General features: G+C 39.0%; 6 protein-coding genes across 8 annotated transcripts in view; 3 read left to right on the top strand and 3 right to left on the bottom strand.

The window, feature by feature from the left end:
• The first annotated feature begins 485 nt into the window (after positions 1–485).
• LOC136267259 (FK506-binding protein 15-like) lies at positions 486–15,567 on the top strand. Of its 2 annotated transcripts, none has more exons than XM_066062342.1 (30): positions 486–578; positions 700–809; positions 860–914; positions 1,457–1,526; positions 1,588–1,662; positions 2,448–2,546; positions 2,597–2,671; positions 3,294–3,365; positions 3,413–3,481; positions 3,546–3,629; positions 3,697–3,806; positions 3,898–4,015; positions 5,262–5,411; positions 5,470–6,108; positions 6,355–6,569; positions 8,606–8,708; positions 8,884–9,055; positions 9,367–9,503; positions 9,733–9,816; positions 10,401–10,625; positions 10,988–11,146; positions 11,401–11,637; positions 11,877–11,969; positions 12,023–12,064; positions 12,114–12,518; positions 12,862–13,108; positions 14,505–14,786; positions 15,014–15,161; positions 15,218–15,305; positions 15,362–15,567. In XM_066062342.1, exons 1-30 carry the CDS (start codon positions 538–540, stop codon positions 15,455–15,457), a joined length of 4,500 nt encoding a protein of 1,499 aa, XP_065918414.1. In that variant the 5' UTR covers positions 486–537; the 3' UTR covers positions 15,458–15,567. The 2 variants fall into 2 exon arrangements, with proteins under 2 accessions (XP_065918414.1, XP_065918413.1); XM_066062341.1 differs by having other exon boundaries at positions 14,502–14,786.
• LOC136267260 (dynamin-1-like) lies at positions 15,539–28,869 on the bottom strand. Its single transcript, XM_066062343.1, has 20 exons — positions 28,631–28,869; positions 28,451–28,524; positions 28,080–28,229; positions 27,541–27,744; positions 25,142–25,240; positions 24,988–25,096; positions 24,768–24,819; positions 24,571–24,713; positions 24,167–24,302; positions 23,870–23,937; positions 23,636–23,774; positions 23,126–23,283; positions 22,384–22,511; positions 22,301–22,332; positions 21,604–21,725; positions 19,651–19,777; positions 18,651–18,791; positions 18,530–18,586; positions 18,132–18,475; positions 15,539–15,766 (listed from the first exon to the last, which is right to left on the bottom strand). Exons 1-20 carry the CDS (start codon positions 28,792–28,794, stop codon positions 15,721–15,723), a joined length of 2,493 nt encoding a protein of 830 aa, XP_065918415.1. The 5' UTR covers positions 28,795–28,869; the 3' UTR covers positions 15,539–15,720.
• On the top strand, positions 28,859–48,052 carry LOC136267261 (ubiquitin carboxyl-terminal hydrolase 33-like). Of its 2 annotated transcripts, none has more exons than XM_066062344.1 (22): positions 28,859–29,007; positions 29,206–29,299; positions 29,580–29,713; positions 31,611–31,718; positions 40,345–40,420; positions 40,509–41,109; positions 41,174–41,259; positions 41,309–41,357; positions 42,006–42,167; positions 42,597–42,630; positions 42,696–42,741; positions 42,798–42,987; positions 43,038–43,115; positions 43,383–43,431; positions 44,488–44,560; positions 45,003–45,111; positions 45,168–45,252; positions 45,306–45,357; positions 47,013–47,069; positions 47,126–47,219; positions 47,689–47,763; positions 47,833–48,052. In XM_066062344.1, the coding sequence occupies exons 2-22, from the start codon at positions 29,228–29,230 to the stop codon at positions 47,925–47,927; spliced, it is 2,325 nt and encodes a 774-aa protein (XP_065918416.1). In that variant the 5' UTR covers positions 28,859–29,007; positions 29,206–29,227; the 3' UTR covers positions 47,928–48,052. The 2 variants fall into 2 exon arrangements, with proteins under 2 accessions (XP_065918416.1, XP_065918417.1); XM_066062345.1 differs by having other exon boundaries at positions 28,893–29,021.
• LOC136267262 (uncharacterized) lies at positions 47,930–49,432 on the bottom strand. Its single transcript, XM_066062346.1, has one exon. The coding sequence runs from the start codon at positions 49,362–49,364 to the stop codon at positions 48,123–48,125; it is 1,242 nt and encodes a 413-aa protein (XP_065918418.1). The 5' UTR covers positions 49,365–49,432; the 3' UTR covers positions 47,930–48,122.
• A 7,665-nt stretch (positions 49,433–57,097) lies between these two features.
• On the top strand, positions 57,098–58,563 carry LOC136266166 (uncharacterized). The gene has a single exon (XM_066061157.1). The coding sequence runs from the start codon at positions 57,198–57,200 to the stop codon at positions 58,443–58,445; it is 1,248 nt and encodes a 415-aa protein (XP_065917229.1). The 5' UTR covers positions 57,098–57,197; the 3' UTR covers positions 58,446–58,563.
• Positions 58,564–59,319: 756 nt separating this feature from the next.
• Positions 59,320–60,948, bottom strand: part of LOC136266585 (uncharacterized) — a 5,634-nt gene continuing 4,005 nt past the window's right edge. The window contains exon 2 of the mRNA XM_066061585.1: positions 59,320–60,948. This exon is cut by the window's right edge and continues 3,149 nt beyond it. Coding sequence (XP_065917657.1) covers positions 59,855–60,948 — 1,094 coding nt within the window. The 3' untranslated portion in view covers positions 59,320–59,854.

Below are 60,948 nucleotides of genomic sequence, written 5' to 3'. Positions count from 1 at the left end.
ACGTTGAACACGTTAGATATGCTATACTATCATCAGGGCTGCAGCGGCTATGGGATGGTATTTTCACTTACAAAAACCAGAGCCTTAAAGTCTGTAGCTATCACATATATAGCTATACTACTTGAAAGTGATACATACGTACAGTATAGTACTACACCTGTGGAAAGAGTTCAACATGATAGCAAGAATAGGTAAACCTCAGACCTTCATGTAATGGCGGTTCATGCACTGATTCATATTAAGCTGTGCCAACACCATAGATATATAAACCCCAGGAACTGGGGTTTATAATAATCTCAGTATGCCAAAACTGAGCTCTCTCAAAAAACTCACTAGTTGCCCCAATACTGAATCATGTAGCTTGATGCATTCCAACTGAATTTGGGAAGAGGTGTCTCCCAAACCAAATATAGACATTGTAGCTATGCAGTGTGTCGTTTTGCACTGCATAAAATATATACGTCATGGCTATGATCACGTGTTCAGATGTCACATGATCTTTAGGTTGTTCTAATTAGTACTCACCATCCTCAACTGATGTACTCGGACGACAACGAAGACTTTTTACCAACTGGCGGGTCAGTTTGCAATATCAAGATGACAATTTGTTATATTATCCGTTACCTTGCCTGCACATTACGGTTATTTGTACATGCGCTATTATTCGGGTGTTTCCGTTGTTTTCTCGCAACACCACAGCTCAAATTTAGCATCGCTGTTCGGATTGGAGAAGTCTCAAAGAGCAGGTGGCGGCGAGTTAACGTATACAGCCCCTAAGCAGCCCAAGAAGCAGACCACTCCAGCAAAAGGTGTGCAGTGTGTGTTGTATAATTTTTGTAAACACGTGCTGTACGTACAGGTGGCGGTGGGGAATCAGCCCTTCTGGTAGCTATTACTGTAGAGTCTCAAAAACAGTAAGTTATTAACATACGTTTGTGTTCCTGTTTGTGTTACTTGATATACCAACTGACCTTGATTTTTTTGCCAAATTGTAATCAAATAAAATAATTCTGGTTATGCTTAACAAGACTTTCCGACAATGGGAATTGTTTTATATTCTGACATAATTTTTATATTAAAAAAACCTTGTAAGGGACAACTTTTCAAACATGCATGATCTTACTCAACAAATTGTTATTTTGTTTAGGGAAGCACATCCTAATATTAGCCATAGCAGAGTGCACCTTCTATACTTCAGTCCTATAAATTATGCCTATAAGTTAGAGAATGAGCAAATAACATTTCTTCTTTCATTAAGATATTGTATGCATAATCATGGATGATTTCACACTTTGATTATTAATATGCACAAAATCAACTATTTTCTTAGTTGTGAACCAATGAGTGAGACAATAAATGTTTGAATGTTGAATTCCTGAATGCTGTTAAGATTTTTTTTTTTTAATGTTGTCCTACATGACTGTCAGGGTTAAAGTTATTTAACTTTATTCCGCAGTGTTGATGGAAGATATAATCCAATGGGGAAACTGGGCTGTGCAATTTTGGCTCAGCATTCTGCTAAGGATGTGAGTTAAATAGAGAAGGGAGTTCCCCTGTGGTAATGATCATGTGGCCAATTCTCCACAGTACAAGATGTTATTGTACCGATCACAACAGCAGCATGTTACACAGGCTAAGATAGATCATAATTTTGCCTTTACAGTAAGTCAATATTGTGTGTTGTGTACTGTACATAAAGTCTTATATCACAAAAACTTACACTGTGCAGTAGAGTTGCAGACACACCACTCACACTATGTGCATGCATGTACACACAGGTATGCTACACATGCATGCGCACGCACGCACGCACACATACGTGCACACACACACATGCACATACACACACACGTGCACACACGCACACACACACACACACACACACACACACACACACACACACACACACACACACACACACACACACACACACACACACACTAGGGCTGGGATGAATATATTGAAATTTACCTTCGAACATTTACTAATAAATGTTCGAACATTGGAAGCTTCAGTGTTAACTTTTAAGTTACAGGTTTTCTTGTATTTATGCACATAATCCTTCTTAAGTTTTATCTTTCTAATTCTATTTAATAAGTTTGTAAGCATTTGGAAAGTACGTAGCAGTAGTACTGAATGACGCTATATCAATCGATTGCAAATCGGCATGTCCATTATACTGCAATCATGCATAGCAACTAATGGCTAAAAGGACGTTTCCATGCATTTTCTATCACTTTATAAGGTGTTTTAAAAATGGCATTTATTAGTAATTTTATGAGTGCATTACAAAGCTTCGAAGGATACTTTCATATTTCGAAGCTTACTTAACCTTCGAACCCACAAAACATTCGAAGCTTCATCTCAGCCCTAACATACATACGTACATACTTCTAGTACCTACTACCAAATACAGTGTGCATGTACACGATGATATTATATTCTAGACTCAAGCAAACAATTATGCTAATTTCTATGATGATCACCGTCAAGCTTGGTCATTGCATTTCTCCAGCGATGAAGATGCCATTAAGTTAGCAAAACAGGTGGGTACATTTCCATCCCTACTGATGATGCAACCTCTTAACCAAAACAGATTGCAATGTGTAAAGCCAACAGTTCAACCAGCTGGAAATTGATCAAGCAAGATTTGATCATAGGAGATGGCCAGGTATAAAGCTGTAACATTATCAATACAGTTTGAATGTATATACGTTATGTATGATAAAATCTTACTGATCTTTTTGCAAATAGTGCTACACTTGAGACTGATATTGGCCTACTAGTACTAAATCTCTTTTCACTTTAATCCCGTAAGGTTTTGAACCAAATTAACTAATATGACTAGAGGTGTACTGATGTGCATGTTAGCCAATAACCGATATAAGATAATGTTATCAAACCGATAAACAAAGCTGATCCAATATGGTAGTGTAGACATTTTCTCTAATAATTTGCATTTAGTTATAAAGTGACAGTGGGACTGTAATCAGTAGCTGACATTACATAAACAGCATGAGTGCCCATCTCTGATCTGATACCGATATGTAAACACAAGGCTGATATGTGTTGGCGATAACCTATAGCCGATCTGATTATCAGTGTACCTCTAAATATGACATATAAAATTATTCTTATATGATCACATGGCTTACAATTTAGACAATAAAATGACAGGCTATATTGCGCTATAAATTTAAATCTGCTAATTTTTGTACTAACTTTTCCATTAAAAATTATTCTACATCAAAATTCTTATGCTTTTATAATTGCATGATTTCTAATATTTACAGGATATTTCTCATGGTGATTCAGTAGATGTTAAATACACTGGTTGGGTGTTAGATAATCATACATTTGGACAGGTGAGACTAACTAGCTTTTTGTACTAGTTGCCATAGCAACCTGGCAGGTATTTGACAGCAATATGTCCAGTGATAAATCATTCAAGTTCAAAGTTGGCAAAGGGAAAGTCATTAAGGTGAAATTATCCCTTTTCTCTATATATATGTTTAGGTTTTTAAAAACGTAATGTTGTGTCCTAGGGATGGGAAGAAGGAATGATTGGGATGTGTAAAGGAGGTAAACGTCTTCTAGTAATTTCATCGTCACTAGCTTATGGTTCACAGGTAAGATGTGCTTGTATAGTTCTGTAATTTGTATCCTCACCTCATCATTATCTTAATCTACCCTCAGGGTATACAGGGTCGTATTCCACCTAACGCTACACTAATATTTGAAGTAGAAGTTAAAAAGGTCAAGTTTGCTAAAGAGCGAGAAGAAACACAACCAGATGCTGCAGCACCGTAAGTGAATGTAAAAAAAAAACTCCCCCTTGGCAAAAAATCACCACAAACGTTTTCATTTTATGGTAGTAATTTGTTTTGTTTTGTGTAGGACTGTGACAGCTCCACCATCCACAGATGTTCCAAAGACGGAGACGTCATCGGCAGAAACTGATCCGACAGGCGGTCATACTATAAGAGAGCGGACACGATCATTGACGGAACAAATGGTAAGCTAACACCATACAGTTGCCCTGGTCACATGTTACTACATGACCTCTAAACATGAGTACTTGGTGTTTCATGTCATGCTTATGAAGCACGATAGCATGCACATAACATGCATGTCACATGGGTGTGTAATATGTACACAAACTACAGTAGCTGTTTTAGCTGCAAAAATGTTCCTCCTTTGTGCATGTCACTTGCCTGTCATGTGCCCTTTCCATACTTATTGTGGCAGACTGTTAGATGCTGCATGTCCACCATATAGTGGTGCACACAATAAACAACTATGTCGCTGTTGTTCTATTTAGTGGCTCTGTAGTTACAGTATTCATTTTAACTCTCCAAGTAGCTCAGTCAACAGAGCTTTGGTTGGTCAATGTGTAGTTTTTCGCTAAAGGAGTACCTAATGTCTCCATGTAAATATGTGTAAACATGCATTCCCCAAATGTTTTATGACTAAAAAATATGAATTATGAATCTATAGTATAGTCACAGTGAAGCTATAATCTCCAAAATTCTGCCAGCTGAAAAAATGAATTATGGTAGTAGGTTACAGACAAGGGTCAAGCCTTAAACACTTGCTTCGAAGTGCTTACAAGTATTTGTTACTGTGCAGCATTTGTGCTTGTGCTGGTACTTAATTACTTATATTTAAAATGTGCATATTTTAAAGCACAAAAGCTGCCAGCTCTTAACGTCTTGGATTCAATGAGCTTCTCATTTAACAGCCTAAAGGTGCTATCAAATGTGTATAATTGTTCTATCAGGTGTACCTGTGGAACAATTATTCAGTGTAGCAAGGAAAGTCTTTAGGCCTCAGAGGTGCAGATTGAAAGATGATACTGTACTTTTACCAATTAATGTTGGTTCATTGTAAATATAAATTGTTTTTAATGAAGTAAATAAGTAATTTTATCTGGTACTTCGCTTTGTAGTTGAAGCATTTACTAAATTGCAGCATTTGTACTTGTGCTTGTACTTGAGCGCTTTTATAGGTCAGTAAGTGCTTGACCCATGTCTGGTTGTACATATTACTTATACCAATTTTTGTGCTGGTAGAGTAGTTGGCAGGTGCCAGCCTTCCAAGTAATGGTGGGAAAATGAGTGTCCTTTTCTGGAAATTTTTCCATGGTAGCTGCTCATAGTCAATTTTTTGTGTGGAATTTATTTTATTTTATTTTATGGTCAACAGCCGTTCATTATATTAAACCCTGTGGCACAATAATACATGCTTGTCTCATATTACAGGCAGCTGATAGTGCCACTGGCGGTGGTGCTAGTAGTCGTAATGAAATCCTGTCTCGTATCTCCAAGATGGGTCAACCTATGTTACCAGTTTCTTCACCTGTGACTTCTGGAGTACCTCTGCCGACTGCTACTGTTCAAGATCCTGTTATGGTATATAGTAGCATTATCATTGGTATCTTTGTATTGTGGGTTTTGGTTTTTTTGTTAGACTAATCCTGAGATGATGGCACAGCAAGCTGGATATGGGACTCAGACTGCTATTCCAGTTAATGTTCAGCATTTACAGCAGCAGCAACAACAGCAACAACATTTAACACATGAACAACTTGCAATGTCAAGCAATAATCCTTATTCAGTTAACCAATCAGGTTTTACAACGACAGTACCACCAGCACTGTCAAACCCATTTTCAAGACAACAGCCAGCCAATCAACTTGCACTAATCCAGCCCAACCCACAAAACTTTTTGCAACAGCAAGCACAACTACTTCAACAGCAACAGCAGCAACCATACAACAGCAATTTCCCACAATCTAGTACAGGACAGTTTATGCAGAATCAGTTTCCTGGACAACAGGGACTACAACAACCTGGTTTCCAAGGGCAACAGCAGCCAGGTTTCCTGGGGCAACAGCAACCTGGTTTCCAGGGGCAACAACAGCCCGGGTTCCAAGGTCAACAAATGCCACAGCAACAACAATTTGGCCAGTACCAGCAACAGTCACAGATGGGTGGGGCTCCTGAGCCTCCAGCACACCAGGTGATCAGCGAAACCAAACAACAAAACTCGGAACTCAAACAAGAGATTACTAAAGTGTCCAGCAAAATGGATGACCTCATGGAAAAGGTATGTGTATGTAGTTTGTGGACTCACTAAGGGTGTTGTATGTATGTAATAGTGATACACACAGAACCATAATACTTTTTGCATTATGGAAAACATATTTGGGAGATTTGTAATTGCCAATTTAGACAGGTGACCTATTAGAACAGGTCTTACATTTTTTATAAATTATCGAGGTGTCCACATTTTGTGAGGTACCTTTGTGAAACGGTTCTATCTTATAACATGTTGGGGGTTTATTCTTTCTAGATGGAGAAGCTGCATAAATCTTCTGAGGAACGCACCAATCAGCTTGCACCGTATTCCAGCAGCCACTCCCCCAACATGGAGGCTGCAGTGTTGCTGCACAACATCCAACGAATCATGCAGGAGAGCGAGCACCTCAGAAAAGAGGTGTTTGAAAAGAGTGCCAGAATTGAGGGACAGAACCAAAAGATTGCTGAACTGTTGGACAGAAATCAGAGGTACCATTATTGCCATGACAACACTGCCATTTTTTTTGTTCCAAAATTTAATGTGTCCTTAATTGAAGTAAATAGTTTTAAAATTAAAGCATGGGAACTTATTTTCTACAGTAATTGGGAGCTACCTTGGCTCTTGAGAAGTGTGCAGTATTTAAAATTATCATCCATTGCCATTAACCATCTGATTTCAGCCTCTAGCCAAGTTATTCTTTTAGAAATGTACAAGACAGGACAAAGTCATTGACAGCTTATTTATGTATTAAGGCTTTACAGCACAAGTGCTGAAGGTCTGTAGGACACCTAGTCCTACAGCCTGTTTAAATTTGTTGCAGAAAATATGTTTGAAAAGGTGGAGAAAGGAGAAAAAAATCCATGAACAGAACCCCAATGTTCATATATACAAATATAAGAAAAAATTAAATTAGAGTAGGGACAGTGTATAAGTACTACAATAAAAAGTACTGAAACAAGCTGGATCAGAGTAGTATGTAATGTCCGAATACTGTAAAACAATAAGAAGTGAATATCCCTACTGTGCTACACTCTAAATGCACAGTAGGGATATTCACTTCTTTTTGTTTTATTTGGACATTACGTACTACTCCGATCCAGCTTGTTTCAGTACTCTTTATTGCAGTACTATACACTGTCCCTACTCTAATTTAAAATTCCAAATTTTTTATATATATATATATTTGTATACTTGCTTGTGAACTTTTTTTGCAAGCTCATGACCACTGAATACCCTGGAAACCAGTCACAATATTATTATAGAGTTAATCACAGCACTATATATTATGCTAGCAATCAACTAGCATAACACACCACTATATATAAATTGCTAAACTGTAGTAAGTTGGATTCACGTAACTAAACATAGTGTTGGTCACAGCAAATTAGCTTGGCGTTTAGAAACACAGGCAACTTTGCCAGTTGTACGATAGCTACCACTCAAATGCAACATCACTAAGTGCAAGCGATTAAGACTTGCCAATTAGGGGCGTGGCATCATGAGCCGTCATTCCTTACTGTGAGGGGTAAAGACTCATGATCGAAATGGCTGCCGCACCCCTTAATTGACGAGTTGTTTAATCACACTACAGTACGTGGTAACTACGTTCTATCATAGATTATAAAACAATTTCAGGTGAAGCGCCATTTTTTAAAGTTTTTTTTTGCCAATTTTGTAACAGTGGGTTTTCGCCAAACGCTTTTACTGTTTTACTATATGGTAGCCAACTTCGAAAACCACTGAGCCACGTGTGTTCAAATAGTTTGGTGACAGAACTTTTTTACGAATAGAATAGTTAATCTATGGAACTCCTTACCTGACTTCCATCATTTCAGCTCCAACAGTTACAACCTTCAAGCAGCGCTTGGATAATTTTGGAAGCAATCTAGATATGGGCACCTTGAAAGGCCTACGACCTAGCCTGGCAATTTAGCATTGCCTGGGCATCTACAGGCCCGTTAAATAGTAATAATAATGCCACATGTATTGGAATAGTTTGATGCAATGTACACCCATAGATGGAAGCCCTACTATAGCCTATTAACACTATCAGTGGATAACCTTGACTGATGACCATGGTAAAGAAGGATAAAAGGTAAAACTGTGGCGTGCTCATTAATATACCAAAGCTTTTTTCTTAAGCGAATTAGAAGCATTTCTGTGAAAGAATTAAGGATGTAGCTGTAGCCAGTTTTCCGTTATGCTTGACTGAAGGCATCAGGCAGGCAGGCAGGCAGTAGAAATTTCTGTTGAATAATTTAAAAAAAAATTCTGTAGCAACTTGACAGAAACGTTTCGGGTTGATCTGAAGACACTTTTGGGCTTGATTTTACCCAACCAATACTGTCATGATGTTGTGAGGAAAATCGAGGCAGGTTTTTGGGTTATATTATATCATGGGCCATGCCCACACCTTCGTCGTCCCTACTATACATATCGTACTGTATGATAAGCTAGCATTATTGGATGTACAGGTTAGATTTTGAATATGTATATTTTCAGTTGTGCTATTCTATTTCTACAGATATGTTGAGCAGAGTAATGTCATGTTGGAACAGAGAAGTGATGCATTCAAGTCAACCACTGCCAACTCACAGGCCAAAGTGTTAGAGTTGGAACAGTATAAAGTAATCCACTATAATATACTATAATATACTAGTATATAGTGGCCTGGGTGATGTGTTATTATAACTCTATAGTGAAACTACGTAGTGCATTTCAAAATCATGTCAACAGTAGCAAGCCCATGTATCTTTTACATGGATAAATATTATCCATAATTCTATTTATAACCCACCATAGGTCCAGTTGACCACAGAGTTGTCAGCAGCTACTGCACAGCTGGCTGCTTTGCAGCTAGAGTTGGGCGGGGCTCGTCAGCAGGAGGCAGAGCTGAAGAGCCAGCTAGCCACAATCACAGCTGAGGCTCAGAATAACTCACAAGAATGGGACACCTCTAGGAGACAAATAGAAGGTGTGTATTTCTTGTATATTTCATGTATTTACTGTTATTTAGTGAATTACAAATCACTTGTGTATTTACCTTAACTTTAGTCTAAATATAATTTTATATGCAAGGCTTAAATTTTGCAAATTAGTCAGATGTGATTACAAAATTGTGTGATGAAGGCCATTTTTTTCTTTTCTTATATCTGTTCATGCAAAATGTTTAACTTGATAGTGGAGGTACTAGCAGTGTATTTTCAATTCACAAAACTTGTGAATAAGTTGTAACGCACAGGTTTATATGAATACCATTATCGTCCCCCCCCCCCCCCCTTTCAGAAAATCGGATGGAAATTGAGATGCTGACAGGAGGTTTTAAGGAAGAGAAACAGTTAAGGAAGAAATACGAATTGGACTTGAAGGCTTTACAAGAAGAGTGTGGAGAACTAAGGGAAGAAAAGGAAAACCTTGAAAGGGTTGGTGTGCTTTGTATAGAATACAATGTTTTAATTTATGCACAAATTTTGAAATAGTCATAAAATTGACAGAACTGTTTGTGTTAAATTATACTGTCCACTATTACTTGAATTTCTTTCTCGATGTCTAAATTTGTCAACAAAAAAAATTATCCCTCATTAAGTTGTGCATGCAGTTACTAATGAGAAGTCACTGAAAGTTGAAATTTCACTTTCTGTACCTTGTTAGACTATGGCCGACCGCAAGAAGAAAGCAGCTGCAGAGAAGAAGAGATTGGAAGAGGAGATGGAAGATGTAAAGCAAAATGCTGAGGTGAGAAAGGAGGCTAAAAATATCTAGTTTCCTTATTTGGTGAATTTTGATTGTTAAGAAACACAATGGAACCTGTTAAAATGTGGATTTTGGAGGACCCTACATAATCCAGACACTTTGTTAAGGTCCCTAAGGCCAAATATCTCACATTTTGTTATAAATTCACCTTGAACCGAATTGGGATATTTCGTGACTCACGAAAGAGTCCATGGTATCTCCATGATATAAAATTTACAGATCAATGAACATCAGATAATTGTTCTATGAACAATATTTATTCATGAATTTCATGTATTTGTTCAAATAAAGTTCATAGGCAACCACATAGGGTATTTCATGGTGGCAGTTTAAAAGTTTATAGACAGCCCTACTAAAAGCTCTTGTTTCGTAGGTATGTTATGTTAAATCCAAAACAAACTGAGCTGCTTTTGTTAGTGTGTATGGAAAATTATGAAGTCTTAATAATCAGGATGCTATCGGTTGGTCTGTGTTATACAAGTTCCATTGTTGCTTAATTGTGCTCCAGTTTTTAGCAATGAAATTTATACTTACTAGACTACGTATTGATACGTTGTCTACCCTAGGCTGAGATAAGCAGTCTGAGAGAGCGTTACAGAAAGGAGAAGACACAAACTGATTCAACAGTTTCTGTGCAGATCTCACGAGCTGAACAAGAAGTGGAGGAGCGATGGCAGTCCAAGGCTGACCGGATGGTGTCTCAGACAGAAGAACGCTGGAAGTCTAAATATAATGAACTTAAAGAAGAACTACGTGAGGCACAGAGTCAACACTCCCAAGCTCTTGCAAAGGTAGTAGATATTTGTATAGTAGAAAACCATTTTGGGGCCTGAATTTGTATGTAGTGTTGTTATTCCTTAAAAATGTGACAGCCAAATATAGTATTAGAAATTTCATATGATTTTTTTTTTTAAGGAGTACCGTAACAGTGGGACATTTTATATTGAGCACTTTTGAGCTAAGAAGTTTTGGGGTGTTGAGAGACTTTGACCAAATATTTTCCAATTTGACTTTTAAAGTACTCTAATACAACAGTCAACCATTCTAATAGAGAGGTCATTTCATATTCATCAATTGTGCTATGATTTTGTGTGAAGACTGACTTTTAAAAATGGTTTACTATTTGCTATGTTTCTGGTGTGTATTTCACCAGGTGGAGGTGTTGAAATCCCAAGATGCCAGTGGACAGATACGGACGTTAAATGAACAATTGATGACTATTCAATCAGAGAAGAGTCGTCTTTCCAACGACCTAACCACATCACAGATGAAGGAACAGCAACTGAGAGAACAGTTGACACAAGCTGAACAGGTCTCCAGTACAATATGTTAAGCACCATCTAAATAAGCACCACTTAACAATAAGCACACTCTAAATATCCGCTTGGGAGTTAGCCGCCCTGGCACCCATTTATTGATGGTTAAACTAACTTCTAATGATAAGCACTCTCAAACATAAGTGCCCCTCTCTAAATTAGTGCCCTCTAAGAAGAAATAAGCCCCCTGTATTATTACACACCATCACCATCAAGCATGATCCCAGTGTGTCCTATTTCTCCGTTACAGAGGGTTAGGTTGGCTAGAGACGAGGGCTTCCAGTCAGGAAAAGCAGCAGTCAGTCGAGAGGTGCTTGTGCAGGGGGCAGCTCCACCCACAGCAGCCCCGCCCCCTTCGACAAAGGAGATAGAGTCCAAAGTAAAGGGCATCATGAGCAAGGTGTACCAACAACTGCTGGCCAAGTTTAGCAAGAAGAGCGAGTATAGCATGGAGGAGATTAAAAGTATTTTGATGACTACCATTAGGGTGTGTTGTGTGTGTGCTTGCGTGCGTACATGTGTGTGTGTGTGTGTGTGTGTGTGTGTGTGTGTGTGTGTGTGTGATGCAATGTGATGTGATGTTGTATGTCTCTGTGGTCACGTAGTCTTTGTTAACAATGACAAGAGTTGCTTTTTAATAGCAAGTGACAGCTAGCTTACAAGTTGCAATACATCCAACCTTGATGAGAATAGTTTTTGTAATATTAACATGAGTGCTCTTTTCAGGAGGTTACACTGACGCTGTTTGCCCCTCCAACAACCAGCGCATCATCCAAAGAAGAGTCCGAGGAAGAATCTGAAGAGGAATCTGAAGAAGAGGTATGACACATTGTGATGTGTAATGACACCACTATGATGTTATTGTTCTGTAGGAGGAAGAGGAAGAATCGGAAGAAGAGGTCACTACGAAAAAGGTTAAGTTCAGTCAAGCAGTGGTCTCTGATACATTGCGACCTTTTATAGGAGGAGTCTACACCTGTTGCTAGTGCACCAGAGGAAAGGCCACCACCAGATGTTATAACAGAGGTCACTGTTCCTAAAGATGTTCCTAAAGAGGTCACTATTCCCCAAGAGGTCACTGTTCCCCAAGAGGTCACCGTTCCCCAAGAGGTCACAACTTCAGATGTTACTCAGCCACAAGAGACCAACGATCATGAAGAACATTCTGAAGAAGAAGAAGAAGAAAGTGGAAGTGAGGAAGATGATGAGGATTCACAGGAAGTGACACAGGAAGAGACTCGGGAGATTACACAGGAAGTGACACATAAAGAAGTAGAGGAAGTGACACACAAGGAGATAGAAGAAGTGACACACGAAGATGTGAAGGAGTTGATACATGAGGAGACTCAAGAGCCAACTGTTGAACAAGTGTGTATCGTGTGTGTACTATGTTAGCTTGGATGCTACACACTTGCACACACACCCCGTGCTCATGCACACACACATAATCTCCATCCATGGGAGATATTCACCTGCCTAGCCTGGGAGCTATTTTTGTTTAAGCCAGGCAAGTGATCCCCCTGAAAGAGAGTGAATCAGCTTCAGAAAATAACAGGAATCTTAGTCAGTGACCTGGTATGAAACCAAAGGCTTCTCTGTGAATGTGTATGCATATGTTGTAAGTCCAACACAAGGGAACCCTGGTTGAGCTCAACTCACAGTCATGAACAGACATGTACCTCACATGTCTTCTCTTATTCACACACACTAGCCTCCTACTGCTCCTAAAGATGAGGAATCACCCAGTGAAGAAGAAGAGGAGGAGGAAGAAGAAGAAGAAAGTGAAGAAGAAGAAGAAGACAGTGAAGAGGAGCCAGTCACACCATCACACAAAGATGATGGACCGGCTACTGATGATGTGGAGACCCCACAAGTTGTCCAACCAGTACAGCCGCCTGTTGCCGAGCAACCAACCCTACCACCAGTGGATGATAATCAGACCACTGAACAACCAGCTGGTGAGTGTAGATAATTGTAACTCATTATTGGTAGTGTTTCCAGAGTGGTCATGTGATTGTGTATCATTGTTTCCCTTAAAACTTGACCATCTTTTCAGTATTACTTTGGTGATGGCCTTTAGACCTCTTGAGAGGTTGACCACATTTACTGGTGTCGATACTGATGCTGGGAACTCTTTCCAGAAGTATATTATAATGCATGAGGCTCTATCTTTCTGTTAACATCCAATAGTGACTGTACAATTACAGTACTTCATCACTAGTGTGTGTGTTCTATTAGAGTATTTGACCAAGCTCTGGATATAAATCGATGGGCTTTACTGAGGATTTACTGTACTTGTAAACTAAGTTACAATTCCTGTATTCCATGATGATGATGTGTCTGTGTAGTTTTATCTGTATAACTACTGTATAGCTAGAAACTGTCTCAAATATTTTTGTTGTGTTCTACTGTAGAATCTTCAGAATTTCTAGTTGCGTGGCACCTCTGGACAAGGGAGCATGTAACTCCGTAAACAGCAAAATTCAAACATGGCTACCGTGTACTTATGTACTATAAAAAGTAGTACTAAAAAGTAACTTTTAAAATTTGTTATTAGGACATTATAAGACACATCACATTACCGGCATGGTGAAGCAAAGTGATGAATATGAAGTTGAATGTTACAACAGAAGAATGGTAACACAGGCATACCTTTCTATGTTTGCTAAGTGACACTAAATTACTCCAGTAGACTATTCCAAGCTTTTGCTTTGATTTGATGGCCTTCCTGCCACAGAGTGTAGGCCCATTCTGTTGCACACAAGAATAATGTAACTGATGATATATACTTAAGATGCCATGTTTGAATTTAGCTGGTAATGTTAATAGTGTACAGGGTTGCATGCTCCCTTGTCCATAGGATTCAATGTGCTCCTGGTGGTACCTGAAATAATACCCATACAATTCATGCTGTAGTGCTTGTGTGTAATTTTGTGTCTACCAAGAAGTACAATTACTTCTATTTGTGTTTGGTACAGTGGAACCTCCAACACTTGTGTGCCAGTGTAGTCGCAGCACTGTTGAATTACTGTAATTAAAAGTTGAATTACTTGAATTACTCAGTGTAGTCAGAACACCATTGAATTAATCTAATAGAACACACACCTGTACAAATATATTATAATAAAACAGTCATTTCCATGTTTGGATAATCAATTCAAGGATTTGGCTAATAACAAATTAAGATCCTCTCTTTGTTCACTAGCAGTAGAGCAGATAGACAAGTGAGGAGAAATTTAATAGTCTCCCGGTATCCCTACAGTATATCATTCTGGTTCCAACATTTATAAGTGTTATTCCTTCACTATTAAATTTTGACAAATTATAACCCACAATCACTTTGTTCACCAGCAGCAGGTGGGCAGCAGGCCAGTGAGGGGGAAAGTGAAGAAGAGGAGTCAGATGAAGACGACAGCGGTGAAGAAGAAGAAGACGATGACATGGAACACAGCGGGACTGAGTCTGATAAAGCAGTGTCCATCCCTCCTGATGTAGTTCCTGCTACTACAACTACTACAGCTGAAGAAACTTCAACTTCTCCACCAGATGCTACTGCTTCAGCAGATCATGAGGCCACAGGGGATGCATCTGCCGATGTGGTGGACACACCTGCTGTTGCTACACAACAAGAGCCAGGTGAATTATTTTTGTTGCTAAGCCTGAAAACTGTTTGATGTTGAAGTGTGGCTTGATCCTCGGTGATATACAGTTATACAGTTTAAAGTATGCTTGTCGTTCCAAATAGGTTTTTAATATTGGTTAGATATTTTAATGTAGGCTTGTGTGTCATTCCTATACAGTTTTATCTTTGTTCTTGTGTGTTCATATAATATATAACTGTTGTGCATTTTTTTTTCTTTTAGTGACTAAGAAAGTTGCTGGTATTTTTGATTCCATGTCGGATGACGATGATGAATTCTTCACTCCTTCTATCAACAAAACTATATCCAAATCAGCAGAACCAAAAGAGACAAAAAAAGAGCTTACTGAATCTGACAAGAAAGCCTTAAGGTACATAACATGCTACACACGTACGAACATACACTGATAAACTTTTGCATAATTAGTGCTGCTGTGTTTGACACTGGTGAGAAAGAACTATCGTTTGGTAACGACAACTCAGACCTGTTTCCTGGAGGAGCACCAGTTACTAAGGTAACCATGTTTTCACGGTGTGCATCAAATAGAATTACCCACTTGTACTATTATAGCCCACAGGCAGTTCAGCTGGAGGCAAAACAAAACAGCCAGCTAATCCATTGTTTAGTGATGAAGAAGATGACGATCTTGATTGGTTAAAAACATGACCTCGATTAGGTGACTATTTTTTGATTTCTCTTGATAAGTAGAAATTTAAAATTAATTTAATATCGTTTTATTGTGTGATGTTTGTGAAATTAAAAGCATTTTATTTCAATTCTATTTCACAAAACATACATTATTTTATAGATTAACAACTTCAATTACAAAATAAAATATGTGCATGTATAGCAATAAATAAATATCTTTATTTTTCTATATACTGTTTATGACATGACACACCCACAAACAAACTGTATCCCAGTAACAATTATTGTGGCCGAGGTGGCACTGGTCTGCTAGGGACATTTGGTCTCCTACAGCAAAGAGAACAACAGTATGGATCATAAAATGATAAATTTCATCATTGCAAGATAATTATGTATCTACTCTTATGAAAAATTAGTCCTAATAGCTTTCTACAAGCCTGTCAATATAGAGGTTATCCGTTTGACATCACACAAAATATTTTCCATATAATTACAGGTTATCTTTGTGAATGCGTTACGCAAGAGTGAGTTACAAGCTGGAGAAAGCTGTGGTGCATTTGTTACGTTATTCATTGCTTAGTAATATTGCTTCGCAACTGGAAGAAACAGGGCCATTAAATTCCAGCTGCTCAAAGGCTTGTACTGTTGAGTTAACCCAGTTTCCTTTATTCCCACTTTTCCAATTGGCTAGTAACTCCAAGTCTTTCTTCAATTGTACACAATCACAAAAGTCTTATTTTCTCACATGGGTGCCATTGATTTTTGCCTCAAAAACATGGTGCCTAAATGATGTAAATGGATAACCTCTATTCACGTATATCATAGTACTGTATTGTGGATATACTGCTCTGGTCTATAATTGTAGCAGGATGGTCAGACAGGCCTACTACATTTTGACAATTGTATTGTGGTAACAGTCCTGTGCTTGCAAAACAGTTTCTTGCAGGCCTGGTGCATACATGTACGCTGTCACTATGGTGACCACTGAAACAAGCTGGAGTAGTGTATGATTCATTTCCATTACAGTAAGATATAACAATTTTCATTGTTTTACTTTACTGTGATTTAATATCGTGCACTACCCCAGCTTGTTTCAGTACTTTTTATCGATGTGCTATGGTCTCTACTCTAGTTGAAAATTCCAAACTTTTTTTTGTGTACTTGTTTAACTTTTTTTGCAAAATAAAATTACGACTGGTGAACCCACGCATACCACATTAAAAGAAAGAAATGGCGCTGTGCGCCCCAGCTGTCAATTATCATCTGAAAAGTGAAGTTTCTATTATGCTTCATGGTCAGCTATGTTCAACCCGTTACACAGCACTACAAATCAAGAACTGTTCGAAAAGCACCTCTGCAATCAAAATAGCCACTATAATGATTTCCGTTACAAAGGAAAGCCATCATGCGCTACTGCCAATTGACACCTTTCGCTGTCAGCAAAGATGAATGGGACACAAAGGAGGACACTGGTAAGTCCATGAAGATTGTACATACTGTGGTATGCCAAAAAGCACATATCCGGCTGAAGCAACGTCGAACAGTGAAAAAATCAAACCCGTAGCCTTAGCCATTATCGAGTTACACTTGTATGAAGGCATCAGTAAGTCAGTCAGTCACTAGTAAATTTTTTTTAAAAATTTTTAGCAGCGTTTCAGGTCAATCTGAAGGCTTGTTTGGGCTTAGTTTTACCTAAACAAATACTGCCTCATGGTTGTCAGGGAAAAGTGAGGCTGGTTTTTGGGTGATGTTTTTCATGGGCCACACCCAAACCTTAGTGGTCCCTACTATACAGTACTATAGTACTGTATGATAACCTTACCAACAGGTGTCATGTTTCATTGTGGGATTTGAAATGCAGGACGTTTACAGGCCTGTATCAGTCCTAAACTTTTACACGCCAAAATAAATTTTTATAGGCCTGTCACAGCACTTGAACATTTCAGACTTTTTACCAGTTTACAAGTACAGGCCATCCTGTCTAAAATGTTGTACGGATTAAAGGAACTCACAAGCTTGCTAAATTATCCACAAAATATAACAGGACTATGCAATTCTTTCACAGGCTTATAATAAACCTTTATAGAATTTGAGAATATTTATAACAGGTCTGTGGCACATTTAGGTGATCTGTACAGGCCTGTAGCCATCTTAGAATAACAGCTTTATGCAGGCCTGTAACCATCTCACTGCCTGTAGCAGGCAGTTCACAGGCTGCACATGATAGGCCTGTAACAATATAAACCTTTTGTAAGGGTACGTTGGATGTGTTAATTGTGCTGAGGTATATGTGTGGGAATCAGTAATATAAAGGTTTTAAATTTGCACAAGTATGTTATGAAATACTCTAATATAGCAACCAGTTTAAAACACTGAGCTATACAAACATTATCCAAATATGGTGGCATAATTTGGACATTTTTTAAGGGCACAATAACATCATGCTGAATGTAAACACACAGTTTTGTCTAGGTATTGTGGAAAAATAATTCTGAACTCAAGAATTTATATCCATGAATTATGCACAAATTCTCATAACTTGTCTCACTGCACATGTACAAAGACAGTCCTTTTAAAAGGTCTAATGGTTTGATGGATTGGGGTTATAAAAGTGATTGATACAGGTATATACAGTAGATGTCTCACTACATGTAGTTGATTCCCATACTCCATTTCTATGCTATGTACTGACCTTGGAACCGAAGGTCTACTGACCGGACTTTCTGGTCGCTCAGTTACATTAGAAGAACTATTGCTGCTACTGGGGCGACTTGGCACTGATGGGCGTCCAAGACTATTCTCTGCTTTAACAGGTGTCTTTGTGGTGGGGCGATGTGGACGGGACGGCATATTCCTTGGCTTAGGTGGAGGAGGCTCAGGGACACTGTCATAATCTATTGGTGGAGGTAATGGAGTGTGCACGGTTTTAGCTGTGATGTCTGTGATTAATCCTAATGCTGTACGACAGCTGTGATACATGCGTAACATCTCCTCTCGTCGCTGCTGCTCGCCAGGACTCTCCTCCATCAACAAATCCTACAGGATAACATGGTAACAATAATGACATCATTATGATGTAATATAAGTCACCTGACTGCCAGCAGCGTAAATCATCGGCAACAGATCTTGTGTTATCATTAACTTCATCTGAAGAAAACATTACATAAATGCAAGATTTTCTTCATAAAGATTACATTTTACATTATCATACCTTGTTTACCATCATATGCATAATAGTCTTAGGTACAAGGTCCCTGATGGTTTTCATGACAATGGTAATGTAAGACGACGTCATGTTCCTTATTGTCTCAACTTGTCTCTCCATTTGAGGATCAACTGATTCGATTGCATCCTAATTAAAGAGCACCATAATATAAAGGCAATAGTAGCAGTGAAACTAGTCTGGTGCCACCTGCCCCTTCGCTAAAAGTAAGGATACAAATCCCATATTATTTCTTGAGCTGAAATTCTGCACTAGCCAATTAATGCATGCCACTGACGTTCACATACAAATCACCTTGGCAACACAATGCTTTTATTCAAATTGGAGGACAATTATCTGACGTAACCAGCAAGTTATGTATGCTGTGTAATTGTATTCCTTTGAAATGACATGGTATCTATACTTCACCAGACCCTTACTTTTTGTGAAGAGGCGGGTGGCACCAGACTACAAGGGTCGATGTACATGTACATATACAAACAGAATAGTGCTAAACCCTTCACATGTCTACTTTTCTTGTACAAATGCCATATAGGTAACTTGACATTTGGGAGTTTTAAGAACGGCAGAATTTTATGGTGTGTAAGTGTAGTTTTCAAATCCAGTGTCTGTGGGCATGCAGACGGTTTCTTGAAAATTATTTGGCTGTGTGGGTATACCTTCTTGGCTATACATGTAATTGACACTTTAAAAAAAAAATCCCTCTGTGTGCTATTATTGTCCTCTACCACAACTACAGTACAATATATTTGTGATAAATTTTATAATTTGGTTGGTTGGTAACATTAAAAAACCTTTCATAATACACATACAAATATTTGACACTGTGAAGTAAAATGAAGAGTTTTGAAGTAAGGGCACTGTAACATGAATCTGTTGTGATTCTAGAGCATATGTTTAATGTATGTACTGTAATTACTAAATGATATTGCAGTTTAAATTATGTGTTTGCGATATCAATTTCACACATTTACAGTGAATACTAAACCTTATCATCTTGGGAATCCTCGGATACGGGGTAAACACCTGCTCGTAGGAAAGAAGCCTTCCAACTTTCACAGTCTTCCTCCGACTGGAAACTTAACTCTAACTGCTCTCTGTCTTTATAAACATTCCTATTAGTGCACACCACGATAATTCCACGAAGTAATAAATTTCATACACACCATTACACCAGCCTACATGCACGCACATAAAAGAAGACATATACATGTGCAATTCTAATTAAAGTCACAACCAATGGCAATTACTTTCATATGCCTGTAAAATATTACTATATATTTAGCTCCATATATAGCATGAACAAAGAAGTTGATGTTGACAAGAAACAAGCCCATATTGAGAAAATTAAGACAAAAGTCTGTGATGAAAGTTGTGGAGTATGTCATCAAAGAAAACACAGCTTGTGTTGGGAGCACAATAAGTGTACCCCATATATCATGACCTGAATAAGTGAAGCCTATATTATGGCAAATGTCAAAAGATCCATGGAAAGCACAAGTGACAGCAGAAACTCTTGTGTCAATTGAATGGAAAAGACACTACCTCCTTGGCATCAAGATTGTTGGTGCAGTAAGTCAATACAATAGCGATGAGAACAACTGAAAGAACTGTTAAATGTTTCAAAGCCCCCCCTACAATTTCAAAGTTCTAAGCAGGGGGTCTGGTGTTGGTCCTCATTGTTTTGTTGTAGGATAAACCTCCTAGGTATCACATGGGTAAAATGACACAGCCATGCAAAAAATGCTTCAAAAGTTGCAGCAATTTGTTTACAGCCAGCCATATGTATAAGCCTATATATAGGCTTATCTATGTCTAGGGACAAAGGACCTTCCTTGTGAAGGACACTACTTACAAAAGTGATTTCTGAGATTCCTATACACCTCTACCAATGCAATTTTACCTGTGAGAAAGGATATCCTCCTTACAATAGTAAAATTTCATCAAAAGTTGGTCCCAAAGTGCCCATTAAATAGAGATTCCACTGAGATCAAACACCTTTTCTATTCCCCCCTGTACAGCAACACAAAGTGTTCAGCAAAGTATAATTTGATCAAACAAATGAAGGTTTTATATTATAAATAAATAAGTTTAAGTACTCTATTAGAGCATACACTGACCCTACTAGAATGGACACCATTTGTAACCCAAAACTGGTTGTTTTCACACATTCCTTGAATTCCATTTTATTGTTTCTCTGTTATCTAGGAGTAAACAGACAACGTTTCAGCCTTTTATGATGGATAATCTTGGAGTTATAGTACCAGACAGTTGGAACAGCAATAAATTTGCTTCGTACAACAATACGACAAATAAATTACAGGCACTTATAAGCACCCATAACTCACGAGCCTTTTGCTGTAAAAACACAAAATTAAGAATTCCTTACTCTCTATGAACTGGCAAATCTGATGGTGTATAGGTTTTGCTGATTACAGCTTTGTTTCAGTTTATGCCAAAGTGATTAAAATGTTTTTATGTAGCATGCATATTTTACCCAGTATATTCCAATACGTTTTTAGCAAAATAGAATTTTGTAAAAACAGCTGGTTTTTGCTCATACTTATCAAAACACCCTAACTAAATAACAGTTGTTTGTTGACAGACGCTCCACTGTAGCTGAAGCCGCCAAAGATGTATATTCAATACAAAGCTTGCTTTGTCTGTTTTAAGTGCAAAACATTATACGTTATCAACTAACTAAAGAAAGAGATAATCACCACTACATTGTTAGGATCTGGTTGTAATATAGTGGTATGATGAGTCACATGATATAAAGTGACAATCCAGTATATGGTAGTGTAATATCACATCAGTGATCTACTAAACAATTCTATAAATGTATATGCTAGAAAAATTCAACAGTGACATGATTGTGATGTCACACACAACTATACTACACACACACACACACACACGCACTACACACACACACACTTACTGTTTACTGTGGTGGGCATCAGGATTGAATAGTGCGATGGTGACTCTCTTGTGGAAGAAGCCTGCCTCAATATCTTTCACTCTCAACCCGTCTAACTTCAGCAGATATTTCTGCTCTGTTTCCTAAATTAAAAGTGATGTAATCAGTAATACTGTTTAAATATTACCGAACTATTTACCCAAAATTCTTCCAACAAATTTCTATAATTTAAGGATCATTGCAACGAAACAAGGAAGTTGTACAGCTGCAGATATAGTGATGGACATTTAATTCCTTCTCCAGCCATGGCTATACTATTGACAAGCCGTATATGATTGAAGTAGGAATTAAATGCACATGTTGAGCCGAGTTCTCAGAAGCACAACACATCTGGCAGCTGTGCAACACACTACTGGGGTACCACTCAGACGGTAAAAGACAAATATCCCGGTTTAGCAATCCCTTGAGGACTCTCCAAGTATCATGGAAGAATATTGAGATAGAATTCGAGGTCATTATACAGACTGAAGCAATGTGAGTGCACACACACGCATACACACACACACACACACACACACACACACACACACACACACACACACACACACACACACACACACACACACACACACACACACACACACACACACACACACACACACACACACACACACACACACACACACACACACACACACACACACACACACCTACTCACCGTGTCATCACGATACCACATTAATGCCTCAGCTGTAACAACATGACATCTACACACATTCTGACCAATATCATAACTCTTACAATTCAACACAAACCAGTAGTCACGGTGATTTCCCTTAAGGATGGACACGGGGATACTAATCCAACCCTTACGAATCACCTGATTACCAAGGGTCTGTTTCTGCTTGCTGCTGCGACCTCTTTCAGCACTAGATGACGATAATAAAGTGTTTGAGTACACGTTCTACATTATTTAATCACAAAATGATGAACCACTTTGAAACTAAACATTCATCAGGGCTTCATTTAAGAATGGATCAGAGTCTAACATACAAAAATGTTCCAGGGGGCATGCCCTCATACCTGCAGTGCACACAAATCTTTACACATCATCCCCCCCCCCCCGAGTCATTTCCTAGGTGAAGGCTTGATTTTCGTATGTTATAACTTGTCTAAGTGCTGAAATTAATTGGGAAAAGACTAAGGCCACTTGTTAAATATAAATTTTAGATCACAAACTAATGCGGACAGGTGGCTCATTATCTTACATGCAAGGTGAATGCTCTATTAGAGTATCTCGATCTTGAGAAGTAAAAGGACTGGACATTGAGATGATGGAAATTTACATCTAGTCATAATAATGACCAAATTTAGGCAGAATTACGGGTGGGGAGATGTGAAACATACAATCAACAAGAAGTGGCCTAATAACAAGTACTTCTAATGGATAACAATGTACATGTAAATACAACAACAAGGCTTTTTACTGAGGATTTGAACGTACTTACACGTACACACAGTAAGAACACATCTAATAATTCACTTTTGAAATCCAATAAAGTCAGGATGGTTAGTGTTCATGTAGGACAGTTCAATGTCCATCATCAACTTCACTTGTTCTTTACAATTCTGTTCCTGGTCCCTCAGGAAACCAGTCAGTATGTGTTCTGTCTCGTCACGGAGGTTAGGATAGCGGTGCATCTGTAGAATGTGAGATGCAGTCACACGTCTACTTGAATATAAGGATAAAATTTATGTGTGGCTGCTTCAATAGAGTTAAGAGTGAGTGTTGTATTAGAGCTAAGTAAATACAGGCCTGGGATAATAATGGATTATTTTGTTGCTGCTGCTAAACGCTGCATGGTGATCTAACCAAAACAAATTCCATAAAGGCCTCACTTGTTTAAAGACCAGATCAAAAATGCTGGAAAGGTCTGGACTTACTTTCAGCCTTGTTACATTATCACACAAATCATACTGTATTAGGAAAATCTTACATGTACACAAAGCAATTCTATCAATAGCAACATCGATGCTATATTTAGTAACATACCATTTCAGCAGTCATCTTGATGAGCTCCATCAACTCTGTCATCACCATGTCAACACATTTAATAGAGGGATCCGTCAATTTCTTAATCTGGTTCCTGACGATAACCTCGAATGCCATGTCTGGTGTAAACAAACCGACCCTGTAAACCATCAGCATGTGATTAGCACATGTTATTGGTGGAAACCATGCAATTGTATAGATATAAAAATAAACAAGCAACAACATCAAACTGACTTGACACCACGTAAATTTGTGATGGCGAGTGCAATCTCTTTCCTTAGTTGTTTTTCGTCCATCTCAACCTAATACAAATGACAACAAAACGTGAAGCTTCACACTAACACACACACACACACACACACACACACACACACACACACACACACCCAAGCAAAGTCATTAGTAATATCATGCTTAACCAGTGGAAAACTGGGGCAGGATTAGCTTACAGTACCCACAAAAGGTTCTCACAGTTAAAGGCACCCACCAAAGTCCTAATACCTTCAGTGCACAAATGTACACCATACGTACCTTTACAATATCATATGGAAACCTCTCGTGGAATATTCTATTAATTTTAGCTCCACCAGAAAGCTCTGCCAAATTTACATTCTGTCCTGAGCCATCAATTTGTTTCTCAAACTCAACACCATACTTTTGTACTAGCCTGTGAGTTGAAGACACAGCAAGGAGTATAACAGACAGTGCAGACATGAACTTCATACAATATTATCATGAAATTTTGTATCATGACATATGCGTATGTGCACCATGGCGTTACTATAGTGCAGACGTTGTAGTGCTACAGTTAAATTTTTATGCAAAAGCAACCACCCACAATGAGAAGTGTTTGGTGGAAAAGACAAATCTTTATAAATATTTTTTACAGTAAAGCAAGTAATTGTGCCAAGTAGGTAAACAAAAATTACACTTACGTCAGCATGGCTTTGGTTTTCATGGCAGGGTCATCAGCACTGAATCTCTTCATTTCATCTACGTCCTTTTCCATTGCAGATAGCTGAGTTTGTAGTTTGCTGCGTAGCTGGGGTAGTGTGTCTCGAATGTGATTGGTGAGGGTCTAAATGGGACAATGTATTAGTTAGAGTACCATATATCTTGTGGTGCTGATTACCTGGTTAAGACTTTTTTGTAGGTATGGGGTGCCCATTCTATCAGCCATGTGTCTAAAAAAATGGACCGTAGTTAGCTCAAATATAAGCACATGTGTGCATATACAGGTATTCATATATCCACGGAGACACACGTACACCCCAGACACAAACTACATAGAGACAAACTACACACACACACACACACACATGCGTGTGCATGCACGCACACTACACATTTACCTATAGGAGCCGTGACTCAAAAAAAACTTTCGTTCAGCAGCAAGGGCAGCTTTAATATCTTTATTACCATCAATATCTTTTTGGCTTCGATTAACAATCCCAATATAACCTATAAACACACATTACCTCTCTCCATATAAGGCACATAACATACCTCTTCTTAGAGGGAATATTTTATTCTCTAAAATATTTCTAGCATCAGTGCCTTCGTCCATCAAATCTAATTTAGTTAGTACTCCGATGGTACGTGTTCCTGTATAAGAAAGGAAAAGGATGCTTTAAGACTGTGGAGCCATTTTATAATCAACATTTTGGGACCACAATTTTTCGGCTTAATATAAACTAGAAAGATGGGGCGCTATAGAGATAATCAACAAACCGACACAACATCAACCCATATATCAATTCCAGAGCCCTACACTCACAAAAGCCAACATCTCAAGCCTCACGAAGGAAGATCATTAGTATACAAATTACTGGATTATCACGTGCAGCGTTGTATAGATTTCATTATTATTTCAACAGACATGAAAGAAATCTGGCATTGATGTTAATCTGGCAAGATCATCTAAGTGCATGCCTAGCTTCAGTAAACGTTTGCAATGCTTACCGTGATACTGTTGAAGTCACTTCAATTATCAGTGAGATTTTTCTGTCTAATTTATCATGTGTTGCTTGATAGGACCAGTTATTGAACTACAATGAAACCTCATTAATATGGCCAGCTGTGAAACCAAAAAAATTGGCCTGAATAACAAGGTGGCCTTATTAATGAGGTCATAAAGTACTGCTTAGCTATATTTGGGACCTACTAGAGGTGGCCAATATAATGAGGTGGCCGCTAAGTGAGGTGTCACTGCATATAATTAATATTTAGTGACATTTTATAGCTAGTGATTAGAAGCGTAGAGTTCATCATGTATATAAATATTTGTGTGACCATAAATTACTTGTCAATAAATTTATTGTGTGAAGATCAGTTACTTCAGGTTTCTACAGTGTGAATTATCATTTATTCTGATACTGTTGACCATACGACCAAATATGGATTATTCATATGGAATGTTAATTGTATTCTCGCTAGTGTGGGGCTTGCTCAGGCTCACCTCAATGAAAAATGGACATTTTCAATTAGAAAAAGCATACTGATTTTAATACAGCTTATTTTGGGGTTGGATAGGGTGGGGTGCTTCCGCCTCAAAAATTGCTCTACTTACAACTATACATTGCAAAGGAGCTCTGGGACCATATTATACTACTGAAGTGTCTTGGGTAGAGAGGTGTCCTGATTTAAATGTGTGTACACTAATACAAATGGGACCATATATAGACAAGTGTTCTGATTAGTGAGATGTCTTCATTCTGAAGTGTTGTGATTTCAGGGGACTAAATGTGACCGGCTGAGCAAAACCGGCTGTTTTCACACATTCCTCAAATTCCATTTTATTGCTTCTCTGTAATCTATAGTAACAAAAGAGTGGACAGCCAAAGTTTCATCGTTTTATGATGAATACTCTTGGAGTTATAGCGCTTGACAATTGGAACAGTGATAAACTTGATTTGTACAGCAACAATACGGGAAATAAATTACAGGCCCTTAATCGATTGAAACAAGCTATGGATATGGGACTTGGCTCAATTAGTGTACCATGAACTGGCAGATCAATCAAGGTATAGTGCTAATTTCCCTGTAGTCTGCCGTGTTGACAAAGAAGAAGGCCATTTCAACTAAGAAATGATGACAGCGAATGTTATTTCTACCGCATTGTAAATAAACGCCCATAACTCACGTATCCTTTGTTGAGTGGACATAAAAACAAAGAATTTCTTACTCTCCATAAACAGGCGCATCCAGTGGTGTATAGGTTTTATTGATTTAAGCTTAATTTCAAACAGATTAAAGCATGCATAAATTTTTCACAGCACACATATTTTTATCCAGTGTATTTTGATTAATACGGTTTTATGGCAAAATAGAATTTTTCAAAAACAGCCGGTTTTCACTCAGCTGCATGGTCACAAATATGTGTACAATTCCCCTAAAACAAGGTCCACCGTAACTATTCATACAAAAAGCTATTGAATTGAGAGTATTTTATATATTTATTCAGAAGTGGTTGGCATGGACAGTTGAGCAAAGAATGCATAACTGAATGAGAACACATAAAACACTTACAGTGTGCAAGCATAGCAAAGCCAGTTAAATGAGGGATACTTAGTTGAGGTCCCAAGTATTTTAGTTCATAAAGAAAATCAGGATACCTTAGTAATCAAAACATATTAATAATTAGGATACTAGTATTGGCTGGCCCCACAGTGTCCATAGTACACAGTGTCCATAGTACGCAGTATCTGCTGACACATTCAGTAGGATTCTTTTGAGTTATGATGACAAATTCCGTGAACACTAGTCTCGTAATTATACAACAACCCAAAGCTTCAGAAAACTAAAGCTGTTGCACATGTGTCATACAGTTATAAGACATCAAGAATTCAGAAGGTTCTAAGACTGGAGACGGTGATAGTTAACTATCTACCATATTGTATGCATACCTTGGGGGTCAACTTCTTTGGCAATCTTCAAAGCATCAGAGTTTGCCAGATCAATATTAGCCGGGGTGACAGCTAATATGAGGCAGTTCTCTTTAGTGATAAACTGCATGAGCATGTCACGAATCTGGAACTCTATATCGGCTGGTTGGTCACCAACAGCGACCTTGGTCATACCAGGAAGATCAACCAATGTGAGATTTAGAACTAGAATGAGATGTGTATTAATCATATGTAGAGGTAGTGTGTGTGCAACACTCTGTGTGTGTGTGTGTGTGTGTGTGTGTGTGTGTGTGTGTGTGTGTGTGTGTGTGTGTGTGTGTGTGTGTGTGTGTGTGTGTGTGTGTGTGTGTGTGTGTGTGTGTGTGTGGTGTGTGCATAGATGACAGTTCATTATACAAGTGCAGCACTCAAAGTGAGCTACTTAAGACATTCAGTTTCATGTTATCATACATGTTACTATTGACCTAATGAAGCACTATAGTGAACATCCTTTCCAACAATATATCAACACTGCATTTGTAAGTGATGTATTGGCTCACCATGTGGGGAGTATACTCGCAGATTGATTGGAACTGATGAAATTCCTTTGTTGGTACCAGTAGCACGGTCGGTTTCATCTTCAATCTCTTTCCGGACAGCACTAAAATCTGTGAACTTCTTCCCCTTACAGTGCAAGAACTCAGCATATTCTACATTAGGAAACACAACATGGTGTAACTTCCTATGACAAATACTGAACTACAACAACCTCCCCCCCATACACACACACACACACACACACACACACACACACACACACACACACACACACACACACACACACACACACACACACACACACACACACACACACACACACACACACACACACACACACACACACACACACACACACACACACAAAACATACCAGTTTTGGATGTCAGTAATTGGAGCACCAATGGGCGTCGTGTTACAATACCGGATCCTCGAGGTAAGAAATCTCTAATAGTTCGCACACACAAAATACAACACCGTTAAATATTGGAAATACCATACTGGAAGTGCGTTCAATGACCAACACATCGGATAAATGAACATAGTAACTCACTTTCCTACGAAGTTTTCCAGTACAGAACTTTTTCCGGCACTCTGACCGCCCACCACGGCAATTTGTGGCAAATCGATAGGAGACTGTTGCCCGATAGTAGAGAACGCATCTTGTAGTTTATTCACTATCGGAATCAGCTCTTGCATACCAGGATTGTACGTCATTTTGTCTGCTCGTGACTTGTCTTTTCTTCAGCGGATATTATAATTTTAGTATACGGAACTCCTGATTTTATTTGCTGCGTAGGTTTACTCTGGATACTTTTATTTTAGGATATACGGAGTTTAGGGTGACTTTTCTCGGGACCCATCTAGTACCTCGTCTAGTACCCAGCACTAGCTGTTCGACCGTATGATTTGACGTGAAAGTTTTAACAAGTAGGCCTCGAAACGTAAAGTCTAAAAATATGATCTTTTAACTACCTGTGTGCTATTTTTATGGAGTACTAGCGAAAAGATATTTTTAATGGATTGTATGAATTGTTATTGTACTTACTACTTAATTTTTACATTAATACGGTGTTGATAAGGGTGTCGATTAACATGTTTGTCATGTATTCTATTTGTTTTGCGCAGAAAATAAACAGGAAGACTTAAGATGGAGGCGGCGAAAGCACGAGCCCTGCGTCCCACGTTAGGTCCCACGGCCGCCAAAGTAGCAACAGCCAAGGTAACACCCTATAATTTCACTAACACACACACACACTGCTCTGTGTGATCTAGTTAGGCTTTTATTTCATGTAACATGAGAAATGTACATTACACGAAACAGTAAAGCTATGAAATAACATATTGATGTAATGTGGTTTGTGTGGGTATAACACACAACACACACACACAATCTAAATGCATATACATTTTTTTACATTAAAAATAGTGATAATACCGTAGCTGTGGCTGTCATGTTTTTGGAATGATGCACATACACTTGTGCCCCCAAAATTTTACAGATGGACCACAACTCCTCTGTGCTTCAAGGGAGCTCACGGCCAAGGTCCCTCAGAGACGTTAAGGGTGCCATTGGCCTGGCTAATACCGGCAACTCTTGTTACATAAATGCTACTATACAAGCTCTCTCAAACTGGTAAGAGATGTGTCTGTGTGATTGATACACAACTTGTATGAGAAATATTGTTATAAAGTACTTTGAATTGCAAGTATCTAATAGTGTGTGTGGTGTGTGTGTGTGCACATGTGCGTACGTGACTCTTGGCCTTGCAAGGTAACAACACGGCATTACATCAGGTATAAACATTTCTTTTACACGCTATTGTCCTGGAAGCTTGTCCACTCACCTGGAGGTCCTTGAATAAACCTCCTTGTAAATGGGTTACTCAGTGTCTCCTGGCTAGGTGAGGGGGGGTTAGGGCTGTTTGATGGGCTCACAAGTACACATGTTCCAGTGTGTATTGTAAATGTGGGTATATAGTTCTTTGCTTCCTATTTGGCACAGAATTTATTTGCCATACATTCACGAAGTTATTTCAATAGATCCATTCCCCTTTGTGTTATGTCTATTGGTGAATATCCATTTCCTTAGTGCTAAGCCATTTGTTAGCTGATGTTGAAACTGATAATACCTTGCATTCTTGTACTGGTGAATCGGCTTGCATACTTTCTTACATTTGTGTCTCGCAGGCATAAGGAGTCACAACGTATGCCATAAGGTTTGGATTTTGAGGGACATATAAATCGTTTATGGTTTTTACTATGATGTGAAATTGAAATTCATGAAAATTTCTACAGCAGTTCCAATGCTTAAAGGCACTGAAATTCTTGGTGGATTTCAAAAACCACGAAAACATTATTAAGTGAAAAGTTTTTGGTATAAAACTTTAACTGCACGTAAATGTATGAGATGTAGAGGTCAGTGGTGACATGTTAAAGTTTTAAAAATGCAGACCAAGCACTACAGGATGCATGTGGCACGCTCAACCCACCTACCAATGTTTTGAGGCACCCTCTGCATTCCATGGGATAGTAGCCTCCCACTGAAATTCTTACACCACCCAGTGGTTGGCAGCTTGTATACAACATTTTTGGTAATTCAACAGTTTTAATGCAGTGCTTTCATTGGTTTAACTCATCACATCTTTTGCTTACCCATTGGCTTAATGTTAAACTGCTGTGTCCACTGTATTTAGATCCTGAACATTTTCACTGCTATTGTTGGCAACGTCTGCCCAATGTTTTGTTTTCCTGTGATAAAATTATAGTTATACGCTTGTTTGGTCTTATATATGAGTGTTCCATGGGTTAGTTCCATCTGTACTCAAGCATCAAACCAAATTCTATTGGATTCTAATAGTAGAATACTGACTAGCGAAGATCCAGGCTTGCTTAATTCTACTAGGTCATATAGTATGTATTAAAGTTGGTTATAAACATTGTATGACTGGTGTGTGCACGTGTGACTCTATTGTGTTGGTGCTCTAATGAAAGGTTCCAGTTCAATACTTGGTTATTCCCAGTTGTTGTTTCCTTGAACAAGAAACCTTACTCACATTACTCTAGTCTACCCAGCTGTTAAATAGTGGCCTGGTGTCAACTGGGAAGCAGCCCACCCAGCTGTAACATCAATGGTTACCTGGTGTTAACCAGGGAAGAAAATGCCATCTCACATAATAAGTGGAGTAAAGGTTCAGCTGGGACTTTTGCGTGCCCTTGTGAGACATAGTACAGCCTCCTGCAGGGTACTGGTCCTGCCCCAGAAGGATTTGTTCCTTCTCTCACTCACAGCACCTGAGTGGTACACAGGTTTACTGGGTGGGCATGACCATGCTTGGTAGCCTTTTGCTTTGCTTTTGTGTGTGCGTGTGTGTGTGTGTGTGTGTGTGTGTGTGTGTGTGTGTGTGTGTGTGTGTGTGTGTGTGTGTGTGTGTTGGGGGGGATCTTGGGTGCTACACAAAATTGTCACAACCTGTTTCTGTGAGATACCGTACCTCATATGTGATCATTATTTCTTATCTATGTGTATGTAGCCCTCCATTTCGTCAGTACTTCACGGACCACTACTCAACTCGTCCAAACGCAGAGTGCATCGCCAACATCATTGCTGAACTGCTTAGAAAAATGTGGACTGTTCCAAGGTAAATACTCATCATTTAGTTATTGTTTTGTATGTACATGTATATTATGCGTATTCTAACTAAATCACTACCAATTTAGCTGACTATGTTACTTTTGCTTGTGCATGAAATTGTGGTACATAATTTTAATTATTCCACTGGGGACCTGTAGGAAAGCTAAAGTTGTTGGACATGACTAAAACATGGAACAGACTTGCAAGCAGACTGGATCATAAACGTGTACTATAGCTTACAGTATAACATCCCAAATGCAAGAACTAAAGTATTGCACAAGCCTCTGAATGCGATTATAGATTGTGCTCAAGCCAATTTAAGTCTTGCGCTTACAATAAAGTACATGAGTGACAATGGAGTTGTCGATTAAAAGTGCTGTAACCAATCCACTGTAGTAAACAATATTCTGTATGTATTTGTAGCAGGCAAGCTGACAAGGCCTACCTACTGTATTCTCAGTTTCTCACCTGTCTGTCTCCTGGTAAAAACAGAGGTACTGTATTATGCAGCAAATAACCCGAATACAAATCCAAGTAACAACATTTCTTCCAACAGTCTTGAAGTTTGTATCTTGGCTTGTTTATAGCTGTAGCAGAGCAGAAAAATAGCTAAATTCAAGACTAGTTTATTAACCTCAGTAATGACAAACCTCTAAAATACCGCTTCAAAATGTACTTGAGCCCATACTAAGCTACATGCTTAGGTAATATGGTAAATGGACACTTGAGTCAAGTTTTTCCAGTCCATTCTGCATTATAGTTATGTGTAAGTCTGTATAGCATGGAGTCAAATACTGTGTTTACTACACTTGCCTCATATCATGCGCTGGCTCAGTTTGGCACAACTCATCTTGGTTATCACTACAGTATAAACACCCACCAAACTGAACCAAACCAGGCCAGCTTGTTCAAATCTGTCATGCCCTATATCAAATGGAACAATTCACCACTTCATAGCAAGATCACATGATTAGTTACTTAGTTACCACATGATATTATCTGCTGGTATAAGCCATTAGCCATCCCTGGTATAAGCCATTAGCCATCCCTAGAGCACAACCTTGCTAATGTGCCACTGTCTTTCTTCCTAGCCATCTGTTAACTGGTTCCTACTTTACGCCATGTTATGCTTTCATTGGTCTAAACTCATGTCCACAAATAGGATGTTGGTTTGCACAACCAAGCTAAGTGTATATGCAGTAACATTCTCACTTTGAGACTTCTGGGTATCACTCTCTACTGTATCTCAGCGTTCATATACAGTATAGTAAAGTAGCATTGTATAGTAGGAACTCTCCCAACAAAATCAAATGCTAGCTGCCACCAAAAGTCATCTTAGAAATCTTTTGTGCGACAAAAAGCACCTTTGCGGAAGAGTTTTAGTGTTTCTAACATCAAATCTTTTTAAATGAAGTTGAATATTGAATTTTAAGACAATCATCGAAACTCATTTTGGTCTGCCTACCTGCCTGACCAAAGTTGCAAAGCTAGAGGCTACGTACAGCTACCGTTTCATGCCATAATAGCCAAAGAGGGGGTAGATGCAGTAGTAGTTGGTGCAACGATTGGGTCACTACTGAAAGCGGAGCAGGACAACCATGTCCTTAAATAATTCAGCAGTTCATGCCTATCAGATTGTAGCCAGATGTAAGACAAGGTGACCATGTCCATTGTATTATGTAGCTCATTCGTGATAAGCAGTAATATCGAAATACTGTAATAAAACAGTCACCCTAATATTACAGCCATTAATTCTAATAGAACAATCATACATGCATATTTCAGCTATATATGCTATAACCAAAAAAGTAAACAAACTAGAAATCAAAATTATGCAGGGATCTAAGTGATAAAAAGTAGGATCATTCATACTCCTTGTTTCACTACTTTCTATCGTTGGATCCCTACTTCATTTTTAAATTAATAATTTTAGTGGGTTATTTACACAAGTACACCATTCAATTCAAAATAGTGCAATACACAGCAATGTATTGCAATATTTTTACAGACAATACACAATATGGTGTTTACCTGTATTAATGACCTTGAGGCAAACTAAGGAGTCATGTACTGGTAGATAGTATGTAATGTGGAGAAGAGAGTGTTTTGTGTTTTTACTTCTGAACACTCCACATTGTGACGTAGTAACAAGTTATTGTTTGTGAGATTCATAAATAATACCATGCGCACCACGAGGTTGGTGCTAGGTGTATTCATGAATGACCCAGCTAACATGTAAATAGCACCAATCTTGAATCATAGCGCAGTTGGAAAATCATGTTTGCCATTTAGTGAGAGCTCTGGTTTGCTTGGTTACCAGACACACACATATCAATGAAATGTTTCCTTTGCGGTGCTTGTAAGTACATGTATATAATCTAGCTTATAGTACCGTACTGTATTTCAAAATGGTTATGCCAGGCCAAAAGTTCTTTGGGCATGTAGTGCACACAAGACAATTCTGTGCATTTTCAGTTCTGAAGAACAGGAATGCATTAGATTGATTAATCAATAAATTTTATCTTTCAATGATCAGCACAGCATAATATACTCTGGCCAGCCACATAGTCCCTCCTGGAGGAGACTGAGTGTGGCACTCGACTAGACATTGGGTGGCCTGCAGTTCGAATCCTGGGGTAGGAGGGATTTTTTTCCTTTCTTTGACCCTTTTCTGTTTCACCTTATTGTTAGCTAGGTCATGTAATCTTTAAGTCTCCAGTTCCAGTGTGTTAGGTTAGGTTAATCCAAAGGCTGCAGCACATGTTGCTGTCAGACCTTCAGTGCAGGCCACTGTAAAGCTTTAATTATATAACCAAGTACTAAGAATAATACGAAACGCGGTTAAAATTACATAATAAATAAATAATTAATAATTAATGTTTGAGAAAACTACGAGGCCTAGAGACATGAACTAACCGGGGATAGATTCGCCTGTGAATGAAGGCACAAACGTATAATCGTCGCTCCTGTTTGTGCTGATGACTTGACCATACGTGTAATTCTATATAACGCCCAGTACCACACCCTTGCTTAATTACTTACATATTGCGAGAAGAAGATTAGTGATGCCCGTGCAGGAGAGCCAGAAGCCACTTGTGTAAACAAGAAGATTACAAGTAAGTTTTTATGTTTGTAACATCTCAAGTCTCCATGCCAGCTGCCAGTGGATTCATTCACGTAAATAAACAATACTAGAAAACATTAAACTGACATATGCCACACTCTTTACGATAAGCTTACAGTTACATATAAAATACAAGTAAACAATTTTGTCTTGTGCAGCTGGCATGGCAAACTTTCTTTGTGTTGGTGTCAGGCAATTCAATACGTGCTTAATCTTTTTTGCCTTCACCTGGCGTAGCTACTAGGCTCTAGTGGCTTGGCTGTCTTCCTTTATCTGGTTCATCTGGCTTGCATACGCCTACAGCATTGTGTAGCTATCTCCTGCAAGTTGTGTATGCATAACTATAGTGTGTCACCCATCACTGTGCCATTACTACATCACTGATGAACCTTACTTAGCTCTAGTTGATGTTGATATGCATTGCTGTATATTGGCTAATAATTTTTATCTGCATGGTGATGTTGCCTATAATGTATTGCTGCATACAATACTGCAATAATGTATAGTTCTCTCCTGTATGTTTTGTATACATATACTTTGTACACATCACTGTGCCATTTATACCACACCAATGATGTACTGGCACTTAGCTACTGGTGGCCTTTAGTTACGATGCCACTATTGTGTTATATCTGTCACTACTGTGACATATTGAGTTGATTTGGGGATAATGCATTCACCACCTAATAGCCTCACCGGGGAGCTGTCACGTTGGTGTATGTACTTGGTTGTATGTGACGTGGTCCTAGTAATAATAATAATAATAATAGTCTTGGCCAGTTGAATGGTCTTACAGTTTGCTAACTTTTTGTACCACAATCCATCAAAATTTAAACATCTTTGCAGTAATAAAGTTTTGACAGTTTTGTTTCTTCAATGGGTTTTTTAATGTATGCTGGTATTTGTTAATAAGAATTGTTCTACAAGTTGGAGTCAACATGGCTTAGTATTCGGTTGTTCATTGGTTTAGTTATTGTATTATCATCCGAGTTGATGCGCCAAACGTGTTTTTTTTTCACAGAACTTGATGTGCTACATGTACTGGGCTATTTAAGAGCCCTCAACAATCTGTCACAGTTTGAGATGCCATGTTGACAAAGCGCAGTGATTTATTGAAATGATGATACCAAGAGTTAACTCTTGATAATATTAACAAGAGTTAATAATAGTAGGGAGGGAGAGTATCCAACACTGAATAGGCCTGTGTTAAATGAGCGCGTAGAGCAACCTGGATATCACCGTACTTTTTCGTATTTTCTCAAAGTGTTAATGTGAAAATATTTTTTTAGCTGACTGCACGGATCCGATATTTACGTTATTGGTACTATGCAAGCCATACTTGTAGCACATGTCTACTCCGGTACGCGTATCCGATAGCCTCTTGAGTAGTGCGGATGAGATAAGTGAAAGGCCGTCTCGAGAAGAGCGAAGAAAAGAGTTATTGGCGTGTCCATGAAGATTACTGGGAGCCTTGCTTTCAACCAATATCGTCAGTAGAAGCATCTCAATAAATGCTTGCTGTGATGTGGAGGAAGAAATACTTGTCCAAGAATCGAGCACGCCTTCAATTGAAACGAGTCACTGTGCTGTCGAAGAACTGACCAAATTTCGAAGCGGTTCATCCAGACTCTGGTGGATAGCTACACGCTCAACAACAAACAGATACTCATTGTTACCCAGCGAGACACGCACAGACATCAAGACTTGATATCTATTCTGTGTATCAATTACTTGCGGGCGGCCTCATAAAGGACTTTGTTTGTTAACACGTCTGACCAGGAAGCCATTCGTTCTACGCACTCATTTTACACAGGCCTATTGAGCATTGGATACTCTCCCTCCCTACTATTATTAACTCTTGATAATAACATACATATAGACACATGGTTGAATATAATAGTGTTTCAAGTCAGATAAGAAACGCTCATTACACAGATTGCACACTTCCCTTGTACACAGGAGAATGGCTACAATGAGATATTGCTGCACTAGCAAAACACCAAACGCTATTGTAAAGTTCACCTGAGCATCGTACAGCTCAACTACGTAGTGAAGGAAGTACGAGAAGGCAGGTAAGTCAATTACTACCACCATCACAGCAGCAATCTTGTGTAAAAGAGTGTTGATTATTGTAGACTCCAGCATCGCTGGTACATGTAGTAGTGATAAGCAATCAACTCAACAATTTGGACTACTTTAGCAACAGTGGTAATCATGAGTGACACTACCATAATGCTGTATCTACATAGCTCTGTTGAAATGCATTGGCCATCCGGCATAAGTGCGTCCTTGTAATTACCAGTTACCACATCGTAGCAAATTACCAAGAACAAAACAAGTAGCATTGTACTAACCAGGCAAATTGCATACAGTTTAAAGTGACGTTGTTCGGTTTCTTTTGACATCTGCGATCGCTTCTTGTAACTACGACGCATGGTGACCCACAATGTGGTTGAGAATACATGCATCGGACACTTCGTAAGCAGTTACTGACACCATAAAGCCCAGTATAGAAGGGTAGTAGAATACCAGAGGATCTATCAATTGTTGGAACATTGCCAGAATTAAACTGGTAAAACTGGCACATGCACAACACAGAAATATCATTCATTATTATTAACTTTCCAATAATGTTGCGGAACTGTTTGAACATTATGTGTATTGCCAGAATGTAGACACTTACTGCAAACAGTAGCAAGTCGGTGGTCATTGAATCTATTGCTTGGTTCAAGACAAGGCAACTCATTCCCTAGTTTAGCAATCACCTCAGAAGTGCAGCCATCAGTTGGGGTAGTAACAGTGAGACTATCGGTAGTGTAGGCAACATCCAGTATCTCTCCAGTATCAATCCTCTTGATGGTACAGTCATCAACCAGCAGTATTGTAGGGTAGTGACTTGTTGGAGGTCATCATCACCACTAGCTGGTAGTTGTTGATCGGAGAATTGTAGTGATGTTACCTTACTGACTGTAGTAAGGACAGTAATGAAAAGCTAAGCCATCAACTTTTCTCTCTTTCTCTCTCTTGTAATATTACAAAAAGCAGTGATTAAGAAGTATGTATTTGTATTACTATATCATAACCACATAGTGATTTTTCATACAATCCAAATGTGCTAACAAGTCTTAGACTCTATTTAGGCTGTTTTGGGTGGGTAATAAATCTCATATACTCCACCTTGTTTTCTAATATACTCCACTCCTTTAAGCACAATATGACATATGCTCAAAATCGGGTTTGTCCAATCGCTATGCGTTATTCACGTGTAGTGATTTAACGAGCACGATTATTTAGTCACGTGAGGACGCATAGTTGCCATGGCGCTAGTATTATTGTAAGAAAACCAGCCGCTTTTGCCGAGCCTACAGCAGAAACAGCCGTAAGTAATCTGAGTGTAATGTGAAATAGAGTCTAAAGCAGTTATACGGGCACAATGTTCGCTCGTGCGCTACAGCCCAGGCCTTCGGGTTTATAAATTTCATAGACTCCACATTGTGCCCGTATAACTATTATTTGTAAAGAAATGTTCACGTTTGTCTTACTATGGTGTAAGTGGACAGCCGTGTAAAGAGTTTGTGATAATATGCACTTCCTCTCTTGAGGTCTGTAGGACCTATGTGGGCTGGCTGTATCAATGCATATCGTCTCTAGTGCTTAACACCACCTCCTGGAAAACTTGAATACCGTATAGCTGGTAATTTTCGAAAGGTTTTTATTTTCAGATATTTCGAAGAGGCCCTTCTCTTCGAAAATAAATTCCCACAAGTGAAAGCAACGATCCAACTTTTGGTGATTTGCTTGTGTATTCCTCGAGTTTTAGCTCAGTATTACTGATGATAATGGGTAATGAATTACTGTGCCAATAACCGTCTGCTCTAGAATCTATGCTATGATGCTAGCTACGATCGAGCATGATTGAGCCAGTGAATTTACTCCACTCGAAACTTCTCTCCAGTGCTCATGGATGGGGGGTTATTCCATCAGTAATTCAGTTTTTGGCAAACATTCACGCATCTTCATAATTTGTGATACGAATTTCCATTTATTTGAAATCCATCCAGACTTCGAAATATACACTGTTTGAAATTAAAATCCTTCGAAATTCAGATTTTGCTTCTTGTGCGAAATTTTCTGTTTCGAAAATAACCCACTATACAGTATATACCAGTATAGTAGCAATGAGTTGAAATTTGATATCTCTGTTTCTTTTGACACCACAAAAGTAGAATCCCATCCACTTTTGTTTTAGAGGGGGCTTATCCCCTTCACTTGTTGAGATGGAGATACTGTGATAGAGTAGTACATGTACTTACTCAAATGTTAACATTTTAAAGTAAAATCAAAATAGTTACCAATACCTATTCAATTTCAGAAGACTAGTTTTATTGCTGTGAAGTGCGTGCCCCCAAGCCGCCATAAATACATGTTTCACATGCTGAGTTATCATCCTTCTTAGCTCCCTTACTTAAATTTTATTGCCAATCTCCTGTCCACAAAGCCACGCATAACACTGGTTATTGCAGTATAAGGCACAAAAACATGGTACGATGTGATCATGTGACCACCATAATTTGAATGTCAAATTTTCCAAGAGGTGGCGTTTACCACTACAGAGGTAATAATACTGTATACAGGTGCCTTCTTACTTAAATTTTTGCTGCTATGCTTCCAAATTTCCGAACCACAAGCACCACAGCAACTGCTGGTTATTACTGTATGAAATGTGATGTCCATTATTTGAATACCTGTGTGCCAGTTCAATCACAAAAACATTTTAGAGAAATAAAATTTATTTGGATAAATGAACCCCATTCATTTATAAGAACTTCATGCAATTACTCTAATAGAGCAAGAACACGCTTATTCCATTAAAATACTCTAATAGAGCAGTCACTTCTAGTGTTGGGATGATCAAGTGTACAGTTGATCGAAGTTTAGAAAATCAAGGTCCTACCTATATATATGCTATTTTCTATTTGTAGGAACATGTGATTTCTGTTTCACAATTTTCCTGACAAGTGGGCTCACTAAAGGTTGCATCCAATGTTAGGTCTTCTCTTATTCTTGCTGTACATCTGTTCCATATTTGTGATAGTGTTTACAGACTGACACAAGGATAAAAAATGCACTAATTTACATAGTAAAAAAGAATATAGAGATCGTTGCTTCAGCTTAGAAACTGTCTATTGTTCTGGCTGTCATTGAAATTCAAATAGTGTAAATTTAGAAATGTTTGTGAGAGCAGTTTTTCTTTAGCATTTTTGTCCAACTCACAAAGTTTGTTTCACATGAATGTTTATAATTTACCTGAACTGACCCGATTGTATCTTACTCTCCCTATACCACACTTAGCTACTTTATCGGTAGTAATAATGTGAGGAAGGTTTGTCTGTAGTAACCTGAGTGGTAAACCTTAAGGATGACTATCACTGCTTCATTTCCAAAGTGTCCATCCTGCCCTTTTATATAGATGCATATTTAGTTCCACTCTTCATTATTTTTCTTGTAGGCACACTACTCACATGTCGTCACGAGCAATCAACAGTAACATGAAACAGAAGATGTTTAAGGGCTATGGCCAACAGGTATGGAGGCATAATGTATCACTGAAATAGTGTGACCTTTTTTTTTGGAGTTACTTACAGTAATTTTTTTTTTCTTGATTCTATATAGGATGCTCAGGAATTTCTGAGATGTCTGTTGAGTCAAATTCATGATGAGCTACAAGTAGAACTGCTATCTTGGGATGCACACGAGAACAGTACAATGTCACTCCATTCTTCCAGCTGCTCGTCAAATAGCTCACAAACCCAGCTTGTGACTGCTACAGATGTCCAGCCCCACCCCCCTGCTAAGAGCAAGGAGTCTCCGATCCTTCGTAGCCTGTCAAAGAAGAGTCAGAAGTCTTTGGTAGTGACAAGACAAGAGAGCATCGTGGAAAGTGTTGAACTGAACACACAGGTGTCTGCAGACGACATCTGCATGGTAGATCGTGTGAGCCATTATGTAACGGTACAAAAGCCACCTACTAAACAGTCAGTTAGTCCATGTAAGGAAGATGTTGTAGAACAACAAAAGGGGGTATCCCTGGAGAGATCAGAGAGTGAGAGAAGCCTGATGGATGAAGGCTCACCAGATTCAAATGAACATCAACCGCTGCAGCCAGCAAAAGAACATCAGAATGACATGCCCCAAGATATGGAAACTAGCCAAGAATACAATAAACCTGCCAGTAGCTTCAGGAAGCACCAGATGGCAGAAGAAACTACCAAAAGTTAGCATAGTTTACACAGAGTGTGTATAGTGTAACTTGTGTATCGCTTCTTTACCTCATACAGAAAAGGTCACCCATTATCACAGTATTGTTACTGATGTGTTTGAAGGAAAGATGGAGAGCAAAGTGAAATGTCTTGCCTGTCAGAAGGTATAGATTGTAGTCCTATGTGCTGCTTGTGTGCTACGTTCCTATACAGGTGTCTGTTACTGTGGAGAGTTTCCAAGACCTTTCTTTGCCAATACCTGGTAGGTGCCACATGTTGTATGTGTGCATGTTATGCATGCACCCACGCATACACAGTGTTGGACAAGTTACTTTGTAAAAGTAACTAGTTGCATATTACATATTACTTGCAACTGAACTATTTAGTTACAGTTACATATTACCCGTAAAATAAAGTAACTATAATAATATTACATATTATATTACTTTGTGTCCACAGCCTTAAACTGTCACATGTGAAACTACCACCTTATCACGTGACATGATTGCGTTGTTGGACAATGTGCAAATCTTGGTTATAAGTAAGAAGCTGGTGAATAAGCTTCATTCAGTAGGCTTCATTACTTCGTTGTGGCTAGGCATTACTCAGTGGATTACTAACAAGATTAATAACTTTGTTACTTGTAGTAATAATATTACATAATATTAGACTCGTTACAGTAACTATATTACTTAGGTAACGTGTTACATCTGTAAGTAAAGTAACTTGAGTTATATTACCTGTTTTTATAGCGTATTTCGTTATATTACTTAGTTACCACAAAAGTAATAATATTATGTAACGCGTTACTCCCAACACTGCGCATACACGCATGCACACACACACACACACACACACACCCATGCCACACTACATACACACAAACTACATTGCTTTCTTTGGTGGTCAGGTCGTAAAGAGCTCTCAAAAGTAGCAGAGGATGGTTCACGTCGTTCCAAATGGTGCAACCTTCTGTCAGTTGCAAAGGATTTCACTTATGATGTAATCTGGGGTCCACCTACCACCCTACAGAATTGTCTAAATGTCTTCTTTGACACCTCAGAACTACGAGGTACAATATGTACATCAGTAAAGAAACCTTATATGTGTTACAAGTTTGTAGAAATCTTGTATTGATAAAAGTTGTGTGCAATGGATAAATTGCTTCTAAAAATTATGCATGGATACACATGCATTCTATACGAAATTGTACATATTGGTCTTCCTATGCATGTGTAGTGCCATTCCTTTGTGTTTGTTACCTTTGGAACATGTTGAACTGTCCCTATCAGAGAAGTACCAGAATTTTCAGTGACTAAACTAGCCTAAATGTGTGTACACTAATACAAATGGAACCATGGACAAGATTATCAAGTCAACTGTCCATTTGAGGAATGACATTGCAACAGCTTTAGTGGTATATTGTATTTCTTCTCAATGCTACAACTTTTACCAAGAGAAACTCTTGCTTTTACTGTATGGTATGTTGTCTCTATTTCAGGTGACAATCGTTATTTTTGTGAGCACTGCAAAAGGTATGTATTGTAGAAGCAAACCTTTGTTAATCATCAGTTTTTTTGTTTTTTTTGTCCGTTTTTAGCTTTCAGAATAGTCAGAAGTCTATGAAGATCCTTCAATTACCTGAAGTAAGACTAATTTAGTGTTACATTAAGTACTTTAATTGTTGTAATATGCTCTCTAGATATTGTGTATACATCTGAAGAGGTTTAGATTTGATGCTTTTTTCTCCACTAAAATATCTCGTACAATCAACTTTCCACTAACGGGTCTTAATATGGTACCGTATTTGAAAGATACTGCACCAAAGTCAGGAATGGGCACAACCAACTATGAGCTAATATCGTTTATTAGTCACCTTGGTAATGCTGGAGGTAAGGAGGAATGAGCAAGGTCGGTAGATTTGGTTTCAATATTTTTATAGGAGGCCACTACGTGGCTTACGCCAAGAATGAGGAAACAAACACATGGTTAGAGTTCAATGATAGTCTTGTTGCTCCAGGTGAGTGAGTTTTGTTAGTTGCGCAGTACTCTTTTAAGTGGTAGGAACTTGTGGTCTCTTTGTGCGTGCACTTGTGTGGTCTCTTTGTGGTGCACTTGTGTGGTCTCTTTGTGAGTGCACTTTGTGGTCTCTTTGTGAGTGCACTTTGTGGTCTCTGTGTGTAGTACTGTGTGTAGTACTGTATGTCTTGTGGTTGTGTATCCCTGCATGCATGGTTTGAATATTTTAATAATTGATGTGTTTTTTGTTGTCGTTGTTTTTGTTTAGTTCCCATCAATGAACTACAAAGGAAAGAAGGATACGTGTTTTTCTTTAGGTGCGTACAATGTTTTTTTTACATGTTAGTATTGTTGTGTGATAGATCATATGTAATTGGTTGCAACAGAGCTATTGGGTCTGGGGGTGGTGTGTTTACAAATCAGATACAAACTGAATGAGTCATTTTAACTGTTTTGTAATATAATACATGCTCAGCTCAAGAGCACCTATTTGTAACACAGAGGGAGCTAAAAAAAACTGGGCTTTAGGAATCTCAACAAAACCTGTTTAGCATTGTTCAATACTTGATTCTGGTTACTAGGTTACTTTAGATGTGTGGCTTTGTGTTTACCACACAAAAGCAAAGGTTAAATAAGCATTGAAGTTTAAATAAGCATTGTTTAGCAGGGAATGTCTTGATGAACTTCGGCTCTCTGGTGTGGTGTTTGGTTTACACTTTGATGCTGTGTATGCTAATTATTGGTCAGAAGACTGTATGGCTTGCAGTGCAGCCCACATCCATGCTAACTTATGCTGTGGTACAATACATTTACAATAAAATTGTGACCTTTACAAAAATAAGAATGGTAATGTGTTTATGATGGAATGGATGTAATGGAGCTCTTCTATGAATGCTTTGGGACCATAACAAGGTGTTCTTAGTGCAGTTCAGGTGTCTGTGTGTACACTAGGACCATGGACAAGTGTCCTGATTACCAAAGTTTCCATGGTTTCATGGTATCATTTTTGAGGGGTTCCACTGCAGCTTTACAGGCACATTAACCATCAATGTATTTAGTTGCTGAATATTTTTTCTTATAGACACTCATATTATGTTTATGAATATGTAGATTTCATGCATTTTTAGTGGACTTCTTCATAGCATATACTGCATATAGCATGATGAAAATGTACATAATCCAACAGGAAAATTTTCCTATTTTTACAACTGACATTTCGTTCATGAAAATTTTACTCATGAATTGTTGCTGGGTAGTAATTCAGTGCATTCTTATAGGCTGGTACCAGTTTTTTCACAAAAATTATTCTTGGCTTGAAAGCAACTAGCTATGCAGTACAAGATGTGGTCGTATTGTATTTGTTGTTGTTTCAGATGTGCCAACTCCAATGCTGCAATGACTCAGCAACGCATCGACCAATTAAGTACATTCTGCACAAGTACTCAGGTACATTAGCCAACCACCAGACATTTTTCATTGTATTGTAGGAGTGTGTGACTATTTGTGTTTAGTTTTCTCAGAGCAGTCATGTGTAGTGCATGCAGGCATACACAGGTCAGGCATATACAGGTCAGGCAATTATATTACCTGATATGTCTTCTACAAGGAATTAGACATGTGTAGTGCACATGCTAGTTATTATTTTAGCAGCTATTATGTAGTGGCCTATGGCCTGATATCTATTTTACTGGTTTTAAATCCAGTCATCTGTACTGGTTTCTTCAACAGGGGCTTCATGGCAGCAGACCCTACAACCTTAAACAGAGTACTTTCTAAAAGCTTTCCCCCACTCTTGGGCGATTCCATTTCTAGTATAAACTTGTTGTCGCTCTAAAGACAAACAAGTCCAAACAAATCTTCTGTCTTGATGCTTTTCCCTCTTTTACAGGACGAACCAACCAGAAATGTTTACTTGTCAAGACATTGGTTGTCGCTTTACTACAACTGTTCTTCACCTGGTGCACTTTTTACCAACGATTTTTCCTGCTCTCATGGAGGTGTGAGCTATCTTTGTTTGCTGCTATGCATTGTTCCTGTTGTTTTCTTTTTGTAGCCATCTTACCATACCCGACACATCGACATATGCAGGACTGGTGTCAAGCTGTACCTGAGGTCGCTGGAAACAAGTTACATGAGAGGTAATGTTTTGGGGCTCCTCTGTGTATTGATTGTGTGTAATGTATAATAATAGGTATGGAGGATCTCCTCCTGTTAAACAGCTACAACAATGTCAAATTTGTATGGTATGTTTGAATGTTTGGTTTATATACGTATATCTATGTATATTACAATACTGCTATAAATTTTCCAAATTTCATGATACATATCAACCAAATATCAGCCTTTGCTTTTCCTTCATAGCAACTTGGCAGTGTTGGTTAGAGCTGTAGTGTAAGCTGAAAATTCCTCTGATAAGTTGCTACAACATTATAAAACTTTGTGGTAAAATTTCTATAATTTTAGTGTTGGAAGCCTCTGACTCCCTTCTACACAGACTTTCACTAGCCGTCTTGTAAGTACGTATAGTGGGTTAGTGATTAAGAAACAACCCCCTTGACTAATTAACTGACAAACATCACTAATGGCCAACACAATAGACTTGAAGTTTTAGATGTCACCACCTCAGCCCAGCATGTACCTTTTATCGTGGGCTTACCTTTTGTGTCCCACGTGCAGTACAAAATGGGAAGCATGTTAATGGCTTCTATCACATGAGAATAGAACGAGTTTGTCAGTGTTATTTACACCATGTTTTTAAACAGTTAAAGTGATTTCAGGCAAGCTCCATGTCTTTTATGACCGTGTAACGGGCATACCATGACTGAAAAAACTAAGCAAAAACAGTTACTTTGCTTATCGTTAAATAGTTTTTCATCTCCCCTCATATCAGTTATGTTAGACATGTTTTAATGCTAGTTAATCCACCATAAACGCATAATGCAATTACAACTCGGCACACTTCTGTTTACATGTGCAACATTCATTGCAATATTTCATTGTCATCAAAAAAAGTTCAACGGCTTTGCTATTGCTGCACTACCCCTTTAATCACTTTCTGGTTTTATTCGACCCCGTATATAAATAAATGTGTGCAGTGATGATATTGAAAAGAAAATACAGGGGCTTATTTAATCAATCGTAAGTCACAAATGCAATGGTCTATGGAGTTGGGACTTGTCTCATCGTGGTCACCATGAAGTAGCTTGTAGGCAAGAAGGCTATTCAAGCACAGAAATGGCAAAGATTTTTTACTAAAACATAAACATTAAACAAATACAAGTAACTTATATTTACTTAAATGAAACAGAAATAAACCATATATTCTAACAGTTGAATACAATGTGTTTTTTAAATAACTTCAGTGCATGCATCATGCATGCTTTGTTTGTAGCTATAGTATGTACAAGTTGAGTTGGATCCTGAAAATCAGCTAAAAATTAATAGTGGATTTTCTCAAGAGAGTAAACGTTTTAGCCAACCAGATGATTAATGGTAACAGCAAAGGTGTCTAACTACAGACATGTACAGTTTGGCTCCATTACAGGTTCAGGAAAGGGCTGTAATGGACACTGCACTTCTGTGGCTTCCCATATGAAATAGAATGTGTGGTGGAAATTTTGATTGGCCGTAAATATTATGTCAGACATTTGAATGAAAAGATTTTGAAATATTTTTAGTGGGTCAAGCAGTACTACAAATGAGCCAAATTTCAAGATCGTGTGTAATTGCATCCATGAGTTATTAAATGTTTTTGGGGATTCAGCTCAACACGTACATAGTATAGTGAAGGTTATCTGTGTGTTTGTATATTATACGTATGTATGTGCCATACATGTGACACACACATTTACAAACCACATGTACACAGGACATTTATTGTGGTTTCATATTTTTATAGAATCAATTACAAGAATTTAAACGGAGAAGAGAAAAGGAGTTATCTGAAATAAAAAGAGTTAGTTTTTTTAGTAGAACAATTTCTGTCATCTCATCCAGTCATACTTCATATAGCTGCAGGCAAGGGATCACCAGACTCCTGACCACTACTTCCTGTCCATGGAATGGTTGTTGCAATGGCAGCGTTTTATTCACGGCAAGACACTAGGTACAACCACTCCTAAAGATTTTATTGAGTTTACAGTGCCTCCTGTGTTTGTGTGTAGTCTGCTTGTGTTGTCTCTGTATATGGCCTTTGTTGTATTGTAACAACTTAAACTAATCTAATGCAGGCACTTGTATTATCTGTGTATCTTGTGGCTGGAAAGTATCAAAACAATGTCAAGTGTGTATTCAGTGTGTGTGTTAAAATGTTGGTGGGGCTAAATACTGACCAAATATGGGAAGTGTTGTGATATTGATGTGGCTAAGCGTTGACCAGATTGGATGTTGTAGGCTAAATACAAATGGCAAGCAGCAGGATTCACTGTACAGTTTTTTTTTTAATTAGGGAGTCCAGTGTATTCTCCCTTCCAAAAATTTTACTCCTTACCTGTTTACCCATGTACACACATTATGACATAGTTTTAAATTTTCATAGGCTCAGTTAAGAATACCTTTATTTCTTTCCCATAAAGATGAGTCACCGCCATTCTCAATAAACAACTTTCCTTTGCTGAAAGTTAAAGACAAAAGATTGATATTTAACACAGGTGAGGCTCTAATGTGTCAATATTCAGTGTTAAAGCATTCCTGTTTTGTTTCTCTGCAATGTCTCACAGCCATGAGGTACAAGCAAATATCCAAATCCATTTGGGAGTATTTTCAGTCAGTATATGGTGGAGGTCCTACAATTACCCTGGCACCATCTTTATAGACTTTTTATGTGTGTGTATATGTCTGTGTACTCTTTATATTATAATTTTTGTTAATTTACTGCAAATGATAAAACTATTTATGACAGTAAAAATAAAATGTACGCATGTGAAAATTTTAAAAGTACATTTTGATCACTGAAATGGTGTGTAGTAGTAGTAGTAGTAGTAGTAGTATTAGTAGCACAATTAGTAATCTATAAGTGCTGGCCATGTGTAGCAAACTGTTGGTTCTGTAGGCTTCTTAAAACTGCACCAGCTTTAGCTACAGTTTTGTCAATATCTTCAGATGAAATGTGATAATGTATAACAGCTCGTACAGTGTTCCCATTATCAAACAGTTTAATAATATACTGACCACCATCTTCTTCTGTTGGCTCTGCCATTAGTCGTATAGTCTCTTTAACACTTAATCCTTCAACAGTAAACATCACCATGTTAGTTTCTACAGCATCCACATCAACGTTCAGTCCAAGTGGAACTAATTCAACTAGTTTTGTAGCTAGTATTTTAGCATGGTTGTGATCTCTCTGTAGTAAAGCTGGCATGGTCTCCAGGGCAACCATTGCTGGTGCAGCTATAATGCCAGCTTGTCTCATTCCACCTCCAAGAAGTTTACGAATCTTGTAAGCGTTGGTGATAAACTCTGTTGAGCCAACCAGCAGTGCTCCAAGTGGTGCAGCTAACCCTTTTGCCACACCTATTGCTGCAACATCAGCATACTCCAGAAGATCACCTGGGGGAATACCCAAAGCAACAGCAGCATTCATTATCCTGGCGCCATCCACATAGATCTTGACTCCGTGTTTACTAGTTATTGAATGCAACTCCTTCATGTAATTAGGTTGGATCACGCGACCACCCATGTAATTTTGAGTGTTTTCCACACAGATAGCTTTTGTGGTTGGTTCGTATGTGTAATTGCCGCGAATTTTGGATTCCACTTCTTCCAAGTCGAATGTGCCATCAGGAAGATTGTTCAAGACTCTAGGGTTGATGCTAGCCAAAGTGGCCAGCCCTCCATTCTCGTATATCATTTGGTGAGAGAACTCGCCAGTCAGAACCTCGCTAGTACGAGAATCACTCAGTACCATCATTGCCACCAAGTTGGCCATCACTCCAGTTGGAAGAAGCAAGGCAGCTTCTTTTCCAAACATTTTAGCTGCAGTTCTTTGCAGTAAGTTGACGCTAGGGTCTTCTTTGTAGCAATCATCGCCGACTGGCGCGTTCAGGATTGCTTGCCTCATCTGCATGGTGGGATGAGTTAGGGTGTCACTTCTCAGATCAACCACTTTAGGGTCGGAGAATCTGTGCAGCGTAGTTGGTTGTGGTACGATGTTGGCTTTTTGTTGAAGCTGTCTGAGTTGCCTTATTTGCCCTGACGCCGACCATCGGAGCCTAGACAGCTGGAAACTAGTAGGAGGAGTCATCAAACGCATCTTCACTATAACACTTCGATTATATCAAGAGTTCATATAATATTAATTTTATAGCTATTAACAAAGGAGAAAACAGAATTATACAATTGCACGTGATAAAATCTTGCGAAAAGGACGGGCGCCGCCAGACTAGTTCGCTCGTGCTCAGACCTCTTTGTTCAGTAGGGCGGTGCCGATGCATGTATGACATTTTATTGCATGTATTGTGCCGCCTGATCTACGGGATAGTTGATTAATAGCAAAAGCTTGCTAGCGAGGACGTGTGATTAATGGCGCGCGTACTGTTGGGCAGAGTTGATACGGCATGCCTCGCGTGTACTCAACAGGTGAACTGGCCTAGTTCATAGATTGGTGCTTACGCGCCCCTGTGCTTCAGAGAACTTAAGACTTTTTGCTAGTTACATGTATAGCTACAGCAGGAAACAAGTGCTATTCTATGTAGCTGCCGGTATACTGCATCCCACTAGTCTCGGGTGGCCAGACCCTTTCCGCGCAGCCGCTTATCGATTGGAAATTATAAGCGCCGCTCTACCTTGTAGCGCGGCGCTTATAATTTCCAATCGATAAGCGGCTGCGCGGAAAGGGTCTGGCCACGCGAGACTAGCATCCCACTGTGACAAGTTATAAAGGTAACATTGAAATACAGGTTGTATATTTTTGCACATTTATAGCTATAGTTGACAAGCCGAGTGCATGCTCCCCAGGAAATTTTGAAGGCTTTGAGATTGAGCCTGAGAGTGATTTTAACAGTTTAGCTATCAGACAACTAGCTATTAATGACCGTTGTAGCCATTAGGGTGATTAAGCTTGCTATTGCTAGCTTGACATACTGTTAGTTTGACAGTCACTACTGAACTGCTGGCATCAACCATAGACATGCATACAGTATACTTAACAGTGGTGGATCTAGAAATTTTCAGAGGGGGTTTCAGATAGTCTGGCGCGGCCGCCCCTTCGATTAGAGATTAAGGCATAGATATACAGACAAGTACCCGGGATTGGAATCATCCGGTTTTTCGTGCCGGATCATTGTTACCGGAAGTAGCGATATCTTCGAATTTATCACACAGAAGACCAGTTCTACTCTTGTGAGTACTTCCTAAAACATCAATAACTAGTTTCCGTGCGCTATAAGTCTGGTTCCCTCAATAATGGTGACTACGCATCGCCGGCTAGCCGCATCGAGAGACACACCTACAAACCAGGCCCTACCGTTAATTTTTTTTTTTTTTTTTTTTTACCCGGGCTTGATGGACTGCCCTTGCCTACCACCCCCAGCACATAAATGGCCTGTGCTGGACAAACCGGGACTTTCTTAGTCCACGGCAAACTGAGACTCTGCCCGAATCAGCTCCACAATTGGGGGAGTCTTAACATAGTGACCGATGGATGAGCGGGCTCCGCGGATGCATTGTATGGAGGACCGCAAGAGAGAAAAAGATAGACAGCACCTTAACCACCCCATGACAACAGAGTAATCATCGCCCCACTTGTTTGAAAGTTGATGAGCCAAGCGTTGATAAAAAACAGAAGCCTCATGAGCCAGACCACCAGAGGCAGACATTACCAGGGGGGTAAAAGAGGCATGCTCCTCCTCACGAATTCTCTGAGCATACGCACGTTTCTTAATGTTCTCGTGCCTCCGATAACAGGAGGCCAGTGATGAGGACGCATTAGAAGCAGCCAGAGGGTTGAACACCCGCACATCCACAAAACATCTTTCACTTCTTCCACCCCAAAAACCATTCATGGCGATGTCAAGACGGGCACCATCTTGGATATTGGCAGAAGCAGGGTAGTCCTGCTGTGAAACCGGCTGGAGCTCTGGTTCAACAGCTACCTGAGAGCATACTTCAGTCAACAGGGTAGCAGTTAGATCTCTGATCTCATTGTGTCGGATAGAAGGTAAGCCACCCTTGGGATAGGATAAAGCATGCTCCACTGAAAAGGAAGTCCCACATGCACAGTGAGCAGGAGTCCGCTGAGGAGACCACCCATAACGTAGTGCCACGGCATCGTGAAACGCGGACTTATGCAGTGCAAAGCCATGTTCCTGTAGGGGCCGGGTGGTAAGCCAGTTGGAGGCCCCTTTGGCTGAGCGTTAATTAACCACCCCTTTCGCGAGGAAGGCTTACCAACAACTAAACAATCACTATCACATATCGACATTTTACAGAAACGTATTGTGAATGGCGTATTTTACTATCCCGCCTTTTTCGAAGGGGGTATCAATGATCCGGCGAATGCGTTTGTATTGGAAGTTAATGGCTCACGTGAGGTGATTCCAATCCCGGGTACTTGTCTGTATATCTATGATTAAGGGTTTAATTGAAGGGGCGGCCGCGCCAGACTATAGGTTTCAGATTCCACTCAACTTCAGCCTAGCTGCATGTAAGTCGAAGACCAAAAAAAAAGGTCACAACCTCCTTTTCAACGCCATAATTGTGATTTCAAAGGAAAAAAAATAAAAGTTTCGCCAGTAGAAACTGAGTCCTAGCTACTATTTTTTTTTTTTTTTTTAAAGAAAGAAGAACCGGCCCAAGTTGGCACTCCCTTCCACCACACTCTAATCTACGCTAAGATGTTCTATAAAATGGGTTTAGCCTATTCCTACACCTACAGAGCTACTGAAACAGAACAGTTTAGGCGCAATCTGTGAATTTGCGCAGTTTATAAATTGCGCTGCGCATTTTGTGAATTCATAAATGCGCAACAATTTATAAATTGTTGCGCAGTTTGTGAACTACCGAAGAGCTGCGCATTTTATGACCTGGATTCTGGCTTGTCCATTCAGCGTACCGCCTTCTTGACTGATTCAAGTGCGTATCATACTGCTGCTTTCAGGGAGGATAACAGGCTTCTTTTACCACCTTAACTTGATATGTTTGCTACTAGCTAGCATGGATAAAGACGCATTCTATAGCTATATTGCAGACTATCTCTCCCTCCAAGGTTCCTTGCCTACTCTGCAGCTTGCCTGGATAAGGTGCATACTGTCCTCTCTGTGTTGCCTTCTGCATACTACAGCATTTGTGGTAGCTATACCAGGCTTATCAATCAGCTGATATTGATGGGCAGTCCAGCCTGCATGTTTTACTTTTTCAAGCAGTTGTCCAGCACATACAAACACTGCACCAGTAATGAAATGTATATCAGCAAACTGATAAGGTTTAATGCATTGCAACTCATGTCCAACATTGTATCTTTATAATGTCCAGCTTAAATGATACGCATACTTATAGTTTCACTCTTACATTATCCCATGCATGTAGCTAGATGAAACACAACATGTAGTTACATAATGCCACCTCTGTGTGATACAGTTATTAGTGCAAACATATAATCAGGTATGCTGTGTTACATATAGTTAAGTATACTCCAATACATGAGTTAGTTACAGTGGCACAGCTCCATTTGATGAACAGCATGCAAGACAAGAAAAGTTGTATCCATTTTCATCTTGCCTGGCTGCAACCACATGTCTTCTTAAACACGGTTCATGGTACCGGAACCCCTGGAGCAACTATTGTACCTGACCTATGGAATTCACAAACGTGAATACAATATTTGTTTGCATAACTAGACTTCACCATGTCAGTCCAAACTAATCATTCCACAAGAATGCATGGCAGTATAGTCATCCAGTGATTCTAAATAAACAAACATTATCTGTTAATGCATGTGATACATCATCAGTGTTGGGAGTAACGCGTTACATAAGTAACGCGTTATGTAATATTATTACTTTTGTGGTAACTAAGTAATATAACGAAATACCCTATAAAACCAGGTAATATAACTCAAGCTACTTTACTTACAGATGTAACGCGTTACCTAAGTAATATAGTTACTGTAACGAGTCTAATATTACGTAATGTTATTGCTACAAGTAACGAAGTTACTAATCTCGTTAGTTATCCTCTGAGTAACGCCTAGCCACAACGAAGTCTAATTCACCAGCTTCTTACTTATAACCAAGATTTGCACATTGCCCAACAACGCAATCGTGTCACGTGATAAAGTGGTAGTTTCACACGTGACAGCTTAAGGCTGTGGATACAAAGTAATATAATATGTAATATTATTACAGTTACTTTATTTTATGAGTAATATGTAACTGTAACTAAATAGTTCAGTTGCAAGTAATATGTAATATGTAACTAGTTACTTTTACAAAGTAACTTGCCCAACACTGTACATCATCATAACTCATCAGTATATACAACAGACTATGAAAAGAAATTCACTGATTTACCAAGAAATCCAACTATTCACCAAGAAGGTTATTTACGTACATGTTTACTTAATGCACAAATGAGTACACATAATGTGATGATGTATATTGAAATGTTTGCTGAAGTAATTAAAAGGAGCATAATTATAACAAATTTTGTGGCATAGTCTAATGTATTTCAAAACATTTCATTTTAAACAAAGGATTATGTAAGCTATATAGTTGAGTTTCACTCAGTGCATGGGTAGCCTGCACAGAGTATCAAATAGTTAACTGAAACAGGTGATGTATTCATCTGAACGTGCCCCCAACAATAATTAAGCTATTACACTTTGCTTTCAGCCACGTTCAGCCAAATACACAGCATTGCATGGGAAGCTCCTCTGCAACCATTCTATTCCAGTCACTACATGCAGTAACAGAAAATATAGATAACTTCTGTTACACATGTAGGGAAGCCATTATGTGGTGCTAGCTACCACAAATCAACACCTTACGCTGTCAGCAAAGATACATAAAGGAAGAGTGACTCAAGTAGGTCCATGATGTTCACATTATAAGTACTGCGGTATGCCAAATTAAAGTACCAAGCAACGTTGAAGAAATCAAGCCTGTAGCAGGGGGTCTATTCCAGGTAGTTGTAAACTAAGTACCGTGTGAAAAATACACACATGGTCTTACTAGGGGGTATGGAGGAATGCCCCTCCAGATTTCTTCTGAGCGGATCACTTACTGATTGCTCCATTAGAACAAATGACTGTCTATTAGTGTCAATCTTTTCTAAACTAATATATCAGAAAATACAGTGATAGATGCATGGGGTCCATAAATTGATAGGTGGTTGCTATGCCTATGGGGATCATAAAGGTTTGGTCTTTTGCAAAAATATCAGCTAAAATCCAGCCTGACTTGTACTTCACAACAGCTTGGCAAACTTGGGAACCAGACTAGTTGTTCAGTATAGAATATTGGTATATAATTTACCACCCATCTTCACAATGTCCAGGTCTTATGACTAGTGGCTATAAATTTTGTGATTATAGCATACACAATTCACTATACTTCCATACCTCTGTAAGTATTTTCTTGTAGTCTACATGTTTATTTTCAGTTGAATGCACATGCTCTACCATGTCATAAAATTTCTCAACTGTTGCAACTACTGAAACGATTTGTCATTCTCATTCTGTAAGTACAGAATTTTGTGAACGGCAGGAACAAACTAAACCAGTTTAGTTTCTTACCCTTTGTTTCAGTTAGCAGGCAAATATAGAACAACTTCAGCTCTGGATAGTTTAACAAAAAAAACTTTTTTGTTTCAGTAATGAAAGGTCTATTAGAAATATCACTTTCTTTCCACTCTATTCAAAACGTCTGTTTATCTTCTGCACCTTCTCCTCCGTTACTGTTGTGGTGTGATTGTGATCAAGATATCTTCCGCCTCTACAGAACCTTTCAAATAGCTCTCTGTGACCCTCTTTCGACGTATCTCCGAGTTTAACCTCATAGTGAAACTCACACATTAACTGAACATGAGATTTCCTCGTGGCAGTGTATGAACGGTGTGAGTTTCACTATGAGGTTAAACTCGGAGATACGTCGAAAGAGGGTCACAGAGAGCTATTTGAAAGGTTCTGTAGAGGCGGAAGATATCTTGATCACAATCACACCACAACAGTAATGGAGGAGAAGGTGCAGAAGATAAACAGACGTTTTGAATAGAGTGGAAAGAAAGTGATATTTCTAATAGACCTTTCATTACTGAAACAAAAAAGTTTTTTTGGTGTAGATATGTAGATACATATCTACATTAGATATTTAATTAAATTAGGTTTAACTTCTAGCTAGAGATCGAGGATGATGGGAGTGCCATTAGCTAGGGCCGGAATAAAAAAAATAAAAAGACTGATACTGATACTGAGCTATGTAGATAGGACATAACACACGTACATACTGAAAACTACACCATACTACTACATATTACCTAACTATATACTTATTACTACCTACGTACAACACTTGGAACGACAGTACGGGTTATGATACAACTGCATGTACTGTGTCGCATCTCGCCTTGCCATATGTCAGTACGACACGAGGTCGACACCTGCACAATTTATAAATTGTTGCGCATTTTATGAATTCACAAAATGCGCACTGAGCGCAATTTATAAACTGCGAAAATTCACAGATTGCGCCTAACAATAACACACTACGTATAACTCGTGGCGATTTTATCACCCACACGATGAGTCGTTAATAAATTTGGGGCGCGTGCTATTCTCAGATTTCAGCTGAAACCATTGCAACCCCCCTGTATCCGCCACTGCTTAAAATACTAGTACACACAGAAAGGTGCTGACTCATAGTACAACAGATGCCCTATACATATATGGGATCCCAGACCCTGAATATGATTATGATTATGATTATGATTATGATGTGATTTGGGTTGAGGCTTAGAAGCCTGTACACCCATTCAATTACATACATATACATACATAGATTAGATGCAATGAACAAAAATTAACTATGAATATAATTATTACATTAGCATAAATCTGTAGTCATAAAAGTAATTATCTATAGCTGATTTAATAAAGAATTTCCTACAATATCACTCGTAAGATTGTTCCAATCATTAATTACTCTAGTACCAAAATAGTTGACCCGACATGAATGGTGGGCAGGGGGCTTAAGTAATTTATATGCATGACCTCTAGTTTGTGTAGCTATTGTGGGAGAAAGTAAAAAAGTTGGAGTGATCCAGATTGAGGTAATCGTTCAACATCTTGAAAAGAAATATTAAGTCACCACGTCTGTGTCTGTACAAAAGAGATGGTAAATTCATTGATGTCAGTCGATCTATGTAAGACTTGTCTCTTAAAGATGGTACTAGTTTTGTAGCACGCCGTTGCACACCCTCAAGTTTACGTTGATCTAATACATAATGGGGTCCCCAAATTACATTTCCGTATTCTAATATTGGTCGAACCATTGATTTGTACAATCGTGATAGTACAAATTCATTCAAATCGATAAAGCTTCTTTTCATACAAGCCAATACCCTGTTCGCTTTCATAGCTACTTCAGAAGCGTGTTGGTGGAACTTTAAATTCGCATCAAATATAATACCCAAGTCCTTATGACAATTAATACAGTGCCATGTGAAAAGTGTATGAATGACAGCAGAAAGGATGTGAAAACTGAAACCAAAGATTTAGCTATATAGTCTATGCGGATTATTATTTGGATTGACCTTGACAGACTTCATGAAAATGAAAAATGGCTTAAAACCTTGAGTCTCTAAGTGATATCTTGAGAGTTGAAACGAGTCGATTATCCCATATCAAAAAAAAGCATCCGGACCTTATTCAAAGAAAAATCCGGATACGATCCGGATATTTTATTATTGCTGACCGGATACTGAAGCGAGTGACCCCGGACACCATGAATCACACCACAAACTGCCCTATCTCTTTTGTTTGCAATATGCTGAGGTAGCTAAGTATCTAATATGATATGATATACCTGACTACTTACGCTAAACCCTACACGGCTACGTAATTGCAAGTCTTCTCGAGTCACTGCACCCCACGATGCTCGTTGTTCCTTCCATCCGCTACTCGCAGCTTCCTAGGTTCCAATGCTCGTCGCTGCAAGCAGTAAGACAACTCAGACAGCTGCAAAAAGCAGCCGTTGCATCACTACCAACTACGCTGCATAGATTTTCTGATCCTGACGTGGTTGATCTGAGAAGCGACACCCTAACTCATCCCACCATGCAGATGAGGCAAGCAATCCTGAACGCACCAGTCGGCGATGATTGCTACAAAGAAGACCCTAGCGTCAATTTACTGCAAGACACGGTAGCCAAACTGTTTGGAAAAGAAGCTGCCTTGCTTTTTCCAACTGGAGTAATGGCTAACTTGGTTGCAATGATGGTACTGTGTGATTCCCGTACTAGCGAGGTTCTAATTGGCGAGTTCTCTCATCAAATGATTTACGAGAATGGAGGGCTGGCTACCCTGGCTAACGTTAATCCTAGAATCCTGCGCAACCTTGCTGATGGAACATTCGACTTGGAAGAAGTGGCATCAAAAATTCGAGGCAATTACGCGTACGAGCCAACCACAAAAGCTATCTGTGTGGAAAATACTCAAAACTATATAGGTGGTCGCGTGATCCGACCTAGTTTCATGAAAAAGTTACATTCAATAACTAGTCAACACGGGGTAAAGATTTATGTAGATGGCGCCAGGATAATGAATGCGGCTGTCGCACTGGGTATTCCACCTGGAGATCTTCTGGAGTATGCTGATGTTGCAGCAATAGGCGTGGCTAAAGGGTTAGCTGCACCACTTGGAGCATTGCTGGTTGGCTCAACAGAGTTCATTACCAATGCTTACAAGATTCGTAAACTTCTTGGAGGTGGAATGAGACAAGCTGGCATCATAGCCGCACCAGCATTGGTTGCCCTGGATACCATGCCAGCTTTACTACAAAGAGATCACAAACATGCTAAAATGCTAGCTACCAAACTAGCTGAACTAGTTCCACTTGGACTGAACATTGACATGGATGCTGTAGAAACTAACATGGTGATGTTTACTGTTGAAGGATTAAGTGTTAAAGAGATGATACGACTAATGGCAGAGCCAACAGACAAAGATGGTGGTCAATATATTATTAAACTGTTTGATAATGGTAACACTGTACGAGCTGTTATGCACTATCACATTTCAGCTGAAGACATCAACAAAACTGTCGCAAAAGCTGGTGCAGTTTTAAGAAACTTACCGCATAACAATACACCTGAGTTGCAACAGCAACATGATATCATGTAGCTACACAGAGCAGGATTAGTGTATACATGCATTTTGGTGATCAGTGCTGCTGTTGTAAAGTAATATTTTGCATAGCTAAAAAAATAATTATATTTTCATCAAATTTTGTTAGTGTCACATGGGACTATCATTGAGACTAATAATACAGGCTGTATATGTAGTGTAGCTTATAATTGAACAACAGTGATTAGGATGCAACTGACTTACACACCATAATTATAGCTACCAGCTAGCTCAGTGCATGTTGCTTTATAGTTGCATGTACTCAGCTAATAATGGATACCAAGAAAAATTGATGTATAACCCATTCTGCCTCACTAGAGGAGCATAATAAAAATAATTTGCAAGCTACATAATAATTAACTTGTTTCCTATAGTGTATTGTAGCTATGCTATGTGGGAATATGACCACAATAGGTGTGCCCACATGGGTGGAGCATTTGATTTTTTTTGAAAAAGTTTTCCCCCTGGGAGGAGAGAGGTGGGGTTTCCCCCTGGGAGGGGGAGGTGGGGTTTCCTCCTGGGAGGGGGGAGGTGGGGGTAATTGTCTTTAAGGCATATGGAATTGAGAACTGGAGCTTAGCTACCAGCTATGATGAGCCACTATCAAATTACGGATGCTGAATCTCCTAAAAATCTGTAGGAAGTTCTCTCAATGATGAAGCCAGTCATTGTAGGCATGCACTCTTGTTCAAATAGATTGAGATGCAGGAGTCAACTATGTTGTGTGTTACAACGCCGAAATATGCGTGTTGGAGAGGACACGAGGCACCGACCGAATCCTTATTATAGCACACTATATATCTGCTTATTACTAACACGCATGCGCACATAAGTACAACACTTAGTAACACACCCCTCCTACAAAAAGAAAGTCAGTTATGGCTTTCTGCAAATCAATGTACGTACAAAAATTATAGGGGTGACCAAAAATCAATAATACAACAAATGTCAGTCATACTAGTTCAAAGAAAGGAATCATCCAGTTCTTGACAAGGCATCTGCAATTATATTGTCTCGGCCCCGTATGTGCTGTATATCTAAGCACTACTGCTGTAAAAGAAGACTCCACCGCATAAGCCGTTGATTCTTATTCTTGACTTTGTGTAGAAACGTCAGCAGATTGTGGTCAGTGAAAATGACAATGGGCCCTTTAGCTGCAGTGACATATATTTCAAAATATTGCAGAGCCAAAATCAAAGCGAGAAGTTCCTTCTCAGTTGTGCAATATCTCTTCTGGGTGTCTGTAAGCTTCTTGGAAAATAACACAATGGATGCTCAATCCCTCTATCATCTTCTTGAAATAGAACTGCTCCTGCTCCCACATCACTAGCATCTACAGCTAGCTTGAATTCCTTAGTGAAATTAGGTGCTGCTAGGACTGGACAGTGAGTAAGGACACCTTTAACTTACTCAAACGCAGCTTGGCACTCTTCAGACCATGTGAACTCTCTTCGTTTGTGCAGTAGGTTAGTCAGTGGTTCAACAATAACAGAGAAGTTCTTGCAAAAACGGCGATAATAGCCAGCCATCCCTAAATATCGCATTAGCTCTTTCTTATTCCTTGGAATGGGAAACTGTGATATGGCTTTAACCTTGGCATCTATTGGCTTCACTTCTCCTTGCCCCACAATGTGGCCTAAATAACTGACTTGTGCACAACCGAATTCACTCTTCGCAAGGTTAACAGTCAACTTTGCTTCCTTGAGTTTGTCGAAGAAGGTCCTCAGTTGTTTAACATGGTCACTCCAATTGTCACTGTAAATAATTACATCGTCAATATAGGCTTCACACCCCCCCTCTACCTCAGCTGTCACTTGATTAATGAAACGTTGAAATGTCGCAGGTGCATTTCTCATGCCAAATGGCATCACCTTATATTGGAATAGTCCATCAGGTGTTACGAATGCTGACATCTCCTTTGCTCTTCCGCTCAGTGGTACCTGCCAATAGCCTTTCAGCATATCGAATTTGCTGACATACTTTGAGTAACCAATTCGATCAATACAATCCTCGATGCGAGGAAGGGGATACGAATCTGGTTTAGTCAATGCGTTGACTTTACGGAAGTCAGTGCAGAATCTAAATGTCTTGTCCGTCTTCGGTACCAAAATACATGGAGAACTCCAAGCACTGTAACTCCGTTCAATTAAATCGTTCTTCAACATGTACTCTACCTCCTGTCTAAGTAATCTGCGTTTCTCAGGGTTTACTCTATAAGGATGCTGTTTAATAGGGTCCGCATTTCCCACATCTACGTCATGACACACAACATCTGCCCGTGAAGGGACATCGGGAAACAGCACAAGGTTTCTCTGTATCAGGATCTCCAGTTCAGCAGCCTGTGAATGACTGAGATGGCCCAACTTGGACTTGAGATTGGAAATAATCTGGGAGTTGTTCAGTCTAATCCCAAAGTCGTCAAACAGGTTTTCCTCATCCTCCTTCAAACTTGCACTCTTATCAGTTGATAACGAGGCGACTGGGGCTACTGACTTGCTAG

Source organism: Dysidea avara, chromosome 9 (assembly GCF_963678975.1).
Source record: "Dysidea avara chromosome 9, odDysAvar1.4, whole genome shotgun sequence".
NCBI lineage: Eukaryota > Metazoa > Porifera > Demospongiae > Dictyoceratida > Dysideidae > Dysidea > Dysidea avara.
This window is presented reverse-complemented; position numbering and strand designations above follow the sequence as displayed.

Coding starts and splice junctions, on each gene's coding strand:
- LOC136267261 (XM_066062344.1), top strand. CDS start 29,228: ATGGAGGCGGCGAAAGCACGAGCCCTGCGTCCCACGTTAGGTCCCACG. Junction 41,110..41,173: donor GGCAGAAGAAACTACCAAAA/GTTAGCATAGTT, acceptor TACCTCATACAG/AAAAGGTCACCCATTATCAC. Junction 44,561..45,002: donor CATTCTGCACAAGTACTCAG/GTACATTAGCCA, acceptor CCTCTTTTACAG/GACGAACCAACCAGAAATGT.
- LOC136267260 (XM_066062343.1), bottom strand. CDS start 28,794: ATGACGTACAATCCTGGTATGCAAGAGCTGATTCCGATAGTGAATAAA. Junction 23,938..24,166: donor TTCCATATGATATTGTAAAG/GTACGTATGGTG, acceptor CATTTGTATTAG/GTTGAGATGGACGAAAAACA. Junction 23,775..23,869: donor ACAAATTTACGTGGTGTCAA/GTCAGTTTGATG, acceptor GATGGTTTACAG/GGTCGGTTTGTTTACACCAG.
- LOC136266166 (XM_066061157.1), top strand. CDS start 57,198: ATGCTCGTTGTTCCTTCCATCCGCTACTCGCAGCTTCCTAGGTTCCAA.
- LOC136267259 (XM_066062341.1), top strand. CDS start 538: ATGTACTCGGACGACAACGAAGACTTTTTACCAACTGGCGG. Junction 6,570..8,605: donor CTGTTGGACAGAAATCAGAG/GTACCATTATTG, acceptor CTATTTCTACAG/ATATGTTGAGCAGAGTAATG. Junction 11,638..11,876: donor TTTTGATGACTACCATTAGG/GTGTGTTGTGTG, acceptor TGCTCTTTTCAG/GAGGTTACACTGACGCTGTT.
- LOC136267262 (XM_066062346.1), bottom strand. CDS start 49,364: ATGCGTTTGATGACTCCTCCTACTAGTTTCCAGCTGTCTAGGCTCCGA.